Source organism: Cheilinus undulatus, linkage group 13 (assembly GCF_018320785.1).
Source record: "Cheilinus undulatus linkage group 13, ASM1832078v1, whole genome shotgun sequence".
In the NCBI taxonomy this organism is placed as follows: Eukaryota; Metazoa; Chordata; class Actinopteri; order Labriformes; family Labridae; genus Cheilinus; species Cheilinus undulatus.
The window spans coordinates 1,556,665-1,617,357 of record NC_054877.1 but is presented as its reverse complement, the minus strand read 5'-3'; the positions used below and the strand labels follow the sequence as shown (position 1 = coordinate 1,617,357).

Sequence of the window (60,693 nt, the reverse complement as noted above, 5' to 3'; positions counted from 1 at the left end):
TTTAACTTTTGAAATTTTATTTTTTATTTTTGTTTTTATTTTTACTTTAATTTATTTATATATTTTGAATTTTGGCAGGTTTGGTCCTCCATAAACTAGATCTCAGGGGAGCATGGAGACTAGACAGAGCCAAACCTCCGTGACAGGAGGTGGCGGTAGTGCGCCAAAGTCATCGATGTTAGCGGGTGTAAACAGAAGAAGAAGAAGAAGAAGACTGAGGATGCTGATGAGTGAATGGCAGTGATTCTGAAGCATTAATGTGATTAAAGCGGTTTAAGTAGGCCAGACTCTGAAACATCACATTACAGGACGATGCAGGATGACGCGCGCTACCTGAAACGGTGAGAGAGGATATGTTAATGTGTGTGTGTGTGTGTGTCTGTGTGTGTGTGAGCTCTACCTGAAACGATGAGAGAGGAAATGTTAATGTGTGTGGTGTGTCTGTGTGTGTGTGAGCTCTACCTGAAACGGTGAGAGAGGAAATGTTAATGTGTGTGTGTGTGTGTGTTTGTGTGTGTGGAGAGAGGTTAGCATCTGATCTGTGAGCCTCATTCATGAGAGGATCAGTACCATTAGTCAGACTGATGCTAGCTACAGACATGGAGGAGGTGTGAACGGTTACCTCCGCTGAGTCCTGACTATCGGCCTCCTCGTCGGGCATTAACCCGCTTATACCATGGTCACTTGCCAACAGAAATAATTAATAAAACTACTAATTTATGATTTCATATGTTTTGTGATCAAAATAGAAAGTTTTACTGAAACAATTATTTATTTTTCCTAGCAACGCCTGAGGGCTTGACTAATAACTGGAACAGCCATTCCAATCCCATACCGTTCTTAGGGAATGTAAACGTTATTCACTACTCCAGTAAATAGGACGGGCCATAGATAGGAAGTCACAACGGAACAAAAAAACTAGTCTGCTCAGCACACTTCCTGAACGGATTTATCAGTGAAAGAGAGTGAGACTGAGAGTCATCAGTGATCAGACTATAAACCTGTAGTTAACATGAACAGTCATCTGATAGAAAGCTTAGTTTTAGCAGACCAGCTGTTTGAATAAACAGAATAATTCCTCCTTCAGCACTATGAGGTCACAGAGGAGAAACAGAGCTGTCCACGCCCTGCAGGTGCTGATTCTCCGCCAGACAGTCAATATTTATCAGATATTATCCTGCCGGTTGATCAGACGCGTTTCCTCGTTGGCTCTACAAAGAAATAATGTCTTCTTTCTTTTGTTTGTGTTATTTGAATACTCTGACAATAGTTTATAGCAGTTAGAACAGGAGGGAGGTGAGGTTTTTGCCATACTCACTCACTGGAAACACATCGGATATAAAAGATAAGACCCTCTTAGGTAACTGGTCTTAAACCTGGAGTCTGTCATTACGCTTTCCAAGCTCATAAAAGCGCCACATGCTGCCATGCAGACTAAACGTTTGTACATTTCCTTTAATTAAACATAACCAAGCTATCACAGTTTAACACAGTCAGCACGTCTTTCTACTCCACTTACCTGCTGCGTTTGAACTAATCCCGTATAAAGTTTGTGTCCCATTTATACTACGGATAAGTCTAAAAATTCCTTAATGCATCCAATTCCTAACCACAACCATCCTGTACAAAAATATTCCACTTAAAACAAGAAGTTTACACGGCGTTTCACCTCTGTTTGCATTGTTAATTAACAGGCACCTGCACAGTCACCTATATTTTCTTTCCAGGTATTTTGAGTCTTTAAACGTACTTTTTGACTCCCCTAACATTTATCACGTGACGGTAATATCCCCACAAGTACCAATAAATTGTCATAACAGAAAAACAGGCGATGTTACTGCATTTTCAGCGCTATTTGGCAGGTAAACACAAACCGTCGAAAGCCACACCCCCTTAACATCTGCCTCACTATCACCAGTTAATTCAACACCAGTTAATCTGTGACACCCGTCATTTTGACCGGGGACAAAAAAGTCTAGTGGAAACGCCAGCTCAGACTCAGAAAATATGACAGTCTCAGGTTGCTATGGTTACTCCTAACAGAGTAACGGCTAATGGCTGCTGCGCATTAATTTGGGGGACTACTTGAGAAGTTCGAAAGGTGTCCGTATATCAGAGGTTAATTGACACCAATGGAATTTCCAGAGCCAATCAGAATCGAGTATTTACCCAGACCATGGTATAAACGTAGGTATATAATGTCTATGGCTAAAGCAGCCTGTTCTACGGTAGCTTGGCTCCGTTCGTTAACGTTTAAATGTTTGAGACCAGTCTGATAGTTTAGTTCTACTCCTGTCAGGAGCTTTATCTTCATGTTTATCTTTGAATAAATGATTTAAACTCAGTATGCAGACTATAGTTTTCATGAATCTAGGTGGAGTAACTGGAGTTACATCAGTCATACTCAATGTGTGGCTCTTTAGTTATTATTTGTGGCTCTTTAATGCCTTCATTTTAAATATTATTCCCCCAGAAAACCTTAAAAAAGGGAAACTTCAACCTCAGAAATTAATCGGTTTGTTTCCTAGACTTATACAGAGGGTTTAACTTGTCAAGCGTAATTGTCCCATTTATCCCATTTTTGCCCTGCTCAGCATTTTTCTGCCACTTTTCATCCAATAAAAGTCCCTTTTCCCCCAAATACCCCTTTTTTCCTACTTTTCTGCCCATTTTTGCCACTTCTTTTTGTCACTTTCTCTCCATTTTTGCCCCCTTTCACCTTTTTTTGCTACTTTTCCCCATTTAAGCTAGCCTTTGCCATTAAGAACCCCCGTTTCAACTCAACTCAAACTTTATTTATAAAGCATGTTTAAAACAGCCGGGGTTGACCAAAGTGCTGTACAGATCAAAGCAGTGCAGATACAATACCAAGATACATAAACACAGTGCAAATATATATATATATATATATATATATTAAAAAGTTAAAAATGTAGTTAAGATTTTGCCAGATGTCCACTCAACCTTGATTAAAAGCCAGGGAGAAGAGGTGAGTCTTTACAGATAATTTAAAAACCTCAGTTGATTCCGCAGAGCGGATATGCCAGGGCAAGTTGTTCCAGAGTGGAGGGGCAGCCGTCACAAAGGCTTGGTCACCTTTGGTTTTGTACCTTGTTTTGGGGGTGACCAACAACAACTGATTAGTCGATCTCAGTGTTCTGACAGGGACATGGTAGTGGAGGAGCTCAGTCAGGCACTGGGGGGCTAGGCTCATTTTTGCCACTTCTTTTTGACACTTTTTTCCATTTTTGCCCCTTTTCACCACTTTTTGCCCATTTAAGCTACCTTTTGCCACCACTTGTTTCCCATTTTTCTTTTTTGCCCTATTTTGCCACTCTTGACTGTTTTTGCCCATTTTAGTCACTCTTCTCTCATTTTTTGCCTCCTTTTTGCTACTTTTTTCCATTTTTTTCAACCATTTTTCATCCATTTAAGCTACCTTTTGCCACCACTTGTTTCCTCTTTTTGGCCCATTTTTTGCAACTTCTTTTAGCCACTTTTATACCATTTTGCCCCTTTTCGCCACTTTTTGCCCATTTAAGCTGCCTTTTGCCATTAAATAGCACTTGTCACCTATTTTTCCTTATTTTTCCACTCTTGACTACTTTTAGTCTATTTCAGTCACTTTTCTCCCATTTTTTGCCACTTCTTTGCCCCTATCGTACCATTTTTGCCACCTTACTTATTACCGACCGCCAAGGAGGTCATGTGATCGGGTGGGTTTGCTTGTTTGTTTGTTCATTTGTTAGCAACATAACCCAAAAAGTTATGTATGGATTTTTATGAAATTTTCAGGAAATGTCAGAAATGGCATAAGGAAGAACTGATTAGATTTTGAGAGTGATCCGGATCCCTGTCTGGATGCAGGAATGTTTTTAAAGGATTCTGTACTATTGGGAGATAGGGCTGATGGTAGAGGTCTGCGCTCTGTCAGTGCTTTTCTAGATGTTATTGTTACTTCAGGCTGTTTTGCCACTTTTCACCACTTAGATTGTGGCTTTTGCAAAGGTATTGTTGACTAACGCTGGTCTAAAGGTATGAAACAAAGAATAAATGTGTGTAGATGGTGCTCATCTGACCCAGTAAAACTGTATAAAATAGTCTACTGACTGACAAAGGTCTGACGTAAAGAATAAATGCTCTGGGTATGATCTAATAAACTCTTTTCCTCTGACCCGCAGTAAGGTGACTGTGGGCAGTTTGGATGTTCATCCCACAGAGAAGGCTCTGGTGGTCCACTATGAGGTGGAAGCTTCTATACTGGGAGAGACTGGAGGTCACATGCTGGGCGAACGAAAGGAAGGACAAAAAATGTGAGTGGGGATTTTTCAGAGTCGGGTTCAGTCTGGTTTCTGATTCTCCCAGATACCTGTCTGCTGTCATGGTTCACTTCTTAGTTTCCCTTTTATGCTTCAGTCCATTCAGTTCTGTATTTCAGAGGCTTTGGACTGAATGTTTGTTTCACATATGAACTTGTGTGACTCCGACCTGTCATACTGACCACAAGAACATAGCCACACGTCAGAGTTTATTTCTGTGTTTGAGGCACTGATGGCATCGGCTTATCTTTGCCTCGTGGTGAAGTCTGCAGCAAGAATGACACCAGATTAAAGATTTCTTCTGATAACCTACCAGCATGCATCCAGTTATATATAGTAATATACAATAATATTTACGATGAAGAATTTAACTACAGATGAACTGTCCTGTAATCACAGTTGTAAATACACCCTGCTGTTTCACACACGAGTGTGCTTTATGAAGCAGCATGCAGCCGCTCTGTGCATGTCCCTTCCTTAATCTGCAGCTACAAACGACCGTTTGGTTTTCCTTTATTTCAGCTGTGTACTAATCCTGTTCTTCTGCTGTATTTAAGGCAGGAGTGTCAAACTCAACCCCAGAAGGGGCTGGATCCTGAGCTAAGGTCTAACCTGAGGGTCTAACAGGGCCCACATTTAACCAAACTGTCCACCTCATTTTCACCAGTAATAAATTATGTGGGAAAAACTAGCAATTATGATAAATGATTCTGAGGTTAAAAAAGTCAAAATGATAAGTTAAAAGGCTCAGAATCTGAGAATAATGCTTTTAGAAGGCAAATATATACAAAAGAAAGTCACAATCATGTTTTCAAGGCAACACAATGGCTTTAAATTGAAAATGGAGCACCTATAAAGTCAAAATATGATAGAAAGGTCAAAATAATGAATTGAAAAGCTTGAAATATTAGATAAAAAGTCAAAATGATAGATTGAAGTCATAATTGTGCAATGCAAAATTGAAAATATGAAATGAAAACACAAATGAATTTTTTTCCCACATTTCTTTTTATCTAGTGATTTTTTACTTTTTTTTTTCACATTTTTCTGAGGATGTTTGATATCATCAAGGTTAAGTTTACATTTTTACACTGGAGGAAATCTGCAGACCTCATATTTTAGAGACAGTTTTAATAAGAATGTGATTGATCTTGTGGGCCGGGTGGAACTGTTCCACAGGCCGGATTTGGCCCCCGGGCCTTGAGTTTGACACCCCTGATTTCAGGTGTTAAATGTGCGTTAACTTCAGCTCAACAAGAATTTGGTTGGTCCTCTCTGGTATTAGTGAATCATCCAAAACACCTTTAAATTCTTGATAACAAAGGAACCAACCTGCCTTAGCGTGCTCTCTCCTCCCTCCTCCAGTGTCCGTGTGAAAAGCCTTTCTCCTGGAACAGATGTGGGAGCTTTGGCAAAGAAAGTGGTGGAGGAGTGTAAACTCATCCCTCCGTCCCGTTTGCCCCAGGTGGAGCAGCTCCTGTACTACTTACAGAACAGGAAGTCATCCCCAGTGGAGGGCAAAGGTCAGCCATACTACATCGTTGATGTGTTTTTACAGTAAATTCTCTCTTTTTGTCCCCTGAAAGCTGAATGTGTTATTGAGTACTGGTCTCTATTAGCTGACTGTGCATGAATGAAGACTAAACAAGGATTTGAGTTTCTGCTGCAGGTTTAGAGCCTGTTCAGGCTGTAGCTCTTTGTTGAAGTTGTTAAACACTACAGAGACGTTTGCATCCAGACCATGAGAGACAGTGATCGCATGTGAGATCAGAGATTGTTCCATTAAATAATTTATTTTACTAGAAGTCATTTCATCCAAAATCTCAATGAAATGCCAAAACAGAACATCATGATAGAAGGTTTGGGGACGTTAGGAACAATGCCAGCACCGCTGGCAGATCTGAAGAATTTAACTTGGAGTTCTTAGAAACTTTTAGAGAAATTTTAGGACTGATGAATGAATGAATGATGCTAAAGTTGTTGGTTTTTCATGGATATCCAGTTTCGTGATAGGAACTGTTTAAATCAGTGATACTCAATGTGTGGCTCTTTTGGGATTATTTATTTGCCTCTTATATGTCTTGATTTTAAATATTATTTTTCAAGAAAACCTTTAAAAGGGATTTTTTTGTCTTTTTCACCATTTTTTTCCACTTTTCATCCATTTAAGTTACTTTTTGCCATTAAATACCACTTTTTCCTACTTTTTTGACTATTTTTGCCACTTTTTAAAATTTTTTTGCCACTTTTATCCCATTTTTGTCCATTTAAGCTACCTTTGCCATTAAATACCACTTTCTCAACTTTTTCCGTTTTGACACTTTCTTTTTCTAGTTTTAAGCTATTTTTTAAGCCTTTTTTATGGCATTTTTGCCCCTTTTTACAGTTTTTTCTTCCCATTTTCACCCACTTCATATACCTTTTGTCATTACATTCCACTTTTTTCCTAGTTTTTGCCCATTCTAGCCACTCCCTTTTACCACTTTTATTCCATTTTTGCACATTTTTTTTCACTACTTTTCACCCACTTAATTTACCTTTTGCCATTAAATGCCACTTGTTTCCTATTTTTTGCCCATTTTTGCCACTCTTTACTTCTTTTTGCCAATTTTAGTGACTTTAGTCACTCATTTTACCACCTTTTTACCACTTTTGGACCATTTTTTGCCACTTTTATCCCATATTTTTCCATTTAAGCTACCTTTTGCCATTAAATACCACTTTTTCCTACTTTTTAAACTATTTTTGCCACTTTTTAAATTTATTTGTCACTTTTATCCCATATTTGTCCATTTAAGCTACCTTTTGCCATTAAATACCACTTTTTCCTACTTTTTAAACTATTTTTGCCACTTTTTTCAATTTTGCCATCCCATATTTGTCCATTTAAGCTACCTTTTTGCCATTAAATACCACTTTTTCCTACTTTTTTTGCCACTTTTTTAATTTATTTGCCACTTTTATCCCATATTTGTCCATTTAAGCTACCTTTTGCCATTAAATACCACTTTTTCCTACTTTTTAAACTATTTTTGCCACTTTTTAAATTTATTTGCCACTTTTATCCCATATTTGTCCATTTAAGCTACCTTTTGCCATTAAATACCACTTTTTCCTACTTTTTAAACTATTTTTGCCACTTTTTTCCATTTTTTGCCACTTTTATCCCATATTTGTCCATTTAAGCTACCGTTTGCCATTAAATACCACTTTTTCCTACTTTTTTAACTATTTTTGCCACTTTTTTAATTTATTTGCCACTTTTATCCCATATTTGTCCATTTAAGCTACCTTTTGCCATTAAATACCACTTTTTCCTACTTTTTAAACTATTTTTGCCACTTTTTCCATTTTTTGCCACTTTTATCCCATATTTGTCCATTTAAGCTACCTTTTGCCATTAAATACCACTTTTCCTACTTTTTAAACTATTTTTGCCACTTTTTTCCATTTTTTGCCACTTTTATCCCATATTTGTCCATTTAAGCTACCTTTTGCCATTAAATACCACTTTCTCAACTTTTTTGACTATTTTTTGCAACTTTTAAACCATTTTTTTGCCACCTGTAACTCATTTTTGTCACTTCTTATTCATTTTTGACAATTTTCACCAATTTTTGTTGCTTTTCAACCATTTTGGCCACCTTTAACTTATTTTTATTGTTACTTCAAGCTATTTTTTTCCTTATTTTTCACTAGAGCCTGACCGATATGGGATTTTTGGGGCCGGTGCTGGTACCGATATTGGGGGCTTAAAAAAAGCAGATATCCAATATATCGGCCGATATCCGATATGTTGGCCGATAACCAATACTTTGGCCGATATATTAAAGAAGAACACTGATATACACAGGATATATACTGTACATGAACGCTCTGTGTCTGAGGGGGATGGGCCAGGCACTCGTGCTGAGTCCAGCATGGAGACACACAGAGCGACAGGAGCAGAGACAATCTCCGCAAAAAAGTTAATGTATCATGCAATATATCTGCATTTTGGCCAATGTTGATTAATCTGTGAAACGCTATAATCTGCCCAATTCATCGGCCCGCCGATAAATCAGTCGGGCTCTAGTTTTCACCACTTAGACTGTGGCTCTTGCAACGGTATTTTTCAACAGTTTGTCTCTTTAGTGAAGCAGGGTTGAGGAACATTGGTTTAAATCGATGTATAAATGAAACGTATTTAACAGCTGTTTGAATTTCTGTGTTCTTAGTGGAGAAGAAAGAGAAAAAAGCCGTCAGACCCAGAGAGCTCACACCGTTTGAAGGAGTGGAGGTAACAATCTAAAATCTGACTGCCTCTGCATGTTTGTGTCCTTTCATTACAATCAGAACAGGATTAATCTTGTTCTGTAAAGTCAGAACAGGATTGATCTTGTTCTGTACAGTCAGAACAGGGTTAATCTTGTTCTTTACAGTCAGAACAGGGATAATCTTGCTCTCTACAGTCAGAACAGGGTTAATTTTGTGCTGTACAGTCAGAACAGGATTAAATTTGTGCTGTACAGTCAGACCAGGGTTAATCTTTTTCTCTACAGTCAGAACAAGATTAATCTTGTTCTCTACAGTCAGAACAGGATTAATTTTGTGCTGTACAGTCAGAACAGGGTTAATCTTGTTCTCTACAGTCAGAACAGGATTAATTTTGTGCTGTACAGTCAGAACAGGATTAAATTTGTGCTGTACAGTCAGAACAGGGTTAATCTTGTTCTGTACAGTCAGAACAGGGTTAATCTTGTTCTGTACAGTCAGAACAGGGTTAATCTTGTTCTGTACAGTCAGAACAGGGTTAATCTTGTTCTGCACAGTCAGAACAGGGTTAATCTTGTTCTCTACAGTCAGAACGGGGTTAATCTTGTTCTCTACAGTCAGAACAGGGTTAATCTTGTTCTGTACAGTCAGAACAGGGTTAATCTTGTTCTGTACAGTCAGAACAGGGTTAATCTTTTTCTCTACAGTCAGAACAGGGTTAATCTTGTTCTTTAAAGTCAGAACAAGATTAATCTTGTTCTGTACAGTCAGAACAGGGTTAATTTTGTGCTGTACAGTCAGAACAGGGTTAATCTTGTTCTGTACAGTCAGAACAGGGTTAATCTTGTTCTGTACAGTCAGAACAGGGTTAATCTTGTTCTGTACAGTCAGAACAGGATTAATCTTGTTCTGTAAAGTCAGAACAGGATTGATCTTGTTCTGTACAGTCAGAACAGGGTTAATCTTGTTCTTTACAGTCAGAACAGGGATAATCTTGCTCTCTACAGTCAGAACAGGATTAATTAATTCTGTGCTGTACAGTCAGAACAGGATTAAATTTGTGCTGTACAGTCAGAACAGGGTTAATCTTCTTCTGTACAGTCAGAACAGGGTTAATCTTGTTCTCTACAGTCAGAACAGGGTTAATCTTGTTCTCTACAGTCAGAACAGGGTTAATCTTGTTCTGTACAGTCAGAACAGGGTTAATCTTGTTCTCTACAGTCAGAACAGGATTAATCTTGTTCTGTACAGTCAGAACAGGGTTAATCTTGTTCTGCACAGTCAGAACAGGGTTAATCTTGTTCTCTACAGTCAGAACGGGGTTAATCTTGTTCTGTACAGTCAGAACGGGGTTAATCTTGTTCTGTACAGTCAGAACAGGGTTAATCTTGTTCTCTACAGTCAGAACAGGATTAATCTTGTTCTGTACAGTCAAAACAGGATTAATCTTGTTCTGTACAGTCAGAACAGGATTAATCTTGTTCTGTACTGTCAATACAGGGTTAATCTTTTTCTCTACAGTCAGAACAAGATTAATCTTGTGCTGTACAGTCAGAACAGGGTTAATCTTGTTCTGTACAGTCAGAACAGGATTAATTTTGTGCTGTACAGTCAGAACAGGGTTAATCTTGTTCTGTACAGTCAGAACAGGGTTAATCTTGTTCTCTACAGTCAGAACAGGATTAATCTTGTTCTGTACAGTCAGAACAGGGTTAATCTTGTTCTGTACAGTCAGAACAGGGCTAATCTTGTTCTGTAAAGTCAGAACAGGATTGATCTTGTTCTGTACAGTCAGAACAGGGTTAATCTTGTTCTGTACAGTCAGAACAGGGATAATCTTGCTCTCTACAGTCAGAACAGGATTAATCTTGTTCTGTACAGTCAGAACAGGATTAATCTTGTTCTGTACAGTCAGAACAGGGTTAATCTTGTTCTCTACATTCAGAACAGGGTTAGTCTTGTTCTGTACAGTCAGAACAGGGTTAATCTTGTTCTCTACAGTCAGAACAGGGTTAGTCTTGTTCTGCACAGTCAGAACAGGGTTAATCTTGTTCTGCACAGTCAGAACAGGGTTAATCTTGTTCTCTACAGTCAGAACGGGGTTAATCTTGTTCTCTACAGTCAGAACAGGGTTAATCTTGTTCTGTACAGTCAGAACAGGGTTAATCTTGTTCTCTACAGTCAGAACAGGATTAATCTTGTTCTGTACAGTCAAAACAGGATTAATCTTGTTCTGTACAGTCAGAACAGGGTTAATCTTGTTCTCTACAGTCAGAACAGGGTTAATCTTGTTCTGTACAGTCAGAACAGGGTTAATCTTGTTCTCTACAGTCAGAACAGGGTTAATCTTGTTCTGTACAGTCAGAATAGGGTTAATCTTGTTCTCTACTGTCAATACAGGATTAATTTTGTTCTGTACAGTCAGAACAGGGTTAATCTTGTTCTCTACAGTCAGAACAGGATTAATTTTGTGCTGTACAGTCAGAACAGGATTAATATTGTTCTGTACAGTCAGAACTGGATTAATTTTGTGCTGTACAGTCAGAACAGGGTTAATCTTGTTCTGTACAGTCAGAACAGGGTTAATCTTGTTCTGTACAGTCAGACCAGGGTTAATCTTTTTCTCTACAGTCAGAACAAGATTAATCTTGTTCTCTACAGTCAGAACAGGATTAATTTTGTGCTGTACAGTCAGAACAGGGTTAATCTTGTTCTCTACAGTCAGAACAGGATTAATTTTGTGCTGTACAGTCAGAACAGGGTTAATCTTGTTCTGTACAGTCAGAACAGGATTAAATTTGTGCTGTACAGTCAGAACAGGGTTAATCTTTTTCTCTACAGTCAGAACAAGATTAATCTTGTTCTCTACAGTCAGAACATCTAATTTTGTGCTGTACAGTCAGAACAGGGTTAATCTTGTTCTGTACAGTCAGAACAGGGTTAATCTTTTTCTCTACAGTCAGAACAGGGTTAATCTTGTTCTGTAAAGTCAGAACAGGATTGATCTTGTTCTGTACAGTCAGAACAGGGTTAATCTTGTTCTGTACAGTCAGAATAGGATTAATCTTGTTCTGTACAGTCAGAACAGGGTTAATCTTGTTCTCTACAGTCAGAACAGGGTTAATCTTGTTCTGTACAGTCAGAACAGGGTTAATCTTGTTCTCTACAGTCAGAACAGGGTTAGTCTTGTTCTGCACAGTCAGAACAGGGTTAATCTTGTTCTGCACAGTCAGAACAGGGTTAATCTTGTTCTGCACAGTCAGAACAGGGTTAATCTTGTTCTCTACAGTCAGAACGGGGTTAATCTTGTTCTCTACAGTCAGAACAGGGTTAATCTTGTTCTGTACAGTCAGAACAGGGTTAATCTTGTTCTGTACAGTCAGAACAGGGTTAATCTTGTTCTCTACAGTCAGAACAGGATTAATCTTGTTCTGTACAGTCAAAACAGGATTAATCTTGTTCTGTACAGTCAGAACAGGGTTAATCTTGTTCTCTACAGTCAGAACAGGGTTAATCTTGTTCTCTACAGTCAGAACAGGGTTAATCTTGTTCTGTACAGTCAGAATAGGGTTAATCTTGTTCTCTACTGTCAATACAGGATTAATTTTGTTCTGTACAGTCAGAACAGGGTTAATCTTGTTCTCTACAGTCAGAACAGGATTAATTTTGTGCTGTACAGTCAGAACAGGGTTAATCTTGTTCTGTACAGTCAGAACAGGATTAATTTTGTGCTGTACAGTCAGAACAGGGTTAATCTTGTTCTGTACTGTCAGAACAGGGTTAATCTTGTTCTGTACAGTCAGAACAGGGTTAATCTTTTTCTCTACAGTCAGAACAAGATTAATCTTGTTCTCTACAGTCAGAACAGGATTAATTTTGTGCTGTACAGTCAGAACAGGGTTAATCTTGTTCTGTACAGTCAGAACAGGATTAAATTTGTGCTGTACAGTCAGAACAGGGTTAATCTTGTTCTGTACAGTCAGAACAGGGTTAATCTTGTTCTGTACAGTCAGAACAGGGTTAATCTTTTTCTCTACAGTCAGAACAAGATTAATCTTGTTCTCTACAGTCAGAACATCTAATTTTGTGCTGTACAGTCAGAACAGGGTTAATCTTGTTCTGTACAGTCAGAACAGGGTTAATCTTTTTCTCTACAGTCAGAACAGGGTTAATCTTGTTCTTTACAGTCAGAACAAGATTAATCTTGTTCTGTACAGTCAGAACAGGGTTAATTTTGTGCTGTACAGTCAGAACAGGGTTAATCTTGTTCTGTACAGTCAGAACAGGGTTAATCTTGTTCTGTACAGTCAGAACAGGGTTAATCTTGTTCTGTACAGTCAGAACAGGATTAATCTTGTTCTGTAAAGTCAGAACAGGATTGATCTTGTTCTGTACAGTCAGAACAGGGTTAATCTTGTTCTTTACAGTCAGAACAGGGATAATCTTGCTCTCTACAGTCAGAACAGGATTAATTAATTCTGTGCTGTACAGTCAGAACAGGATTAAATTTGTGCTGTACAGTCAGAACAGGGTTAATCTTCTTCTGTACAGTCAGAACAGGGTTAATCTTGTTCTCTACAGTCAGAACAGGGTTAATCTTGTTCTCTACAGTCAGAACAGGGTTAATCTTGTTCTGTACAGTCAGAACAGGGTTAATCTTGTTCTGTACAGTCAGAACAGGATTAATCTTGTTCTGTACAGTCAGAACAGGGTTAATCTTGTTCTGCACAGTCAGAACAGGGTTAATCTTGTTCTCTACAGTCAGAACGGGGTTAATCTTGTTCTGTACAGTCAGAACGGGGTTAATCTTGTTCTGTACAGTCAGAACAGGGTTAATCTTGTTCTCTACAGTCAGAACAGGATTAATCTTGTTCTGTACAGTCAAAACAGGATTAATCTTGTTCTGTACAGTCAGAACAGGATTAATCTTGTTCTGTACTGTCAATACAGGGTTAATCTTTTTCTCTACAGTCAGAACAAGATTAATCTTGTGCTGTACAGTCAGAACAGGGTTAATCTTGTTCTGTACAGTCAGAACAGGATTAATTTTGTGCTGTACAGTCAGAACAGGGTTAATCTTGTTCTGTACAGTCAGAACAGGGTTAATCTTGTTCTCTACAGTCAGAACAGGGTTAATCTTGTTCTGTACAGTCAGAATAGGGTTAATCTTGTTCTCTACTGTCAATACAGGATTAATTTTGTTCTGTACAGTCAGAACAGGGTTAATCTTTTTCTCTACAGTCAGAACAGGATTAATTTTGTGCTGTACAGTCAGAACAGGGTTAATCTTGTTCTGTACAGTCAGAACAGGATTAATTTTGTGCTGTACAGTCAGAACAGGGTTAATCTTGTTCTGTACAGTCAGAACAGGGTTAATCTTGTTCTGTACAGTCAGAACAGGATTAATCTTGTTCTGTACAGTCAGAACAGGGTTAATCTTGTTCTGTACAGTCAGAACAGGATTGATCTTGTTCTGTACAGTCAGAACAGGGTTAATCTTGTTCTGTACAGTCAGAACAGGGATAATCTTGCTCTCTACAGTCAGAACAGGATTAATCTTGTTCTGTACAGTCAGAACAGGATTAATCTTGTTCTGCACAGTCAGAACAGGGTTAATCTTGTTCTCTACATTCAGAACAGGGTTAGTCTTGTTCTGTACAGTCAGAACAGGGTTAATCTTGTTCTCTACAGTCAGAACAGGGTTAATCTTGTTCTGTACAGTCAGAATAGGGTTAATCTTGTTCTCTACTGTCAATACAGGATTAATTTTGTTCTGTACAGTCAGAACAGGGTTAATCTTGTTCTCTACAGTCAGAACAGGATTAATTTTGTGCTGTACAGTCAGAACAGGATTAATATTGTTCTGTACAGTCAGAACTGGATTAATTTTGTGCTGTACAGTCAGAACAGGGTTAATCTTGTTCTGTACTGTCAGAACAGGGTTAATCTTGTTCTGTACAGTCAGACCAGGGTTAATCTTTTTCTCTACAGTCAGAACAAGATTAATCTTGTTCTCTACAGTCAGAACAGGATTAATTTTGTGCTGTACAGTCAGAACAGGGTTAATCTTGTTCTCTACAGTCAGAACAGGATTAATTTTGTGCTGTACAGTCAGAACAGGGTTAATCTTGTTCTGTACAGTCAGAACAGGATTAAATTTGTGCTGTACAGTCAGAACAGGGTTAATCTTTTTCTCTACAGTCAGAACAAGATTAATCTTGTTCTCTACAGTCAGAACATCTAATTTTGTGCTGTACAGTCAGAACAGGGTTAATCTTGTTCTGTACAGTCAGAACAGGGTTAATCTTTTTCTCTACAGTCAGAACAGGGTTAATCTTGTTCTGTAAAGTCAGAACAGGATTGATCTTGTTCTGTACAGTCAGAACAGGGTTAATCTTGTTCTGTACAGTCAGAATAGGATTAATCTTGTTCTGTACAGTCAGAACAGGGTTAATCTTGTTCTCTACAGTCAGAACAGGGTTAATCTTGTTCTGTACAGTCAGAACAGGGTTAATCTTGTTCTCTACAGTCAGAACAGGGTTAGTCTTGTTCTGCACAGTCAGAACAGGGTTAATCTTGTTCTGCACAGTCAGAACAGGGTTAATCTTGTTCTGCACAGTCAGAACAGGGTTAATCTTGTTCTCTACAGTCAGAACGGGGTTAATCTTGTTCTCTACAGTCAGAACAGGGTTAATCTTGTTCTGTACAGTCAGAACAGGGTTAATCTTGTTCTGTACAGTCAGAACAGGGTTAATCTTGTTCTCTACAGTCAGAACAGGATTAATCTTGTTCTGTACAGTCAAAACAGGATTAATCTTGTTCTGTACAGTCAGAACAGGGTTAATCTTGTTCTCTACAGTCAGAACAGGGTTAATCTTGTTCTCTACAGTCAGAACAGGGTTAATCTTGTTCTGTACAGTCAGAATAGGGTTAATCTTGTTCTCTACTGTCAATACAGGATTAATTTTGTTCTGTACAGTCAGAACAGGGTTAATCTTGTTCTCTACAGTCAGAACAGGATTAATTTTGTGCTGTACAGTCAGAACAGGGTTAATCTTGTTCTGTACAGTCAGAACAGGATTAATTTTGTGCTGTACAGTCAGAACAGGGTTAATCTTGTTCTGTACTGTCAGAACAGGGTTAATCTTGTTCTGTACAGTCAGAACAGGGTTAATCTTTTTCTCTACAGTCAGAACAAGATTAATCTTGTTCTCTACAGTCAGAACAGGGTTAATCTTGTTCTGTACAGTCAGAACAGGATTAAATTTGTGCTGTACAGTCAGAACAGGGTTAATCTTGTTCTGTACAGTCAGAACAGGGTTAATCTTGTTCTGTACAGTCAGAACAGGGTTAATCTTTTTCTCTACAGTCAGAACAAGATTAATCTTGTTCTCTACAGTCAGAACATCTAATTTTGTGCTGTACAGTCAGAACAGGGTTAATCTTGTTCTGTACAGTCAGAACAGGGTTAATCTTTTTCTCTACAGTCAGAACAGGGTTAATCTTGTTCTTTACAGTCAGAACAAGATTAATCTTGTTCTGTACAGTCAGAACAGGGTTAATCTCTTTCTGTACAGTCAGAACAGGATTAATCTTGTTCTCTACAGTCAGAACAGGGTTAATCTTTTTCTCTACAGTCAGAACAGGGTTAATCTTGTTCTGTACAATCAGAACAGGGTTAATCTTGTTCTGTACAGTCAGAACAGGGTTAATCTTGTTCTCTACAGTCAGAACAGGGTTAATCTTGTTCTGTACAGTCAGAACAGGGTTAATCTTGTTCTGTACAGTAGAATAGGGTTAATCTTGTTCTCTACAGTCAGAACAGGGTTAATCTTTTTCTTTACAGTCAGAGCAAGATTAATCTTGTTCTCTACAGTCAGAACAGGATTAATTTTGTGCTGTTCAGTCAGAACAGGGTTAATCTTGTTCTGTACTGTCAGAACAGGGTTAATCTTGTTCTGTACAGTCAGAACAGGGTTAATCTTTTTCTCTACAGTCAGAACAGGGTTAATCTTGTTCTTTACAGTCAGAACAAGATTAATCTTGTTCTCTACAGTCGGAACAGGATTAATTTTGTGCTGTACAGTCAGAACAGGGTTAATCTTGTTCTGTACAGTCAGAACAGGGTTAATCTTGTTCTGTACAGTCAAAACAGGATTAATCTTGTTCTGTACAGTCAGAACAGGGTTAATCTTGTTCTGTACAGTCAAAACAGGATTAATCTTGTTCTGTACAGTCAGAACAGGGTTAATCTTGTTCTGTACAGTCAGCACAGGGTTAATTTTGTGCTGTACAGTCAGAACAGGGTTAATTTTGTTCTGTACAGTCAGAACAGGGTTAATCTTGTTCTCTACACTCAGAACAGGGTTGATCTTGTTCTCTACAGTCAGAACAGGGTTAATCTTGTTCTTTACAGTCAGAACAAGATTAATCTTGTTCTCTACAGTCAGAACAGGATTAATTTTGTACTGTACAGTCAGAACAGGGTTAATCTTGTTCTGTACAATCAGAACAGGATTAATCTTGTTCTGTAAAGTCAGAACAGGATTAATCTTTTTCTCTACAGTCAGAACAGGGTTAATCTTGTTCTTTGATTTGCATTTACAACTTATTTTTCAACATTTTGAAACCAGGCCCTCAATCGTTGTCCACAAGGACCGTGTGAAACAGTTCTGACCAATCAAATGAAAGTTATTTTAACTTTATAACTTTATTTTATCTAAAGGGATGAATCTGATGATGCTGATTTACAGTTTGAAGGTTGAATGCTGCACTGCTACACCGCTGTGGCCTGAAACGAAAGGAGACGGCTCCAAAGAGCTAATTCTGCCTCATACAGTGTTAAACGCTGTTATACATTAATACATGTGACTGGGTGCATGTTCAACATGACTCAGTGAAGCGCATTGATCCGTGGTTAGTGTGAATTAACATTCGTGTAAATTTTGGGAAGCCTAATAGCCAAGAAAGAAGTGAAATGTCTGATATCATAAGAGCAGATCAGTTTGGACTTGTTTGGACGGAGCTGTGACAAAGTTTGGAAAGAGACATTTAAAAGCCCGGCAGTGTTTTTATTTCCATCAAAGCAGGGATACGCTTGGGCAGGTAGCATCCAGCTGCTGCCCCTCTCCAGTAGCTTAGCTACAGCATGTCTACAAGGACAAAGGAATGCGATAAAAAGGAAAGAATGCATTAATTTTGGACCCATATTTCACAGTGATTAGCATGTGTGATTAGCATGTTAACACTAACACGCTGCCTGATGAAACCTTAACTTCTGTTTATTCTGTTTGGACGGTCGAGTGTACCTCAGCCTCTGATCCTCTGATCACTCAGTGATATTAATGGTGTTTAAATGTGTCTCTGCTGTTTTTCCTCTAGTTAAATGAAGAGGCCAGTATAACCAGAGTAGATGAGTATGTTGAACTTCTCTATGAGGGCATCCCAGAGAAGATCCGAGGCTCTGCTCTCATTCTGCAGCTCGCTCGCAACCCTGACAACCTGGAGGAGCTCCTACACAACGGTACGATGCCAAGTCCCCCTGCTTCCTCTAGCCCCTTTTACATCCTCTGTTGGGGACGGGATGGAAACGCCACATCGTTTCTCCTGCATTCTGTAATGAACCAAGAATAACCCTTCACCATTAACCCCTGTAGGCCGTTTATTCACACACAGATACAACCAGGATATTAAGTTTTTATAGCTAGCACAGCATGTTAAAGTCATATTACTTCTCAGGAGACACCTGCAGAGGACCACATGGATGTAAGCAGCACCTTTATGAAGATGAGGCTACTTAGATTAATGTTGAAGGTACTGCTCACGCTGGCCCTCATTTATCAAACGTCCATCTCTGCATGTTTATCAGTCTGAGTGTGGGCGTAAGCACGCTGAAATACGACACCAGGTCTGAGCTCGTGTACACAAGGCTCCAGTCTGTACTGACTCACTGTGCACCTTCAAAAACATATTTGACATTAAACCAAAACAGCGAACTGTCAGCTGATTTCCTCCTTATTTGTCATTTTTGATGAACAAGCGTTTCTCTAGGCGGTCGATTAATCTAAAAACTAAACAGACAAACAGCCTTCAGCGATTAGTAAAGTTCTGTTGTACACGTTGATATCACTTAGAAAATACAGTGAGAGATTTAAGCAGAACAATACTGCAGTTATTGGAGCGAGAACAAACAGGAAACAGATAAGATGTTGAGTGTTTATAGGAATAGGAATATATTTAGAGCGCTGTGACTAGGTTTAATTAGAGGAGCATTCATTTACTCCAAACTATTTAACTGTATTAATCTGGTTTCTGTGTTCAAGAGCTGACCGTAAACCTGTGTTTCTCAATCCTGCTTTAACAAAGAGCCGTAAAATAGGAAACAAGTGGTATTTAATGGCAGAAGGTAAATTAAGTGGGTGAAAGTTGGAAAAAAACTGTGAAAAAGGGCAAAAATGGCATAAAAGTGGTAGAAAAAATGGGTAAAAGTTGCAAAAAACGTGTCAAAAATGGGGAAAAAATGGTATTTAATGGCAAAAGGTATCCTGAATGGGTAAAATGGGATAAAAGTCTCAAAAATTGGATAAAAAGTGGCAAAAAAGGGCTAAAAAATAGGAAGAAAGTGGTATTTATTAGCAAAACGTATCTTAAATTGGTGAAAAGTGGTAAAACATTGTGAAAAAGGGCAAAAATGTTTCCCTTTTTTAAGGTTTTCTGGGGGAATAATGTTTAAAATGAAGACATTAAAGAGCCACAGATAATCACAAAGAGCCACATGTGGCGCCAGAGCCCACGCGCTGAGTATCACTGCCGTATACCAACACAAACATAACTTTACATTAACTGGCATGTCTGGATTTAAATAATCTAATCTAATCCACTACTGCTCATGTAATCATGCGCAGACACACCTGAGCTATCAGAATTATTACTGATATGTTTGGACAGAAAACTGTGCCGATCAGAAATTCTTCATCAGTGTTATCAGCTACTGGACTTTCTTAGACCTCTTTTTCAGTCTCATAATCAGTCAGAAGTTAATCTGTGCTGTAAAGCGGTGACTCTCTGACGCTGATAATGATCCTGCATAAATAAGACCTGAAACCGAGGAACCACAGCCGCTCTCCTCTGTCAGCTTTAGTCTGACTTCTTCTTGCTGCTGCTTCTTGTGAGAGAGACAGCAAACTTTCTTGATAGAATCTTAAGAGCTGACCACGTCTGTTGTCTAACGTCGTCATTAACCTCAGCGGGGATTTCCTTCCACACGCCGTATTTCTGAGTACTCTGATTTCTTTATTCAGGCTGAAAACCAAAAACTGATGAATTTTCTCTGACCTGGAGGCTGACAGCGTGATCGAGGGGAGGAGGTATTTTTGCCGTGTGGCGATGCTCTATGTGGGGCGAGAAAGGCTGAACCGTAAATATCTAAGGGCGTGTTCTTTAAACCACGATTGTTTTAAGCCACCGTACTCATCAGCCATCCGCTACCCTAGGTTAAATACACACGTCTCCTAAATCACACGTGGACTTTGTCATAAGATGATTTTTACACTGGTTTCCATGCAAGTTTGATAAATGAGGGCCTGTAAGTTTACATGTAGTTGTAAAAAGCCTAAATATTTGTTGGTTTGACTCTAACTGTAAACATGTTAGCCCCGCTGAGATGGCTCTGGATCAGATTAGACTAACACAGCGAGTTAATGCGGCTGGAGATGGCTTTCTACACCTCAGTCAGTCAAACTGGACAACATTCATGCTGCACAGCCTGATCTGAGAGTCAGTGAGCATAAATGCATGTTTTCACTGTTTGACATACCGCTGTTAGCAGGAAGAAGGTCCATTATGAGCTAAAAGGGGACGCACTTAAACCTGAACTTCATTATGATGTTGATCTTGTCTCTTAGTCCAGGAATTCAATACAATGAGTATATTTAAAAGAAAGGTAAATGCTGTCCTCTGGCTGAAACAACAGGCTATACTGATGACTGTTGTTCTACCTCTGCAGGTACACGGCTGATGTAGGTGCCAGGTAGAAGGAGAGAAACAGAAACTGTGCACGATTTGGGGATTTCCTGTTTTTTTATTTGACAAAAAGTCAAAGGATAAAGGAAAATAACAGTTTATTCCAGTAATGGAGTACCGTTTTAAAATGAAACTATCTTACTGATGACTTAAATCAGGGGTATCAAACTCGAAATCTGAATTGAGGTCTAACCTGAGGGCCTGTCAGGGTCAAGATTTAACTGAACACTGTCAACTGTGTTTTCACAGGTAATGAATTAGAGGGGAAATTAAACAGTGATGATAAATGATTCTAAGATTTTAAAAAAAGTCAAAATGATTAAATATCACAACATCAATGTTACCGTGTCCATGTCAAATACATGCTAAATAAATACATAAATGAGTTTAAAGGCTCAAAATCTGAGATAAAAAGTCAACTTTATAAGTCCTAAAAGTCAAAATACAAAGTCAAAGTAAGGTTTTTAAAAGGTAAATATATAAACGAGAGTTTAAAAATTCAAAAATTCCAAATTGTGACTCTGAAAGTTCAAAATATGAGATAAAATTCTTGATCAGGTGTTAAGAGTCTCGATTATGAGTCAAAGTTAGGAGTTTAAAAGGTCAAGATTTGATTTAAAATAAAAATTTGTGAATCTAAAAGGTCAAAATTTGAGAGAAAAGGTCAAATTATGAAATAAAAATTCAAAACCTAAGTTTCAGTTATAATCTTGAGATGCAAAAATAAAATATGAAATGAAAACACAAATGAATTCCTGACTTTTTATGTAATTTTTTTCTACTCTCTACTTTTTCAGATTTTTATATCTTAAGGATTTTTTTTTTTTTTTTTTATCTTCAAGGTTAAATTTACATTTTTGTACTGGAGGAAATCTGCAGACCTCAGAGCAACAGGCCAATTCTAAATAAGATGGGATGTTGAGGGCCAGGTAAAACTGCACCGCGGGCCACATTTGGCCCCTGGGCCTTGAGTTTGACACCTGTGACTTAAATGGTAGAACTGGTATGATATATTACTCCATATAACAAAAGGCCATCTGAATTATCTAATGATGCTAAAACCCTACTCTTAAGTACTTTTTAACATAAAAATTCAGTTCTTATTTTCCTTATTATTGGGCTTTAGCCATTTAGCAGGTGTGTATATGATACCATGTCCTCTTGACTTGTCTGCATTACTGTAAAAAACATCAGCAAAATAAGCTTGTTGTGAAAGACTGATGAAGGAAGAACCCACAGTATCTAAACTGGTGCTCTCTGGTGTGTCTAGAGGCCGCTCTGGGTGCTCTGGCCAGAGTTTTGAGGGAGGACTGGAAACAGAGCGTGGAGCTGGCTACCATCATCATTTACGTCTTCTTCTGCTTCTCCAGGTAACATAGTAGGGCTGCTCCGTTATGGCCAAAATCATCATCATCATAGCTATTCAGACTGAGACTGAGATCATGATTATTAAAGAGTTATTAAGTTAAGTTAAGTTATTTTGTGCTGTTCCAGGTTAATCCATGTTGATTGGTCATAATTAAATATTCTGACTAAGTTCACAGACCAAAACCAAGGAGAGAGTGCTTTTTCACATCTCTCAGTCTTTAGTTTTACCAGAGTTAGGCCACAGACGTTCATCAGGTCTAGTTCTTTAGAGCAGTGGTTCCCAACCTTTTCAGCCCGGGACCCCAACAATAAAGGTGCAAGAGACTGGGGATCCCCACTGTACCTGAAGGTGGTTGAACACAGCCTTGCACAATCAAGAATAATCGTGTGCAGACAAGGCCACCCTTAAGGGGGAAATCGGGAGAGCTTTAACCTGAAAAATAACCACTCTTACCAAACAAGCAAGTATGTTTTTATGTTATTTTGTGTGGTAGCTAGCCTTCTTAAAAATGGGTTCAAATCACTTTTATTAAAAAAAGAAATAAAATGGGTTAAAAATGGCTAGAATAGGTTAATAATGGCAAAAATTGGTGGAAAAGGTGGTGAAACTGGATTTTAAAAGTAGCAGAAATTGGTTGAAAGTGGCAAAAAGGTGATAAAATTGGCAAAAAATAAGCAAAAAGTGGCAAAAATTGGTTAAAGTGGTAAAACAGGTATAGATAGTGGTAAGGGGAATTAAAAAGTGGCTGAATTGACTTTAAGTTGGCAAAAATGGGTGAAAAATTTGGTGAAATGGGATGAAAAATTGATATTAACTGGCAAAATGGGTTAACTAAGACAGAAAAATGGTCAGAAATGGGTTAAACTAGTAAAATGAGCATATTAAATACTGAATTGTGGTTAAAATGTGGTAAAAAGTGGTTAATAGAGGCAATGATGGGCCAACAGAGGCAACAATAGGTGAAAAGTGGCAAGACTTGGTTCAGAAATGGAAAAAAACAGGCATTAGTTATTTACATTACTTAGTTACTCACAGCTAACAGTAACTAGTTACACTACTAAACATAGCACAAAAAGTAAGGAAATTTGTGTTTGGTAGATTATTTCTTAGTTGTAACAATGCTTCTTGGCAATAAATCTTATATCATTGGAAAGCCTGTTTATTTCCCTTTTAAATGGAGCCACATATGTAAGGAACATGCATTTGTGGGATGAGCAGCAGAGTTGAGTATGTGGGTTGCACCCATGAAAAATGTGCCAAATCTTCTGCCAATGCTAAACAGCTGATTCTACTGTTGACTCTTGTTTGGTGTTTGGTGGATTGGATGATTGAAGTTCGAAGAAACAAGACATTCTCATGCTGATCACCAGCCTGGCTCCTCCTCCTCATGCTGGTCTCCAGCCTGGCTCCTCCTCCTCATGCTGGTCTCCAGCCTGGCTCCTCCTCCTCATGCTGGTCACCAGCCTGGCTCCTCTTCCTCATGCTCTTCACCAGCCTGGCTCCTCCTCCTCATGCTGGTCACCAGCCTGGCTCCTCCTCCTCATGCTGGTCACCAGCCTGGCTCCTCCTCCTCATGCTTCCCCATCCTGGAGGATAGAGTTCAGTCCCAGACTGTGGAGGTATGGGATTGCCACTGGTTGCAGAATCTCATCTCCATATCTCTCTGCATTGAGGTTTCCTCCAATGATGACAAGCAGCAATCAGCACAGCATTCTCAGCGTCTTCTCCACACTTTGACCCTTCGATCCAACTGCTGTAGGCAGAATCTGGACTCATCGCTGAACATAACGTTCCTCCACATGTGCAGGTTCCAGTGCACGTGTTGCCGACATCAGTGCAAACAGGCCTGACAGTGAAGGGCAGTCATGGCAGGCCTCCTGGAAGCGAGACCGGAGATCGGCTCTGTGGAGTCTGTTCTGGATTGTCTGGACAGAGAGCCATCAGCCATATCGTCCTGTAAACCTTGACTGTAAGTCAGTAGAAGACAGCCTATGGTACCTCAGTGCTGACAGGGTAAGGAAACGGTCATATTGTAGGTCGTTTCCACCGAGTGGTCCGGCTCAGTTCGGTGCGGTACGGCACGCTTTTTTTGGGCGTTTCCATAGAGAAAGGGTCTCAAAAAACCGACCCGTACTGTCCCACTTTTCGGCACCCTTCCGTAGGGGTGCCAATCTTACCTAACCGTACCAAAAAGGTGGAGCTACACACACAACAATAGGGGCAGCACTGACGTCACGTCAGCGTGCGGCTCTGCTGCTCGCCTCCCAGCTTCAATCACAGAAGTCTGCGCCGTGAGAAGGGGGGGAAAACGGGAGAAAATGGACCATTATCTGCCTATATGGGAAATATTTGGATATATTCGACGGAGATCCAGACTGTTTCCTGGTCTATGGATATTGGTATCTGGCCACAAATCAAGTTTCCTGACGTTTATCTGGATGATTTAAGAACACAAAGCCGAGCCCAGAGGCTTACATCAGCCTGATCCATCCGCCATGGATGAGAAACTAAATTAATGCTGAAGTTTAGTGAATACAAAGCCTTAGAACAGTTCATTCTCATCTGTAACTAGTTATCAATCTCCTTCTTACGTTAGATAACCTGTGAAAACATCGCTCTGTGGTTGTTGAACAGGCTCGTAAAACTTCAGGCTGCAGACTATTTACAATGAGATCAGTGCACTCCGGATTTCTGACTTAATCTAGCTTGATTTTAAGGCAGCGATTTCTCACAGTACAGCTCTAAACTTTCATATTTTGTCATAAACTGTTCTAGACTAGATATATTCATATATTAACGTAGCGTTACGACTCAAACCATCTCTGTACACGTATTCCATCAGCTGAGGATCTTTACTGACAGCAGTTAACATCATTAAAATGTAGCTATTTTTTAAAAAAGCACTTTCAGCTGAAATAAAGCTGTTTACTGCTTATTCCTGACTGATTTCTGTCACTCATCCTCTCTATAACTCTGCTGCTGGAACAGCTGACTCGCACTGTCTGTGACTTCACATGCATGCTTTTACAGCCCCGCCCACCCAAGTGAGAGCACGGGTGTCTGTGGAAACGCAAACTATTTGGGGGTTTAGCGTACCAAACCATACCAAACCGAACTGAATCAAACCAGACCCCCTGATGGAAACACGGCTTTGGGATGTTGTCTTCTTGGGAAGCCCACTTTGCGTCCTGTCTCTGACATTCCCCTTTAGATGGAACTTGGCCTTCAGTTTGGAGATGGTACTAGGGTTCACTCCAAACAATGCTGCAGCTTGGTTTTGTGGAACACCAGCTTGAAGTTGCCCTTTTCCACGGGTCTTATCCAGATCAGTCAAACATGGCATGCTGATTCCTGAGGCAGACATCTACTGACCACTTAAGCAGATTTGCAGCACATGGGGGTACTAGAAGCTCAAAACATCAATAGTCAATAGTCAATAGAAACAGCAAAATCAGCTGTTTGGCATTGGCAGAGAAGATTTGGCAAATTTTTCATGGGTGCAACCCACATACTCAGCTCTGCTGCTCATCCCACAAATGCATGATCCTTACAAATGTGGCTCCATTTAAAAGGGAAATAAACAGATTTTACTACAGTAGAAGATTTATTGCCAAGAAGCATTGTTACAACAAAGAAATAATCTACCAAATACAAATTTCATTACTTGTTTACTTGCTAAGTTTAGTTTCATTAGTTGTGGGTTACTCCATGTCACCTGACATCCTCTTGTCAAGAAAACACAATGCTAATCCTCACACACTCCCACATTAGTGTAATATAATATATGGCACTATTAAGTGACCAGGGTTCATGTACTCCATGAGAAAGTCTCCTGTCGAGTCCGTCTGTCATGTGTTCAGTCAGTGGTATTGATAAAGTCTTCCGACTGTTGTTGAAAATGCAGCTTTGGTAGGCCTCTGCATCATGCAGTTATCCTCATCTCTGTTTACCACACAGGACAGCAGGAGCAGAGTAACAGTCATCCTGTTATTCTGAAGCTCAAACTGCCCAGCTCTGACACACACAGTGGCACACATCCTTCAATGTCTACACGGTGTAACGTTTTTCTTCTTTTCCCTCCTAGTTTCTCCCAGTTTCATGGTGTGGTGAGTCATTATAAAATTGGAGCTTTATGTATGAGTGTGGTGGAGCACGAGCTGAAGAGACATGATGTTTGGCGTGAGGAATTACGCAAGAAAAACCAGGCTTATATCCTTCCATCTACTTCTATTTACCCTCTCAGTGCTAATGCTAATGCTAGTGCTAATGCTATGGTCCACCCCTTGCTGTGAAGCCTACCTTTTGTCCGTTAGTGTTCGTCATATGTGCCTTAACTCTCTAGTGTGTACGTGAATCTGCACCAGAGAACGGTTCTTTAAAAAGAGACCAGGACAAAGCCATGAGGAAGTACCAAGGCCTCCTCGCTAAACAGGAGCAGCTGCTCAGAGGTAGGTCCATCAGGTCTCAGAGCTGCTCTGTTTTGGTCGTAGTCCTGCTGCTTCCATGTGTAACGCCATGCAGTCCCATAGTTTGACAGATTATTTCTCTAAAAAATAAAACCACTTTAACCTTACCTTCACTTTGACCAGTACCCTGCCCTTGTTGCTCATTGGCAGCTGCTAGTTTTAAAGAGCTGTACCAGTGGTTTTCAAACTTAATCCCAGGGCCCCCTTTGCTAGATGAAAATATTTTACCCCCCTTCATACACATAGACACCTGATGTCCGTGTACATGGTAAGCATATATGAGATTATTACAGTGATATTCAGAGTCACATTTCAGGGATGCTAACACACCTATTTTCTCTCTCTCTTTTTGCCTATGTCCTCTCTCTCCTGTGTTTCCCAGTGTCTCTTTACCTCCTGTTGAACCTTGCCGAGGACACACGAACAGAGCTGAAGATGAGGAACAAAAACATTGTTGGTCTGCTGGTTAAAGTTCTTGAGCGAGAGGATGAGGAGCTGCTGGTCCTGGTGGTTTCATTCCTAAAGAAACTGTCCATCTTTCTGGAGAACAAGAATGACATGGTGAGTGGAAAAGTAGCTACAGCCACGGAGCTACCAGTGCTCCCATTTAATCTTATAAATCTGTTTTTGTTGTAGAAGCAGCGGTGCTAAATGTACAAAGCAGGATATTAGGACCAACAATAGAATCAGAGTGTCTGGAGATGCTGTACAGTCATGTTTTTTATTCTATATTTAGATATATTTTAGAGTGGGAATGATCAGCTGAACTAATCTTGCAGATTTGATACAGTTAAATTTGACAATGAGAGGCTTGATTATACACACTTCTTAGGGTAGTGTCTGCATGATGAGAAGGCCTGTGAGTTTGGTGTTCCAGGAATTTCCATAAATTTTCCTTAATTTCATGTTCTTTAAGCTAAAAACCTCCAGATTAATGCATGCAGAGAAGAAATAAGAAATGATGGCACTTAAATGTAGAATTACAGCTGTGACTGTACAAATCCTTGTACCAACAACGTTATGAGTTTAGAGTTAGTTACCATGGTGATCTAGCCAGCTTCCTCTGATCTTGCTTTATGAGATCCTCGCCGGCTTTGTGACTAACTGGAGCTTCAGACTTGGTTGAGAAAGCTCACTCGAAGAAAGCCTGAGTATGTTGAACCTGCTTTGTGATACACCCCTGTGTTTTTTTAACAAACTGCCTGATGACCTGAAATCTGTCATAGAAAAAGTCAAAGAATTTTCAGATAATGTCAGAAATGGCATAAGGAAGAACTGATTAGATTTTGGGAGTGATCCGGATCACCGTCTGGATCCAGGAATTTTTACAGGATTCTTCATCATTGGGAGATAGGACTGATCTGGAGGTCTGCACTCTCCAAGTGCTTTTCTAGTTTCTAATTTAACATGTTGATGGTTTGTTTCGTTGTTTCTGGGTGAATCTGTGGGTGTGTTTGGGGGTTGTCTGAATACTCTGATTTAGTGCATTTACATGCAGTTAAAAAGTTGAATCACTGTGCTAGTCTGGCTAAAGCAGGATTTTTAACATGCATCGATTTACTCTTGCATGTCTACCCTTCAGTTAGATCTAAACTTGACTTGGTGTTCTGTGACTCGGCCAGGCTTGGAGCATGGGCAGACACAGACATGGCAGAAATCATATAGCTGTCTGCTGTGCTGTCCCTCTGAGAAGGGAGGACGATATTCTGCTCCAGTGCTTGTTTATTGAAATGAGGATTATAGTCAGGTTACTTACTTACTGAGCATGACTGAACTCTCAGTGTAAACAAACTTTGTGTCTTTACCAGGGCTCTTTTATGATAGATTCCTTTGTTGTGTTCCATTTTTGTTTTATATACACTCCCCTCTAAAAGTATTGGAATGGTGAGGCCATTTCCCTTATATTTGCTGTAGACTAAAAATATTTGGGTTGACATCAAAAGATAAATATGAGACAAGAGATCAACATTCCAGCTTTTATTTCCGGATGTTTACATCTGGATCTGATGTACAACTTAGGAGATAGTTTTATTTGTAACAGAACATCAAATTTTTAGGTGATCAAAATTATTGGAACAGAGAGACTTAGAACAGATTCAAGTAAGACTCATTATTTAGTTGTAAATCCTTTACTTGCAGTAACTGCATCAAGCATGTGACCACTGACATAATCAAACTTAACCATTCTCCTTTTGTGATGCTTTTCCAGGCTTTCACGGCAGCCTCTCTCAGTTGTTTGTTTTGGGAGGTTACTCCCTTCAGTCTCCTCTTTAGCAGCTAAAATACTCTAAAGGGTTTAAGTCTGGAGATCAGCTTGGCCAGTCTAACACCTTCCACTTCTTGCCCCTGATGAACTCCAGAAGAAGCCATGCAAGCCCAAGCCATGACATTACCTCCACTGTGTTTCACAGATGAGCTTGTATGTTTGGGATCATGAGCAGATCATTTCTTTCTCCAAACTTTAGTCTTTCCATCACTTTGGTAAATGTTGATCTTTGTTTCATCAGTCCAGATAACTTTGGCCCAGTATTTTTGAGAATCTTCTCTGTGCTTTGGCACATTCCAGCCTGGCCTCCCTGTTCTTGCTAATGAGTGGAGAGCATCTTCTGGTGGTAGCTTCTGTACTTATGTTCATCAAGTGTTCTGTGAACGGTAGAAAGTGATACCTTCACTCCTTTCCTCTGGAGGTTGTTGCTGATGTCACTAACAGTAGATGGTGATACCTTCACTCCTGTCCTCTGGAGGTTGTTGCTGATGTCACTAACAGTAGAAGGTGATACCTTCACTCCTGTCCTCTGGAGGTTGTTGTTGATGTCACTAACAGTAGATGGTGATACCTTCACTCCTGTCCTCTGGAGGTTGTTGCTGATGTCACTAACAGTAGAAGGTGATACCTTCACTCCTGTCCTCTGATGGTTGTTGTTGATGTCACTAACAGTAGATGGTGATACCTTCACTCCTGTCCTCTGGAGGTTGTTGCTGATGTCACTAACAGTAGATGGTGATACCTTCACTCCTGTCCTCTGGAGGTTGTTGCTGATGTCACTAACAGTAGATGGTGATACCTTCACTCCTGACCTCTGGAGGTTGTTGTTGATGTCACTAACAGTAGATGGTGATACCTTCACTCCTGTCCTCTGGAGGTTGTTGTTGATGTCACTAACAGTAGATGGTGATACCTTCACTCCTGTCCTCTGGAGGTTGTTGCTGATGTCACTAACAGTAGATGGTGATACCTTCACTCCTGTCCTCTAGAGGTTGTTGCTGATGTTACGAACAGTAGATGGTGATACCTTCACTCCTGTCCTCTGGAGGTTGTTGCTGATGTCACTAACAGTAGATGGTGATACCTTCACTCCTGTCCTCTGGAGGTTGTTGCTGATGTTAAGAACAGTAGATGGTGATACCTTCACTCCTGTCCTCTGGAGGTTGTTGCTGATGTCGCTAACAGTAGATGGTGATACCTTCACTCCTGTATTCTGGAGGTTGTTGCTGATGTCACTAACAGTAGATGGTGATACCTTCACTCCTGTATTCTGGAGGTTGTTGCTGATGTCACTAACAGTAGAAGGTGATACCTTCACTCCTGTCCTCTGGAGGTTGTTGCTGATGTCACTAACAGTAGATGGTGATACCTTCACTCCTGTCCTCTGGAGGTTGTTGCTGACGTCGCTAACAGTAGATGGTGATACCTTCACTCCTGTATTCTGGAGGTTGTTGCTGATGTCACTAACAGTAGATGGTGATACCTTCACTCCTGTCCTCTGGAGGTTGTTGCTGATGTCACTAACAGTAGATGGTGATACCTTCACTCCTGACCTCTGGAGGTTGTTGCTGATGCTACGAACAGTAGAAGGTGATACCTTCACTCCTGTCCTCTGGAGGTTGTTGTTGATGTCACTTACAGTAGAAGGTGATACCTTCACTCCTGTCCTCTGGAGGTTGTTACTGATGTCACTAACAGTAGATGGTGATACCTTCACTCCTGTCCTCTGGAGGTTGTTGTTGATGTCACTAACAGTAGAAGGTGATACCTTCACTCCTGTCCTCTGGAGGTTGTTGTTGATGTCACTAACAGTAGATGGTGATACCTTCACTCCTAACCTCTGGAGGTCGTTGTTGATGTCACTAACAGTAGAAGGTGATACCTTCACTCCTGTCCTCTGGAGTTTGTTGTTGATGTCACTAACAGTAGATGGTGATACCTTCACTCCTGTCCTCTGAAGGTTGTTGCTGATGTCACTAACAGTAGATGGTGATACCTTCACTCCTGTCCTCTGGAGGTTGTTGCTGATGTGTTAACAGTAGATGGTGATACCTTCACTCCTGTATTCTGGAGGTTGTTGCTGATGTCACTAACAGTAGATGGTGATACCTTCACTCCTGTCCTCTGGAGGTTGTTGCTGATGTCACTAACAGTAGATGGTGATACCTTCACTCCTGTCCTCTGGAGGTTGTTGCTGATGTGTTAACAGTAGATGGTGATACCTTCACTCCTGTCCTCTGGAGGTTGTTGCTGATGTCACTAACAGTAGATGGTGATACCTTCACTACTGTCTTCTGGAGGTTGTTGCTGATGTCGCTAACAGTAGATGGTGATACCTTCACTCCTGTCCTCTGGAGGTTGTTGCTGATGTCACTAACAGTAGAAGGTGATACCTTCACTACTGTCTTCTGGAGGTTGTTGCTGATGTTACGAACAGTAGATGGTGATACCTTCACTCCTGTATTCTGGAGGTTGTTGCTGATGTCGCTAACAGTAGAAGGTGATACCTTCACTCCTGTCCTCTGGAAGTTGTTGCTGATGTCGCTAACAGTAGATGGTGATACCTTCACTCCTGTCCTCTGGAGGTTGTTGCTGATGTCACTAACAGTAGAAGGTGATACCTTCACTCCTGTATTCTTGAGGTTGTTGCTGATGTTACGAACAGTAGATGGTGATACCTTCACTCCTGTCTTCTGGAGGTTGTTGCTGATGTCGCTAACAGTAGATGGTGATACCTTCACTCCTGTCCTCTGGAGGTTGTTGCTGATGTTACTAACAGTGTTTTTAGGGTCTTTCTTTACAGCTTTCCTGCAATGTTTCTGTTGGTCAACTGCTGCTGTTTTCTGTCTAACTGTTCGACGTCTGTACTTTAGTGGTGTCATTTTTTTCTTCAGGAAATTCCAAACAGTTGTACTGGCTATGGCCAATGTTTTTGCAGTGGTTCTGATTTATTTACCATCTTCTCTCAGCTTCACAATCACTTGTTTTTCACCCATCGACAGCTCTCTGGTTTTCATGTCGGTTACACCTCTTACTCCAAATCCAGTCTGCACAGGCAAATCTGAAACTGAATGTAGACATTCAGCACTGTTTATAGTTTGAATAATCAATGTGATAGCACACACCTGTCAGTCACATGTTACAATACTTTTGCTCACATGAAAAATGGGTGGGTTCAAACAAAGAGTGCTATCTCCTAAATTGTGTATGAGATCCAGATGTAAACACCTGAAAATAAACACTAAAATGTTGATCTCTTGTCTCATATTTGTCTTTTGATGTCAAACCCCAAAATTTTCAGCCTACTGCAAAAATAAGGGAAATGGCCTCACCGTTCCAACACTTTTGCAGGGGAGTGTATTAGTTTTAGTTGTAAATGATTTAGCCTTTTTTATTCCTCACCTGCCTGAATGTATTCTGTCTTCATGTTATCTTGCAGTTATCCTTTTAACTACATAAACTTTCACTCAATGTCTGAGTTTGTGTTTTGCAGGCTGAGGTTAATATTATTGAGCGATTAGCTCATCTGGTTTCCTGTGACCATGAAGATTTGTCAAACCTGACACTGCGTCTGCTGCTAAACCTCTCATTTGATTCTGGACTTCGAGCAAAGATGGTGGAAGTTGGACTTTTACCAAAACTGACTGCCTTGTTAGGTAAGTATACACTAAATCCATTTCCAGTGCCTATAAAAAGTACTGACCCGCCTGGATCAATCATGGTCAATAGAATTTGTTTTTTTCAACAACAAAAATATACAAAACCCTCTTTAAGCCAAAGTGAAAACAGATTTCTACAAAGTAATGTCAATTACATTAAAAAAGTTACAGTATTAATATTCCCCCCTTCTAGTCAGTATTTAGTAGGGTCACCTTTGTCTGCAGTCACAGCTTTGAGTCTGTGTGGATAGGTCTCAGTCAGGATCAAACATCTGGACTCTGGAATTTTACTCCATTCTTCCCTGATAAACTGCTCTAGCTCTGTCAGGTTGATCAGGGATCAGGAGGGAACAGCCCTTTTCAAGTCCGGACACTAATCCTCTATTGGATTGAGGTCTGGGCTTTTAGTCAGTCACTCCAGAACATTCTCCTTGTTGTCTTTAAACCGTTTTCTCTGTATGCTTCAGCTCATTGTCTTAGTGGAAAATTAATCTTGTCTAAGCCGTAGTTCTCTGTCAGACTGAAGAACGTTGTCCTCCAGAATTCTCCTATATTTTACTGCATTCATTTTCCCTCTACCTTTACAAGCCTTCCAAGCCCAGGTGCTGAGAAGCATCCCCACATCATGATGCTGCTGAGAAGCATCCCCACATCATGATGCTGCTGAGAAGCATCCCCACATCATGATGCTGATGAGACACATCTCCACTTCATGATGCTGCTGAGAAGCATCCCTACATCATGATGCTGCAAAAAAGCATCCCTACATCATGATGCTGCAAAAAGCATCCCCACATCATGATGCTGCTGAGAAGCATCCCCACATCATGATAATGCTGAGAAGCATCCCCACATCATGATGCTGCTGAGAAGCATCCCCACATCATGATGGTGCTGAGAAGCATCATCACATCATGATGCTGCTGAGAAGCATCCCCACATCATGATGCTGCTGAGAGGCATCCCCACATCATGATGCTGCTGAGAGGCATGCCCACATCATGATGCTGCTGAGAAGCATTCCCACATCATGATGCTGCTGAGAGGAATCCCCATATCATGATTCTGCTGAGAAGCATCTTCACATCATGATGCTGCTGAGAAGCATCCCCGCAGCATGATGCTGCTGAGAAGCATCTCCACATCATGATGCTGCTGAGAAGCATCTCCACATCATGATGCTGCTGAGAAGCATCCCCACATCATGATGCTGCTAAAAGCATCCCCACACCATGATGCTGCTAAAAAGCATCCCCACATCATGATGCTGCTGAGAAGCATCCCCACATCATGATGCTGCTAAAAGCATCCTCACACCATGATGCTGCTGAGAAGCATTCCCATATCATGATGCTGCTGAGAAGCATCCCCACTTCATGATGCTGCTGAGAAGCATCCCCACATCATGATGGTGCTGAGAAGCATCCCCACTTCATGATGCTGCTGAGAAGCATCCCCACAGCATGACATTGCTGAGAAGCATCCCCACTTCATGATGCTGCTGAGAAGCATCCCCACAGCATGACATTGCTGAGAAGCATCCCCACTTCATGATGCTGCTGAGAAGCATCCCCACATCATGATGGTGCTGAGAAGCATCATCACATCATGATGCTGCTGAGAAGCATCCCTACATCATGATGCTGCAAAAAAGCATCCCAACATCATTGGTGCTGAGAAGCATCCCTACATCATGATGCTGCTGAGAACCATCCCCACATCATGATGGTGCTGAGAAGCATCATCACATCATGATGCTGCTAAAAGCATCCCCACATCATGATGCTGCTGAGAAGCATTCCCATATCATGATGCTGCTGAGAAGCATCCCCACACCATGATGCTGCTGAGAAGCATTCCCATATCATGATGCTGCTGAGAAGCATCCCCACTTCATGATGCTGCTGAGAAGCATCCCCACATCATGATGGTGCTGAGAAGCATCATCACATCATGATGCTGCTGAGAAGCATCCCCACTTCATGATGCTGCTGAGAAGCATCCCCACATCATGATGGTGCTGAGAAGCACCATCACATCATGATGCTGCTGAGAAGCATCCCCACAGCATGACATTGCTGAGAAGCATCCCCACTTCATGATGCTGCTGAGAAGCATCCCCACATCATGATGCTGCACTCTACTAGCACCAACTGTCTGGACCTCTCTTGACTTACGTCACTCACTTTAATGAGGCTGAATATTTATGCGGTCACTTATTTTACATAACAGATTTTTATTAATTGACATTATTCTGTTGTAAATCTGCTTAAATGATTGTTGATTATTTTTTGTGCCAAAACAAGCTAAATTTTTTTGACCATGATTGATTATAAAACCAATAGAAGGGTAAAACATCCAAGGTGGTCAGGTTCTGTTTTGGAACTGTACACAGTGTGTCTGCCTCATACGTACTGTTTAATTTAATTATGTCTGTGCATCTCCAGTTTTTTCCTAACATTTCTCTTAAGATTGCTCATTTTATTTGTTTTTAAGAGTCAGAAAAACAGAGGGATTCCAGTGGACCTAAATCAAATCAGATATCAGTGTTTCATGTTTTATATCATGGAAGGAGGGAAATTGAGTTTTTGCCTGAATCTTGTTTTTGCACACGTATTGGATTGATGCAACATTCATCATAACTCCGAATATAAAACTATTTTTGTTATGTTTATTGTGATACAGGTGATGAGAACAACCATCAGGTAGCCCTGAGAATCCTCTACCATATCAGCATTGATGACCGCTTTAAGGGCATGTTTGTTTACACAGACTGCATTCATCAGGTAAACGAACTGCAGTACAACCATAAAACATCTTTTCCTCGTGTGCATTTGTTTCCATCATTCTAATGTCACATGTGTATTTGTGCTTGTTTTTAGCTCATGCAGCTGCTGTATGAGCATACTGAGGAGGAAATTGAAACTGAGCTCATCTCCATCTGCATCAACCTGGCTGCAAACAAGAGGAATGCACAGCTCATGTGTGAAGGTAGATGTATATGAGTGGGTTTAATACCAGATGCAAAAAAAATCCAGCCAGTTCATTTTGTCTTCTTATTCTGAATATTGTTCTTGGGTTTCTCTTTTTTTCGAACAAATAATTGTAGGAGATGTTTTTTTTACCTTGACATGTTTCGACTGTCATCTGCAGTCTTCCTCAGAAGCGTCAGCTGACCGCTGTGACCTGTCCTTATATTCTGTTCTTCCCAGGTGTGGTCAACCTGACGGACCTGACAGGTCTATCAGGCTGACCCCAGCCCCCGCCGCCCGATGGTCTCTGGAGGAGAGAGTCCCAGGTGTGGGAGGGCATGAGTGCTCCCTTGTCCCGGTTGATGGTGGTTTTTTCCGCTTCCTGATTTCAATGGCCTCTTTAATCCAGCGATTGTGTTTATTGTTCTCTGACCCCGTAATTCTTGCGTAGTCCCAGTCCATGATGTGATTTTGTCTTTTGCAATGGTCTGATACGGCTGATTTGATTTGGCTTAGAATAATTGGAACAATAAACACAAGTGCTGGATTAAAGAGGCCGTTGAAATCAGGAAGTGGGAAAAAACCACCATTAACCGGGACGAGGGAGAACTCATGCTCTCCCACACCTGGGACTCTCTCCTCCAGAGACCATCGGGCGGCTGGGGGCGTGGTCAGCCTGATAGACCTGTCAGGTCCGTCAGGTTGACCACGCCTGGGAAGAACAGAATATAAGGACAGGTCACAGCGGTCAGCTGGCGCTTCTGAGGAAGACTGCAGATGACAGTCGAAACATGTCAAGGTAAAAAAAACATCTACAATTATTTGTCTGAAAAAAGAAACCCAAGAATAACAGATGCAAAAATGTGGGACGAACAGAGCTGGCAGTGAAGTAACAGCTGTGCCTACCCCACCAACAGCTGCCCCCAACTTTAACAAAGTCTGGTTTGGCCCATGGTCCGCTTTTGTTGCCCTTTTTTATCCAAACAAAAAATAAGAATACAAAAAAGTCATGTTTTGTTATTTCAGTACCGTTTTAGAGGGAAAAAGGGAATAGTTTTTTAAATTGACTAATTATTGATTATTAAATTAATATTGCATAAATGGTTGATTTTAGTTTCCACACTGATATTTCTCAGTTTCATCATTTGATATGTCGACTTTGTGCTGTTTTAATTCGTTCTAACACACTCTGTTGTTTAAAAGTGACATTATGCTGAGATGGTGGTCTGTGAGCCCTGGAGTGTTTGTGTTTAAGGCGAGCTTCTGCTGTTTCTGTGCGTCAAGGAAATGGGCTGAAGATGCTGATGAAGAAAGCTCTGAAAATGAAAGACTGCCTTCTGATGAAGATGATCAGAAACATCTCACAGCACGATGGACCGACCAAGCCATTGTTTATAGTGAGTGTTCAACAGCCATGAGAGCTCCGACAGCAACTGTCCTGACAACCTGAAACCTTCAAATCTGCCAGGCTATAGCTTTAGGTTTCATGTGGTGGGCCTGATATAAACCAGACAGCTTCAACTCTTATGGGAAGGCTTTCCACAAGGTTTAGGAGTGTGTTTATGGGAATGTTTGACCATTCTTCCAGAAGCTCATTTGTGAGGTCACACACTGGTGTTGGACCAGAAGGCCTGGCTCTCAGTCTCTACTCTAATTCATCCCAAAGGTGTTCTATGGGGTTGAGGTCAGGACTCTGTGCAGGCCAGTCAAGTTGATCCACACCAAACTCTCTCATCCGTGTCTTTATGGACCTTCCTTTGTGCACTGGTGCACAGTCATGTTGGAACAGGAAGGGACCATCCCCAAACTGTTCCCACAAAGTTGGGAACATGGAATTGTCCAAAATCTCTTGGTATGCTGAAGCATTCAGATTTCCTTTTTACTGGAACTAAGGGGCCAAGCCCAGCTCCTGAAAAACAAGCCCACACCATAATCCCCCCTCCACCAAACTTTACACTTGGCACAATGCAGTCAGACAAGAACCGTTCTCCTGGCAACCGCCAAACCCAGACGCATCCATCAGATTGACAGATGGAGAAGCGCGATTCGTCACTCCAGAGAAGGCGTCTCCACTGCTCTAGAGTCCAGTGGCGGTGTGCTTTACACCACTGCATCCAACACTTTGTATTGCACTTGGTGACACAGTGCTTGGATGCAGCTGTTACCATGGAAACCCATTCCATGAAGCTCTCTACCACTGTTCTTGAGCTAATCTGAGGGCCACATGAAGTTTGGAGGTCTGTAGCCATTGACTCTGCAGAAAGATGGTGACCTCTGTGCACTATGACCTCAGCATCCGCTGACCCCGCTCCATCAGTTTACGTGTCCTACCACTTGGTGGCTGAGTTGCTGTTGTTCCCAATGGCTTCCACTTTGTTATAATACCACTGACAGTTGACTGTGGAATATTTAGGAGCCAGGAAATGTCACCACTGGACTTGTTGCACAGGTGGCATCCTATCACAGTACCACGCTGGAATTCACTGAGCTCCTGAGAGCGAGCCATTCTTTCACTAATGTTTGGAGAAACAGTCTGCATGCCTAGGTGATGATTTTATACACCTGTGGACATGGAAGTGATTGGAACACCTGATTTACATTATTTGGATGGGTGAGTGAATACTTTTGGCAATATAGTGTATATAGCCAGAATTAGGGATGTCCCAGATGTGCTTATTTTGCCGATACCTGTACCTGTCAAACTTTGGGTTTTGTCAGGGCAGCTGGAGTTTACTAGAATGTCCTGTAACCTGATAAAAGAAGCATGGCAGTCATCTTTATTCTGTCAACTACATGCTTTTACTGTCTGTAAAACTTGGCGCCTAGTCTGCGTATCCAATAGTTATTTTTCATGGAAAAAGTTAGCTGCTGCTTATATACTGTATATATAGATTCTGAATCCACCAGCAACACTGAAATGATTTTAGAACTCGCTGATAACTGCCTGATAAAGTGTGACTCAGGGAGAGTTGGCCAACCTCTCTGTCAGCACACCCACATACAGTCAAAAATGGTTGATATATTTAGTCAGACCAATGAAAACATATTTTTTTTACTCAAATACTCCTTATATTCTATCTAAAGTTGTACCAGGACTGACTAGCACATTTAGATCATGTGGCTCGGGATAGTATAGTCTGGCTCAGGTATTCTGAACACGTGCCACACATCCAGTGTTGGCTTTGATAATGAATTTTAACTTCTGTGGGGTATTTAATCAGATTTCATTTCGATGTCCTAAAGAGGATGAACTTTTGAAATGCTTGGGTGGGATCAGTCTTTTGTGATGCAGTCCGAGAAATCTACAGATCCAGGCGATGATAGTCTCCTGACTGTTTCTTTGTTTCTGTCAGGACTATGTTGGTGACCTGGCAGCAGAAATACGTGCAGAGGAAGAGGAGGAGTGGGTCCTGGAGTGCCTGGGTACTCTGGCCAATCTTACCATCCCTGACCTGGACTGGGAGTTGGTGGTCAAAGAGTATAATCTGGTACCTTTCCTCAAAGACAGACTGAAACCAGGTACTGTTTAGCTGTAGATCAGCGTTTCCCTCTCCACTCTGTGCTCGAGCTTTAGTGGCTTTGCTTTGGTTGTATTAGTCCCTGTGTACAGTTCATTCATGCACACCTGCTCTCTTCACAACAGCAGCCTGTCACTCTTTCTCATGTTTTTATTCAACAAACACAGCTATATAAAATATATGCTATATTATAACCAACGCCATGTAAGCTAGATTAAACTCAAACTCTTCTTTCCTGCAGGCCGGGCTTGTATAAACTAGATGATGATCTCCTTCAATCACAGACATTAACAGACTGGTTTGTTTAACTTTACAGCCTTTGAACAATCATCACGGGCAAACCAGGGGGAGTAAACATCAATATGAAAATCAGGAACAAATCCCACAAACCGATGTGCAGATGGAGCAACAATAAAAACAAATCTGTGGCTTTACTGCACTGTATTTCCATAATCCAGGGTCACTTTACCGCTTTGAAATACCCAGTTAGAGCTGAGAGCTTTGAAATCTCTGATTGTGATTATTTTTTTTATAATTAAAGTTTTATTTGCTTTTATAACATTGAACAAAAACAAAGTATAAACAAAAAGAAATCTATAATTACAAACGCAAAAAAAACAGGCAGGAAACATGATCGACATTGATAAAGATACAGTCCATTTGATACAATAATGGAGCATCCTTGATGCAGGATCTGAACCATTACACTAATGTGCTTATACAGTCCATCCTTTTCTTGACCAGATCAGGTTCTTTCTTCCAAAATATGCGGGCTAAAATTGTGCCATTGCTCCTTAGATAAATCATCTTTCTTGTTTAGTTTTTCAAACATCTTTTCACATGCAACTATTGCCATAATATCTTCTTTTCATATTTTCAATGTCAAAATTTTTGGCTCCTTCCAGAACCGCAGGATTAACCGAGGACATGCTATCACACCAGTCATCAATACTCTAAATGCATACTTGCTTTAGTTAGGTACAACTGTTTTATCTCCCAGGAGAAATAACTGTGGCGATCTAGGAAAACGACATTTTAACCAATCCTCCATAAGATCCAAAACACATTTCCATAATGGGAAGACCATCCGGCAGTCCCATAACACATGAATACAAGTACCACATTCTGTTTTACACTTCCAACACGAACCATCTTTATTTAATCCCATACTGTGTAATCTTGTAGGAGTGTAATAGTATCTGTTAAGAATCTGATGTTGTATAAATTTTCCCCTGGCTTCTCTAATGTATTTCCCATTATTGGAGAGAGTCTTGTCCCATGTTTCATCATCTACTGTATATCCTAGATCTTCCTCCCAAATCCCCTTGAGATTTTTTTTTTATTGTTGCTTAACCATGGGCATATTTCATACCATTTTGATGCTTTAACCGAAATTACCGGAAGGTGAAAATTTTGTCTGATTGTGATTATTTTGACTTGTTAAAACTTGGTATGAATTGTTGGATTGAAGCTACTGACCATTTTTATGGCATTCTCATTTTTATTAAGAAAAAACAGAGAAACATGAGGACTGGAGGAATTTTGCTACTGTTCTAGAAAAAAGTAACTTAAATGTTTGTTGTTTTAATCTCGATGATCAGAGCTCACAGAAATCTAAACTCTCTAAACATCAGAATATCAAAGACATCAGTCTGAAAGGATTTATGATCCAGAAATGTGGATCTTCTGGTAAATCCTCCTCATTTCTCTCTCAGTGCTTGGTCTGACCTCCTTCTTCATGAATTCCTGCGTCTCTGCTTGTGTCATGGAACCAATCAGTCCGTGGTCTTGCTGGGGGGTTACGAAGCCCAGGTTCTCTGATAGCAGCCTTCAGCTGGTCTGGATTGTTGAATCTGGGGTCTCTCATCTTCCAGGGATCCTCTATAGCAGGGCTATTCAATTACAGATTCAACCAGGACAAATTTTAAAATCAAGAAATGTAGCCGGGCCAGACATGTTTGGCACCTAGTGAGCAGCTGCTAATGCCAAATTTGGAACCAATACAGATGAATTTGATGAAAAATATGAATTTTTATTCATAGTCTCCCTTTTAAATTTGGCAACAAAAGCACATGAGAAAGTGCATGAAAACACAACAACAGAGCTGGATTTGAACATAACCTGAGGTAGTAGAAATGATTTTTTCTCTTGAATAAAAATACCAAAAATAAATAGAAAAAATAAAATGAAATTCTTTAAATAATAAATTTGGTCACATCCTACCCAAGTGCATAAAAACAAATACGCACAGATGTAGCTGCAGATAAAAAGGACATGTTTTATACTCAGGTATCTTGGGGCTACTTCTGTCAGCATCGCCGGGCTTTACACAACGCAATGCATTGTAGGTAGGCTGTTGGTAGACGACGCAGAGTGTTGCATTCTGGGTCTGAAATAGTATGGAAATTTAAAAAAACTTGTGAAACAGGTTGCCCTCTGCCTCTGCGGCTTGCCACAGGCTGGGCCCTTTGGGGGTTGGTTTTGGGCCGCATGTGACCCCCGGGACGCTAATTGAACAGGCCTGCTCTATGGGGTTCAGGGTAGACCAGTTGGCAGGCCAGTCAAAACCCAGTAACACCATGGTCAGTAAACCAGTTTCTGGTAGTTCTGGCTTCACTGTGGGACGGTGCTTAGTCCTACTGAAAAGGGAAACTGGTATCAGAATCAACTCCTGGTATGTGTGGTGGTTCCTGATCGTCTGATTCCAGTCTCAGTCCAGTCCTTGTGAAGCTCCCCTCAGTTCTTGAATCTGTTTGACAATCCTCTGAAGGCTGAGCTCGTCCCTGCTGGTTGGTCTCCTTTTCTTCCACACTTTTCCCTTCAGTCAGCTTTCATAAATGTGCCCTGATCCAGCCTCTGAGAGCAGCCTGAACTTTCAGCAGTGGCCTTCTGTGGCTTACCCTCCTCATGGAGGTGATCATGATCTATAATCATTAATAAAACAGTTTCATTGAATCCAAGAGCAATACGACTTCGCTGCAATGATAAATTAAGGCTGGTCTATTTTAATAGACCACATCAGAGAGTACGGTCTCGCCCTGCCCTCCTTGTTAAGTGTCTCGGGAGGACTTTGGTGAATTGGCGCTATACCAACAATAATTGATTGATGGAATGCGTCAGTGATTGTCTTGTGGATAAAAGTCCAGTCAGCAGTCTTCCCCATGATTGTGGTAGTGTGTCCTGGACCAGAGGAAGAGAATGAAGCCTCAGGAATCCTTTGCACAATGTTCTAATATTTTGTGAAAGTAGATTTTAGATTTGTGTGAGCCGTAATCATCCAGATTAAAACAGAAAAAGTCTTCAAATATTTAACTCTGAGATGAATTAGAGAAATGTGACTTTCTGAAGTAACTCAGGAAAAAAAAGAACTTTTAGTTGATTTTCTATTTTTTTGAGAAACACCTGTAGATGTTCAGTTCTGCCATTTTAAAGGTTTCATCCTTGCTGCTGGTCTGGTTTAAAGTGTTGGCGACTCTAACCTGAGGTTTCCAGTGGTATGGCAGCATTTGGTCTGTTCCTGTAAGTTTTCAGAGAAAGTGCAGAAATAAAACAGAGTCTTTTCATTAATCTCAATGTTATAGCTCTAATATTTCTGAAAGCCTGTGTCACCAGCTGTGGTGTGTTTTATGACATATGGCAAAAGGAGCTGGTAAGTGTAAATCTGTGGGTCAGGTGTTAATTATTTTTGTCCTGTGTCTTCTCTGCGCGGCGGTTCGGCAGGGATGAATGATAACATGCCAACATTTAGCATATAGAAAGCAATGGTGTCCATGTAGAGACTGTTCATTTTATCTTGCATGTTTTTAACAGTCTTTTTTTTTTTTTTCAGGCTCAGCTGAGGACGACCTCATCCTGGAGGTCGTGATAATGATTGGAACCGTTTCCATGGACGATGCCTGTGCTGCTATGTTGGCCAAATCTGGCATCATTCCTGCACTTATTGAGCTTCTTAATGGTAATATACTCACTTTGATTTAAGAGTTTGTGTAACACAGTTGCAGTGCGTAGTAATTGTTTGGACCAATTTTATGATTTTGAGTTTCCTATGTCAATACGCTCTCAGTAGTTGAGCTGAAGTATTATGCCGTGAGTTTGTATGACTTGTAACTTTGATCTATCGCTAAACGTGAATGTTAATGAAAGGAAAAAGACTTTGATGATTGTAGAACATAGGTTTCTTTGACCTGTTGGCTGTATTACTGTGTGAACAGGTACAGTTTATGGAAGGAAGAGCATTTATATCATATCATTTATGAAGCAGTCACCCCAACAGAAGGTTCAGGATGTAGGCTTTATCTGTGAATATTTGTTTTAACTTTGAACTTCCTTCTGACAGCATGGAGCATGAGCAAGCATCAGTGACCAACTTAGCTACATTCAGTAGTTTCCTGTTGAAGCGTCCCACAGCCTTTTACCACAGTGCCCTGTTTCTCAATCTTTCTTTGTTGGATCTTTGTTTGTATAGCCCCAATTCAAGATAGGAGTTACCCCAAGATGCTTTACAAGGGGGGCGGTCTAGACCATACTCTCTAGACCAGTGTTAATCATAAATATTACAGTAGACTATACTCTACTGTAATAGATCGTATACCAACTAGCTCAGTCTCCTGAAGTACTGTGACCTGCAGAGGTGTGCGGCTATAAAGCAGTCATCTACTCTTCCTCTGAAACAGTAAAAGCCTAATCCTGGTGTCAGACTTTTAATTCTGTCCTTTGGTTTGTGGACTGCAGCCCAACAGGAGGATGATGAGTTTGTGTGTCAGATCGTCTACGTCTTCTATCAGATGGTGTTTCACCAAGCCACTCGAGATGTCATCATCAAAGACACACGTATCCTTCTCACAGTGCATCCATCCATCTTCACCTGAGACAGGAAGTCACCTGACTGTCTCCTTTTAAAGGAGCCTACAATGATATGTTACAATGGGGCTGGGCGAGTTACACCTAATATCATGTTTTCATCCTTTATAGTTGAATGGTCATACATGATGTCTTTTTTCTGTAATGGTCTGATGACCAACATATCCAACTGTGACATGATTCTAGCTGTCTGATACCAGGACTACATAACCTGAAGTCTGAGACAGCCAACACTGGGAAAGGTTTTGTTTCTAATGGTCAAAACTGCAGCCAGACACCTGTACACTGTCTAAATGCACAAAAATGAAGCAAACATGTTGGTATATTATCATTTTTAACCCCTTACTCCTTGCCTGTTCCACCCACTTTTTCTAATGCTGGCAACATTAAAACCAGTTAGTGTTCAGGACTTTGCATGCTAGAGGAAAAACTGCCCAGTATTTGGTGTTTAGGACTGTCATACTGAAATAAGAACATGAAACGAATCAATAGATTCATTTAATATTCTAACATTTTATTTAGAATTATCTACACAATGTTAATGACCCATTTAGACTCAACATTACTAATAGATTATCTCCTGGTCAAGTACTGTTAGTGGTCCTTACCAAGGTTGTTATAGTTAACTAAAACTAAACAACTAAAACTAAAATTCAAAAATCGTTTTAGTTAACTGAAACTAAATCAAGCTAAGCTAAGCTAAGCTTTACCAAATAAATGAAAACTAACTAAAACTGTATAGTGCACTTACAAAACTAATTAAAATAATACAAAACTAACTAAAATGAAATAAACAGGAGACAAAAATCTCCTTGGTTTTGGTCTTTGACACAACCATACTGACTGGCACCTACATCAGAGTCTGGGGAGGGTAAAATGGCCTGATCTGATTGGTTAAGACTTCATACAGTGGTAGTTTTATGTCTGGAGTTGTATTCAAACATCATCTTTTTTTTTTTTTTTTTTTTTTAAATTTTATTAGTGAAAAAGTGAAAATACACAGAACAGTAACAAGAAAACAAAACAAACATGCACACATACAAAAAAAGCAAAACCAAAGAGACAAACAAATGAAATCGATTGATCAAGAAAAATAAAAAACAAGTAATCATATATATATATACATAAAAACAAAACAGACATTATTATGGTTTGGTGTTGGATAATCCATGGTGTGTTCAGGTGTCCTGGCTTACATAGTATAAATTACTCAAGTCTTGTAAGTTAAGGGGAATGGGGGATGGTTATAAAGAAGGTATAGTTGTCCTATAAATAAAACAAAATAATAAAAAAAAGGGGATGGGGGGACTAATTAGACTCACAATTATATCAGAAATTGAAGTGATAATATTAATGGTAATAGTAGTACTAAAAAATAACAGTTATTATAATATAATAACAACAATGATAGTAGGCATACAATAATAACAGCACACTTACACACCGCCATACATGTCTCCAATTGCATTTAGTTTTCCTTTTAATCAAACAATATGTAAATTTTTGGGCCAAGAAAGGCCCAAACATACACACAGGCATACTTTTAGATCGTGTCAGTGGTTTAACTGCTGAATGAAAAAAAAAAAAAAAAAAATCTTATTGAGAGATATATAGTAATGATAATCAAGATGGTATTAGATCAGTATTAATAATGTTAATAATAATAATTGTAAAAGTAACATATGGATGGCTATAAAACAGACCAGAAACCTAAAGAGGAAGATTTTAAGAAAGAAGAAAATGGTGGGGCAAAGGGGGGTAGATAAATGAATTAAACAAAAAGGAGAAAAAGTAGAGCAACTGAAGTGGACGGACAGAGAAACTACAGAGTTAAGGTGGTTCAGGTTGGCTTGTGGACATGTACATGGTTTAGTTTTAGTGAGTTTCAACTTTAGATGGATGGTAAATGGGTAATGAATGCATTCCAAGTTTCATTAAAGGCTGATATACTGTTGATTTTTGTGTGCTGTAATTTTTTCTATTGAGATATATTCTGTTAGTAGGTTAGTCCAGTGTTTGATATTGCAGGATTGTTTAGATTTCCAGTTTTGAAAGATTATTTTCTTGGTGATGGTTAGAGAGATGAGTAATGGGTTTCTGTGTTTGGGTGGGATGGTGGTCTGTGATAAGTCCCCCAGCAGGCAGAGCGATGGGGATGCTGGGATTCTGCAGCCCAAGATAGTGGAGAGTTTTTCTGTGACTGATAACCAGAGTGAGTGAACAGGTGGACAGGTCCAAGTGGCGTGCAGATAGTTGTCTATGCTACCCAAAGTGCATTGTGAACAGGTGTCTGAATTAGTTAGTCCCATTTTAAACATTTTCCTTTGGGTGATGTGTGCTCTGTGGATGGTTTTGTATTGTATAAGCTGTAAATTTTTATTAGTGGTCATTGAAAAGATGTTTTGATTTATTTGTATCCAGAAGTCGGGACTGGGAGGGAGTGATAAGTCGTCTTCCCATTTTAAGGTTGGGAGCGTTATAGATGTATCTGACGAAGATATGAGTTTGTAAATTTTTTATATTAATTTTTTTGAGCTTTTGACTGACATAATTCCGTTGATTATCTCGGATGATTGAAGGGTGTTATTGGTTATGTTGATTTTGGATTTAATAATAGATTTTAATTGTTGATAATGGAGGAACTGTTCCCTCCCAATCCCGTACTCCTGGATAAGTGTATTGAATGAGATAAACTGGTTGTTTTGAAATAGGTGATGGAGGTGAGTGATGCCCTTTTGTTGCCATGATGGGAAGTGGACTGGAGTGTTGTGGAGCTGGAAGTCAGGGTTGTGCCATATAGGAGTGTATCTGCATGCTGTTAGTGGTGCTTTGGTGATTTTAAGTGTTTTCCACCAGGCTGTCAGAGTTGTTGAGATGGTGATGTTCTTGTAGAGGTCCAGTTTCTTTATTGATTGTGGTAGAAAGGGGAGGTCAGTAATTGAGGTGGGTTTGCATAGGTGTTTTTCCATTTCTAGCCATTGGTTATTGAGGTTTTGTTGTTGGGTCCATTTGTATAGGTACTGTAACTGGTTTGACAGGAAGTAGTGCAGAAAGTTTGGTGCTTCTAGACCGCCTTGTGATTTTGCATTCTGCAAAGTTGAAAGTGAGATTCTTGGTTGTTTGTTTTTCCAGTAGAATTTGGTGGTTAGTGAGTTGAGGGCTTGGAACCATTTGTCAGTGGGGGTTACGGGGAGCATGGAGAACAGGTAGTTGATCTGGGGTAAAGTTTTCATTTTTACGGTTGCAATACGGCCAATGAGTGAGAGTGGTAGTTTAATCCAACGTTTAAAGTTATCTTCTATATTTTTCAGTAGGGGAGTGTAGTTGAGGTTGAAGAGCTCTGACAGCCTGGAGGAAATGTTGATGCCTAGATATTTAATGTTGCCGGTGTGAAAGGGAAGGGTTGAATCTTGAGCTGCAGAATCCCAGGCATCATTGGACAGTGGTAGGATGGTTGATTTATTCCAGTTTATTGTATAATTTGATACGGTGGAGAACTCAGATATGACTTTGAATGTTTCTTGGATTGATGTGGACGGGTTCTGTAAGTGTAATTATAGATCATCTGTGTACAGGCTTATTTTATGTTCTGACTCATTTTCACTGATTCCTTTTATTCTATTGTTTTGTCTTATTGCTGCTGCTAGGGGCTCGATGAAAAATGCAAATAAGGATGGAGAGAGTGGGCACCCTTGTCTGGTTCCCTGGTATAGTGTGAAGCTTGGTGAGGTGATCCCGTTTGTGGTTATTGTGGCCCTAGGTGAAGTGTAAAGTGTTCTGATCCAGTGGATAAATGACTCTCCCATGCCAAATCTACGGAGGGTGCTGAATAGCAAGGTCCAGTTTACTTTGTCAAATGCTTTTGATGCAATCAAACATCATCTTTAAATAAATAAATGATAAGTGAAGAGTAGCCTGTTTGAATATGTTTTTAAAAATGTATGACGTTCACTCAGCCCCGACATCTACCCGTAAAATAAAACTAATAAAAACTAAACTAAAACAAAGAATTTTTTAAAATAAAAAACCAAAGTAAACTAACAAACCAGCAGTCAAAACTAACTAAAAATAAAAATTAATGAAAAATCCCAATATTATAACCTTGGTTCTTACTATCAGTCTAGGCGTGACGTGTTTTTAAAGTACACATAAACAAAATAGCATATTGTTTTTTCCGTAATCTTGTCTAAAAATATGTCTGTATATCTACAAAACTCTGCCCAGCACTCACCTGTAAAGACGTTCTTCTTTAACCCCCTCTAAAGAGGCTCCTGCCTACCTGATTGATCTCATGCATGACAAGAATGCTGAGATCAGGAAAGTGTGTGACAACACCCTGGATATCATTGCAGTAAGTGAAACACACATTTTGGTAAAACCTCGATCACATCAGTACAGTGGGTCACCATCACTAAGGGATATGTGGACAGCTTCCTGCTTTTGTCTTCAGGTTGCCTCCTAAATTCTTGTTCTTGATCTTTTAGGAGTATGATGAGGAGTGGGGAAGGAAGATTCAGTCAGAGAAGTTTCGTTTCCATAACAACCAGTGGCTGGAGATGGTTGAAAGTCGGCAAGCTGATGAATCTGAACCGTATTTCTATGATAACGACGACAGGACTGACCTGTTTTATAGTGCAGGTACGTCTGATCTCAGACAGATGTTATTTATATTTACATGTTTTTTCTACTGTGGTATTATAAAAGTTTTATCACGACCCCCATGCATGTGCAGAAGAGCCGGCTAAGAGTGCTTGAGCACTAGGTGACCCTAGTTTTTAAATTATTTTATGTAATTAAATGTTATTTTGAAAGGGCAGGCATAAAGGCCTGTATTTTACCACTGTAACTGAACTTAAAGGAGCTGGCAGCTGATTGTTGGTCACATGATAACCTGTCACCTGAGGTCCTCTGTGGCGTGCCGCATGGCGCTGCGGCTCAGAGGGATGATGAGGATTTCTGTACATGATAGGGCATGTCTTATGCTGTCTAAATTAATTCAACACAAAACAAATGTTAACTCTGAAAGTCTCAGGCCCTCTTCACACCCACAACCAAAAATGGCCAACTTAGTTTTACAATTCAAGTACCCTGTTACTAGTTACTTTTTCATAAAAGTAATCTTAAAGAAAAACCCAAATGACCTTTCTCTTCTGTGGCCAAAAAAGGAGGGAAAGAAAACAGAGCTCCATGAAGCATCTGCACTGTTTGTCCTTCTTTCTTCCTGTTGGCACGTTGGCGGTCGCTGCACACAGCTGTCAGTCAGGTGGAATTTGCCCTCCATGCTGGATGAAAGGGTCAGACGGCATCCTGGTGAAACGTCCGTTTAAAAGCCGCTCTGCGATCACGCACAGCTTCTGTTTGCCTCTGTCTAGCTTGTCAGATTGGAGCATGTCAGCGCTGTAAGGGTTTTTACGTCTGTTAGCGGTGTGATCAGTCTGTAGAGATGCAGACGGTGTGCCGTAAACAAGGCTGTAAAATGACAGTGGCCACACACTCAAAGGCTGATGTTTTTACAGACGACTAGAAAAGAGCGGTTAAAAGGTTTTAAATATGGTTATGCAGTTTTCTCAGTCTGTAGTGCAGCAATCTAAAGTGACATTTCAAATTAACACTACCCAACACTGGACACACAACAAAAAGCACCACTCTTCCTTTAAGAATATCCCATTTTTCTTAGAATATTTGACTTAAACATGAGAAAAATGTGAGTTTCTGTCTCATAGTGTGACTGTTTGATGATTGGCTCCATATGAACTATGAACACACTTCTAATCCAGAAAGATGATGAATGGTGTGTGTTTAATCCTCCTCAGATGGAATAACTCCAGGGGACGGTTCAGTCAGCCCAGACTTCTTCAGTGACCTGCAGCCACAAAACGGAGACTCTCAGCATGTAATGTAAGTAACACAACACTAGAAAGCTGAAACAATCCTGACTATATCAGAAATAAAACATCATTAAACAGCTTTAGACAAATATAAATACATAAAATCTGCAGCACAAATCAATCTCAGGTACTACTCCCAGGATTAGTTTCACCTGTGGACTCTGGTCATTCATGAGCTACCCTGACGTTGGTGTCTGCTGCATTCACACAGGATAAGTGAAGTCTGTATGGACTCAAATTTCCAGACATTTATGAATGAAAACATGAAGGTGCTGCAAGGCTGCAGCGATGCAAACAGGGACGTTTAGTTTCTAGAGTGTTGTGCAGATTCTGCAGGTGTTGTTTCCTTCCTGTCTCCTATACAGACTGATAGAGTTTACTATTGACAGCATGTTATGAAGTGTTTTTCCCCTCCCTCTCTATATGTATATTGTATTTTAACATTTTTGATCTGCTGTCCATAACCAATAAAGCAGTGAAATATCTCCAGTAACTCTTATGGAGGTGGTGAAAGTCACCCGTGTGTCTGCAGAGAGATGGTGGAGCATCCCTCCGTTAGTCTGAGAAAGAGATGCTAAATCTGAACCTCTCCTCTTACTTTAACCGTTTTTATCCAGCTGGTGCTGTGAATATTATGTCTGATCATTACTCATCTTTAACAACCCTCCTCACAGACCAGCTGTTGCTGAATGTTGAAGGACAGATCATGAAGTGTTAATGCATGAGATGGACGTAGATTAGCTTTTTTAATATCGGACATTGAAAACAGATCCAGATTTACTGCTCTTAGATAGATTATGACTCATTTCCTTCCTTTATTCCTGTGATTGTCTTTGTCATAGAGACGGCAGTGACGCCTTTGACCAGACCAGTTCCTCACCTGGAAGACCAGCTACGGCCTACGGATTCAGACCTGATGAGCTACCCTTCCATCAGTACTCCTAAAGTTTAACATCTGCTGGCGTCTAAGGCCACTCTCTGCATGCCCCCACCCATGTTAGTGCTAGAACTCCTTATGATAGATCCCACTAGTGTAGGACCCACCTGGCCAACGCGGACAGTCACCCTGCTGCTGGTCCACGCAGTAATCATCCATTCATCATCAGAAGCAGGGATGTAGGAGGATATTAGTGCATGTAAGCCAGTGGTTCTCAACCTTGGGGTTGGGACCCCCTTTGGGGTCACGAAACACTGAGAGGGTCTCCAGATGCCCTAAAAAAACTAAATATTCTTAGAATTAAACTGTTGCCACTTTATACCAATTTTGTCAAAATTTTTACCCCTTTTCATCAGTTTTTCCCACCAATTTTTTACACAAATTTGTCGTGTCACACCTATTTTTGTCAGTTTTAAACTCTTTTCTGCCTGTTTCTGCCACTTCTAAACCATTTCTTGCCACTAAAGTTTAATAATGCCTCTGTTGACCTATTACTGCCACTATTAACCCCATTTTACCACTTCTTACTCCCAATTTTTCCCAATTTAACCAGATTTCACCATTTGATATGCCCAATTTTGGTACTCTAACCAATTTCTGCCAATATCTACCTATTTTTTTCTTTCTCAGTTAACCCTTTTTTGCCAGTTTGTGACAATGTTTCATTCAGTGTCACCAAATTTACACCAATTTTGCAACTTTAAAGCCATTTCAGACACATTTTAACTCCTTTTAACACTATTTATGCCCATTTTTGCCACTTAGACCCATTTTTTGCCATTTTATCTAATTTTTGCCACTGCCAACCCATTTCTGCTACTTTTAAAATCTAACTTCACCTTTTCCAACATTTTTTGCCATTAATAACCCATTTTAGCAATTTTTAAACCACTTTTTTTTTTACAAAAAAAGATTTACATTTTTAAGATGGCCTTTTACTACAGACATGAATAAATAAAGATATTTGTTTCTTTGGTTATTATTCAAGTCAAATATTAAATATGGTTTTCACAGCTTAACTTTACAATGGACCATGGGTGTGCTGACCTCCATGGGCCCCCAGTTTGGCTGGCCACCAGAAAGCTCCCCCCTATATCCCCCCTTATGGACGGCGTTGTCTCCTCATGACTATTCTAGAAAGTTCCTGGCTGTTCAACCACTTTCAGGTCCAGTGGGGGTCCCCGGTCTCTGGCACCTTTATTTTGGGGGTCGCGGGCTGAAAAGGTTGAGAACCACTGATGTAAGCAACCATCCATGGTCTTAAGAAAATACAGGGCTGTTACCGTTTCTTATTAATAGCAGAGGTCAGAGGAGAATACCAGACTGGTTCAAGCTGGTAGAAAGGCAACAATAACTCAAATAACCACATCTATTACCATCAAGGTGTGCAGAAGAGCATCTCTTTATTCACGACGATTCACACGGGTTCACAGGAACTAAAAAAAAAAAGCCAGAATGGAGATCATACCTGAAAAAACCTGGTGTCTTCTAAAAAGAGCTGGGTAGCAAAGTCAAGAATCCCGGCTGCCCCTCTTTTTTCTTATATTATTGTTTTTAGACATTTTACGCATTTATGCTAGAAATTAATTAGATTTGTTTTAAAAATCTGTTTGTATTAAAACCTTCAAAAAGGAATATTTGTGATACTATGTGTGAAGCTTTTTATTTTTAAAAAAGCATTTTTTTTAGTAACTTTGTAAACCTTCAAACTAAGGATTCACTCAAAAGGAAAAATATAAATGTTCATAGAACACGTCGCATTTTTTTTCAGGTAGTTACAACAAAATCATCATATCTTTATCAAAATGAGAGCTTGTGAGCAGAATCCCTTAAAACTGTGAGATAGATGTCTCCTTACATCCCTGGTCATGTGTTAGGTCATGTGATCACGCTGACCTATCAGTCAAACAGATCATCCTCATGCAGTCCGTGTTAATGGTTTCCCTTATAAGTCAGGGTTTCAGACTATCTGTGTTTGTCAGTATAACGAGGTCCAGGATTGCTAATAGATCACAGAATAGTCATGTGATCCAGCATGCATGATCGCCGTTTAAAGTCAGTTCACTGGAGCAGAATGAGTTTCCTGTGTGGAAACCTTTGACTGGCTGTATTATAATTTAACTGTGCACAACTGTAACAGCAGGCTTCAGTCTACCGGGGGGACTTCTTCCTAACTCTGAATCTTCTTAACTTTGTAACTTTGATCAGTTAGACATTACAGGAAGAGAGAGATCAGATCTGGCCCTGAGCTACCTCTGGATTCAGAAAGGTTTACCAATTTAACAACATATCTCTGAGCTCCATGTCTTTGATTTGTGAAATAATAAAACTTTTTTCTAATTCATTATTGTTTGGGCTGAGTGTTTTATCCAAGCCACATGATAAATCCACTTTAAAAGAGGTCAAACAGCAGGTAACCCCGCCCCTGTCGTTATTCTGCAGGTAACCCCGCCCCCGTCGTTATTCTGCAGGTAACCCCGCCCCATGTCGTTATTCTGCAGGTAACCCCGCCCCATGTCGTTATTCTGCAGGTAACCCCGCCCCTGTCGTTATTCTGCAGGTAACCCCACCCCTGAGGTCAAACAGCAGGTAACCACGCCCCTGTCATTATTCTGCAGGTAACCTCGCCCCATGTCGTTATTCTGCAGGTAACCCCGCCCCTGTCGATATTCTGCAGGTAACCCCGCCCCTGTCGTTATTCTGCAGGTTATCCCGCCCCCATCGTTATTCTGCAGGTAACCCCGCCCCTGTCGTTATTCTGCAGATAACCCCGCCCCTGTCGATATTCTGCAGGTAACCCCCACCCCTGAGGTCAAACAGCAGGTAACCCAGCCACTGTCATTATTCTGCAGGTAACCCCGCCCCCGTCGTTATTCTGCAGATAACCCCGCCCCTGTTGTCATTCTGCAGGTAACCCTGCCTCCCGTCGTTATTCTGCAGGTAACCCCGCCCCTGTCGATATTCTGCAGGTAACCCCGCCCCCAACGTTATTCTGCAGATAACCCCACCCCTGTTGTCATTCTGCAGGTAACCCTGCCTCCCGTCGTTATTCTGCAGGTAACCCCGCCCCTGTCGTTATTCTGCAGGTAACCCCCACCCCTGAGGTCAAACAGCAGGTAACCCCGCCCCCGTTGTTATTCTGCAGGTAAACCTGCCCCCGTCGTTATACCACAGGTATCCCGTCATGTCGCGCCTCCATCATTACTCTGCAGGTTTCTCTCTAGAATAAGGGAAGCATAGAGGATCAAACACAGCCATGACACAATAAAATTAGCAGCTTCTTTTCCATTACACACGAAGTTCCCCATCAGTGGTTCTGTGGTTAGGAACTGTAGAATCTGGACCAGGATCTGGACTAGTTTGTTCTCCATGTGGTTCCAGCCTCAGTCATAGATAAATTTGTACCAAAAAGTCATTTAAAGAAAAACTTTTAACCTGAGGGTGATAATAAGAGCAGCCACTGGTTTATGTGAACAGATCCAGACAGTCTTCCAAATCCGGTTCCCTGCTAGACTCATCACCATGGCAACAGTCAGTCTGACAGAAGTGTTCTCTTTTCCGCCTCCGCTTGTAAACCGTTGTTTTCTTCTCTTCCTGCTCCTCTGCCTCACCGCCATGACCATGATCCCGTAGCTCCTTCCAGACTTTAGAATCAGAGATCTGCAGCTTTTTGAGCTGGTCTCTGCTGGACAGGGATGCCTGCAGATTCTGGTAGAACCTTAGGATGACAAATACATAAATAAATCTAATATTTATAAATAATTCCATGTACTGTGAGAGGGCGGATTAGTAAACGGACCTTTGTATCCGTCTAAGGTTCTCCTCCATCTTGTGATTGGCAGTCTTGGTTATGAAATCAACGTAGTCGTGGTCAACCAGGAGCTTCCCTTTACTGCTGAGGGGAACCTCCAGACCATGGGTGCTCCGGACGGCCTGCAGGGGTCCATCAGAGCAAGGGTACAGTTAGCAGGTCATTTTAGGAAAATCAACGAGCTTTGGCCAATAAATGGGAGTAACACTGACTTTGCAGCAGTCATTAAAAATCCGCTGAGCAAACACCTTACCGTGAGGATTTTTCCTGTCTTACTGACAGTGAGCCCAGAGTTCCTGAAGCCCGAGTTAATGGCTACCGAGTGCTGGAAAACAGAAGTTATTAGAGAATATGTTAGCAGTACGCTGATGTACAGTCTCATTAAACCAATGTAAACAGCCAAAAGACATTATTCCAGAATGAAATTAACTACCTGGTCAGGAGAAGTGCACCATGAAGGCTAAACTACTAACCAGACTCAGTGTCATCTGGAAGAACGCCTGCTGATTTAACAGATGCATGACTAAGGCACTCTGTCAGGTCTGCTTTTAAACCTGCTCCTGTACGGAGAATGGATACTGGGACGGTCAGTGAAATAGCCTGATGGAGCTGCAACCAAAGCCTGAGCTAGCGGTGTGTAGAAATGCATCATGGGTGTATTTGAACCCAGGTGATGCAAAGTTTAAGAAACAAAAAAGCAACTCTCCACCGTAGTGAAGGAGACTTTGATGCTCTTATTCTTAGTCTCATTTGAGCCTCTAGTGCAGTGTTACTCAACCCTGCTCAACCAAAGAGCCAAATGCTTGTAAAATGCCTTTGCAAGAGCCACAATCTAAGAGGTGAAAAGTGGCAAACAGTGATGAAAGTGGCTATAAAAACAAGTACAAGGTGGCAAATAATGGTCAAACAGTGGCAAAAAAGTAGCAAACAAGGAGCAACAAGGGGCGAAAAGGGGCAAAGTAGGCATAAAATGGCAAAAAGTGGGTGAAAAGGGGAAAAACAGGGAGAAAAAAATGGCAGAATAGGGCAGTAAGTGGCAAAAATAGGTGAAAGGTTACCAACAAATGAGTTACAGGTGGCAAAAAAAGGCCAAGAAACAGCAAAAACAAGGGAAAAAATGAGTGTAAAAGTGACTAAAATGCGCAACAATGTGGGGAAAATGGTCAAAAAGCAGCAAAAATGTGGCAAAAAATGAGTGTAAAAGTGACTAAAATGGGCAACAATGTGGGGAAAATGGTCAAAAAGCAGCAAAGAGTGGCAAAAATGCTGAAAACAGTGGCATTTAATGGCAAATTGTGGCTCAAATGGGCAAAAAATGGCAAAAAAATGGGAAATTGCAAATAGCAAAGCAGGGTTAAAAGAGACAAAAAACTTGTGGCAAAAATGGGATAGAAGTAGTAAAAATGGGCAAAAAGAGAAGGCAAAAGTGGGCTTAAAGCAGTAAAAATGGATTCAAAGTAGCAAGAAAAAAAAACAAAAAAATTGCAAATAAGGATGGACATGTACAAACAAAAATAAAGGTTAAAATCTAAAGCCAACTGTGTTAATGAGGGGATTCACACAGATTAATGAGACATGTAATGGATAATTTGTTCTCACCAGCAGCTGTGCATCCTCCAGCTGTCTACACTGAACATGGAGAACAAAGGGCTCGAACTTCAACACAGCATCTGCACTGGACCTGGCCAGAGCGGACATCTAGACACAAAAATAACCGAATTATTCAAAGCAGATGTCAAGTTTCTTCTTCAGGTAGATGAGTGTGACAGGAGTGGTGTTATACATCACCAGGTCATCAGGTGTGCATTTCAGATGTGAGACGAACAGCCAAACACAATTTTGCTTCTGGACATCTCTGCTGTCAGACACCTGCAGGGGAAGAGACGAGGCAGAGTCAGTCCACGTTTCTTCTTTTTACATTTCCAGACCCTAAACAGTCTGCTTGAGTGTGCCTGGAGGACAAAGAGATGGTTTTCAAACTGATGCCAAATTAACAGAATCATGCCAAAAGAGAAAACCTGCAGCTATGAGACAGTGTCTGCCTGAAGCTGTGAGATGTTTAAAACGTATGAACTCTACAGTCTGGCTGTTGTCGGGTTCTGGATCTGGTTCTGGTTCTGGTTCCTGCCAACCCTGAGCATCAGACATTTCACTGATTGTCTGAAACTCCAAACCACATAACTGACAGTCAAGTATGTTTCAGGTTTGCCCTGCTTCCACGTTCTGTGATCAGTGTAAATAAAATCAACATTTAAAAACTGCATTTTGTATTTACTTGAGTTGTCTTTGGGAGGTATTAAAATTGATTTGGACCATTTAAGTGTGATAAATATGCAAAAAACTCTAGGATCAGAATGGGGGAAATACTTTTTTCACTGTAGAACTGGGAAAGGTTGAATTGAGTTGAATGAAAACCAAAGTTCCAGAGTGTAAATGCCTCCTCCTTTCTGAAAAGAACAGTCTCTCTTCTGTCTCTGCCAATGCCAAACAGCTTTTTTGCTGTTGCTATTGACTCTTGTTTTGAGCTTCTGGTACCCCCAAGTGCTGCCAATCCGGTGCCTGATTGGCAGCACCTGTGAGCATGGGCCCTGCTAGTGGTCAGTAGATGCCTGCTCCAAGAATCAGCATGTCACATTTGACTGATCTGGATAGGACCCGTGCGATAGGGCAACTTCAAGCTGGTGTTCCACAAAACCAAGCTGCAGCATTGTTTGGAGTGAACCCTAGTACCATCTCCAAACTGAAGGCCAAGTTCCATATAACAGGGAATGTCAGAGACAGGATGCGAAGTGGGCGTCCCAAGAAGACAATATCCCAAGAAGACCTTTTTTCCACCCTGTCAGCACTGAGGTACCGTAGGCTGTCTTCTACAGATTTGCAGGCAAGGTTTACAGGACGATATGGCTGACGGCTCTCTGCCCAGACAATCCAGAACAGACTGCACGTAGCCAATCTCCAGTCTCATAGGACTGCCAGGAGGCCTGACATTAATTCCCCTAACCATCAGGCCTGTTTGCACTGATGTCGGCAACACGTGCACTGGAACCTGAACATGTGGAGGAACGTTATGTTCAGCGATGAGTCCAGATTCTGCCTACAGCAGTTGGATCGAAGGGTCAAAGTGTGGAGAAGACGCGGAGAATGCTGTGCTGATTGCTGCTCTTAAAGAGTAATATCTTTAGGTGGAGGCAGTGTGATGGTGTGGGGCGGCATTTCCCTCACTGGAAAAACAAGGCTTGTCATCATTGGAGGAAACCTCAATGCAGAGAGATATGGAGATGAGATTCTGCAACCAGTGGCAATCCCATATCTCCACAGTCTGGGACTGAACTCTTTCCTCCAGGATGAGGAAGCTGGCCCCCACAGAGCAGGGTTTATCAGAGACTACCTCCAGAATCTGGGAGTGGAGAGGTTGGAATGACCTGCCAGCAGTCCTGACCTCAACCCCATTGAACACCTGTGGATCAGCTTGGGCGTGCTGTTGGTGCCAGAGTGACCAACCTGACCACGTTGGCTGACTAGAACCAAATGCTGGTGGAAGAATGGGATGCCATCCAACAGCAGTGTGTGACAAGGCTGGTGAGAAGCAAGAGGAGGAGGAGTCAGGCTGGTGACCAGCATGAGGAGGAGGAGCCAGGCTGGTGACCAGTATGAGGAGGAGGAGCCAGGCTGGTGAAGAGCATGAGGAGGAGGAGTCAGGCTGGTGACCAGCATGAGGAGGAGGAGCCAGGCTGGAGACCAGCATGAGGAGGAGGAGCCAGGCCAGTGACCAGCATGAGGAGGAGGAGCCAGGCCGGTGACCAGCATGAGGAGGAGGAGCCAGGCTGGTGAAGAGCATGAGGAGGAGGAGCCAGGCTGGTGACAAGCATGAGGAGGAGGAGCCAGGCTGGTGACCAGCATGAGGAGGAGGAGCCAGGCTGGTGAAGAGCATGAGGAGGAGGAGTCAGGCTGGAGACCAGCATGAGGAGGAGGAGCCAGGCTGGAGACCAGCATGAGGAGGAGGAGCCAGGCTGGAGACCAGCATGAGGAGGAGGAGCCAGGCCGGTGACCAGCATGAGGAGGAGGAGCCAGGCCAGTGACCAGCATGAGGAGGAGGAGCCAGGCTGGTGACCAGCATGAGGAGGAGGAGCCAGGCCAGTGACCAGCATGAGGAGGAGGAGCCAGGCTGGTGAAGAGCATGAGGAGGAGGAGCCAGGCTGGAGACCAGCATTGAGGAAGAGGAGCCAGGCTGGAGACCAGCATGAGGAGGAGGAGCCAGGCTGGTGAAGAGCATGAGGAGGAGGAGCCAGGCTGGAGACCAGCATTGAGGAAGAGGAGCCAGGCTGGAGACCAGCATGAGGAGGAGGAGCCAGGCTGGTGAAGAGCATGAGGAAGAGGAGCCAGGCTGGAGACCAGCATGAGGAGGAGGAGCCAGGCTGGAGACCAGCATGAGGAGGAGGAGCCAGGCTGGTGAAGAGCATGAGGAAGAGGAGCCAGGCTGGTGATCAGCATGAGGAGGAGGAGCCAGGCTGGTGATCAGCATGAGGAGGAGGAGCCAGGCTGGTGAAGAGCATGAGGAAGAGGAGCCAGGCTGCTGACCAGCATGAGAATGTCTTGTTTCTTCAAACTTCAATCATCCAATCCACCAAACACCAAACAAGAGTCAACAGCAGAATCAGCTATTTGGCATTTGCAGAGATGATTTGGAAAATTTTTCATGGGCGCAACCCACATACTCAGCTCTGCTGCTCATCCCACAAATGCATGTTCCTTACAGATGTGGCTCCATTTAAAAGGGAAGAAGATTTATTACCAAGAAGCATTATTACAACAAAGAAATAATCTACAAACACAAATTTCACTACTTTTTGTGCTAAGTTTATATATATATATATATATATATATTTTCAAGATTGCAGTCTTCCTAAACCTCCTGACGTTCCTGTCTGTTGGGCCACAAATTCTCATCCACATCACTACGAAGTTCTTCTCACGGATGCAGCATGGAAAGAACCTTTCAGAGTGTCTTATCCAGCCTCTGCAGGTCTCTGCTGTGATGTCATCACACGCTGCATCCATGGCAGCCAGAAGGGTCATCTGTGTATGTGGATGGCGATCATATACTTTCATCTCCATGCTGAGAAAATTCCTCAATCATCCAATTCTCCTCAGTCAAATTCCTCGATCATTGGTTGATCTAATGCTTCACACATTTCCCTTCGTTAGAGAAAGCCAAGATTCACCTGGGAGCAATTTACCAATTCAGGACAGATTTAGGAAAAAGAGTCTAATGGAAATGTAGAGAAATGTTATGACAACATGTTCAACCATTTTGCATGTAAAGACTTATACGATGAACTAAAGCCTAAATGTTGTGGGGGGTGAGACTATTCAGCAGAAACCCATTATAATACATTTTGATCAACATGACAGAAGCAACTGATAATGTAGGAAACAGCAGAGAACTGTAGAGAACCATTTGCATGGATGTACCAAAGCATTTGCAGCTTGATCAAAGAAATGAGAAACTGCTTTATGATGTGCACAAGAGACACAATGATGTGAAGACTGAACAAGTAGTTCTGACAATTTCAATTCTGATCTGAGAAATGAACCAAAGCCACTGAGAAAAACTGTGACAATCAGGTAAATATAGGTAAATGTAACTCGGTAACTCGGACTTGGTTCTATGCAGGGACCTGGTCTTACTGCGTCTATGAGGATGATCCTCCCGGAGCAGGAGCTGGTAGTGAAGAACTCCTCGCAGCTGTTGAGCAGAGTCACCACATCTTCAACTCCTTCATCCACGCTGGATTTCTTACTGAGGTCCAGTTTTCTCAGACACTGGTTCTTCCACTGGCTGAAGCTCTTCTCCATGTCTGACTCCTCATCAGGGGGTCCACCTCACCGGGAATCTTCTTTAGAGTTTACGGCGACCAAAACCTTCAAACCGTCATTTACTCGGTACAGGACTGAACACTTCCGGGTTCCTCTTCTTCTAATAGCGTCCCTGTCGTGTCGTGCTGCCTCCTACAGTCTAGGAGGATAGCTCACATCTGAGGACAGAGTCCGGTTTAGGCTGTAGAGTTTGACACTAGCGCCATCTACTGGTGAGATGATAATTACACGTGCCCAAAGATAACACTCATTTTGACCTGTTGCTCTGGAATCCACTGACAAACTTAAAGAAAATTATGTTTCCCTTTATGACGAGAAATCAGGACGTTTATTTTGAAATCTGAGCAGCAGAGTAACAACATCAGACTGGCATTTAAACACATGTGTGTTTTAACATGAATGTAGGGAGGATGCTGAAGGCTGTTACCCTCAGACGCTCCAGTGTGGCGTTCACAGTACACACACTCTAAAGTGAG

At 41.1% G+C, this 60,693-nt stretch overlaps 2 protein-coding genes across 3 annotated transcripts; one reads left to right on the top strand and one right to left on the bottom strand.

Moving 5' to 3' along the window:
• Nucleotides 1-206: 206 nt before the first annotated feature.
• On the top strand, nucleotides 207-50,838 carry LOC121520318 (kinesin-associated protein 3-like). The gene is made up of 20 exons (XM_041803694.1): nucleotides 207-341; nucleotides 4,182-4,313; nucleotides 5,685-5,842; nucleotides 8,537-8,598; nucleotides 17,955-18,096; nucleotides 21,865-21,964; nucleotides 26,048-26,172; nucleotides 26,313-26,411; nucleotides 26,812-26,990; nucleotides 32,189-32,351; nucleotides 35,040-35,140; nucleotides 35,237-35,345; nucleotides 36,611-36,723; nucleotides 38,680-38,845; nucleotides 42,674-42,799; nucleotides 43,576-43,674; nucleotides 47,970-48,055; nucleotides 48,189-48,342; nucleotides 49,518-49,602; nucleotides 50,435-50,838. Exons 1-20 carry the CDS (start codon nucleotides 313-315, stop codon nucleotides 50,535-50,537), a joined length of 2,331 nt encoding a protein of 776 aa, XP_041659628.1. The 5' UTR covers nucleotides 207-312; the 3' UTR covers nucleotides 50,538-50,838.
• On the bottom strand, nucleotides 49,433-60,291 carry tyw3 (tRNA-yW synthesizing protein 3 homolog (S. cerevisiae)). Of its 2 annotated transcripts, XM_041803697.1 has the most exons (7): nucleotides 60,029-60,291; nucleotides 56,129-56,209; nucleotides 55,940-56,038; nucleotides 54,594-54,665; nucleotides 54,329-54,462; nucleotides 53,965-54,247; nucleotides 49,433-49,567 (listed from the first exon to the last, which is right to left on the bottom strand). In XM_041803697.1, the coding sequence occupies exons 1-6, from the start codon at nucleotides 60,194-60,196 to the stop codon at nucleotides 53,995-53,997; spliced, it is 807 nt and encodes a 268-aa protein (XP_041659631.1). In that variant the 5' UTR covers nucleotides 60,197-60,291; the 3' UTR covers nucleotides 49,433-49,567; nucleotides 53,965-53,994. The 2 variants fall into 2 exon arrangements, with proteins under 2 accessions (XP_041659631.1, XP_041659630.1); XM_041803696.1 differs by lacking the exon at nucleotides 49,433-49,567 and having other exon boundaries at nucleotides 53,663-54,247.
• Nucleotides 60,292-60,693: the final 402 nt, after the last annotated feature.

Bases quoted from the DNA above. Each gene is read 5' to 3' on its own strand.
- LOC121520318 (XM_041803694.1), top strand. From the start codon at position 313: ATGCAGGATGACGCGCGCTACCTGAAACG. The intron at 4,314-5,684 runs GTGAGTGGGGAT...TCCCTCCTCCAG, and splicing joins CGAAAGGAAGGACAAAAAAT to TGTCCGTGTGAAAAGCCTTT. The intron at 36,724-38,679 runs GTGAGTGTTCAA...TGTTTCTGTCAG, and splicing joins CGACCAAGCCATTGTTTATA to GACTATGTTGGTGACCTGGC.
- tyw3 (XM_041803697.1), bottom strand. From the start codon at position 60,196: ATGGAGAAGAGCTTCAGCCAGTGGAAGAACCAGTGTCTGAGAAAACTG. The intron at 56,039-56,128 runs GTGATGTATAAC...TTTTGTGTCTAG, and splicing joins AATGCACACCTGATGACCTG to ATGTCCGCTCTGGCCAGGTC. The intron at 54,463-54,593 runs GTAAGGTGTTTG...GGACCCCTGCAG, and splicing joins AGACAGGAAAAATCCTCACG to GCCGTCCGGAGCACCCATGG.